The sequence below is a fragment of the Somniosus microcephalus genome, chromosome 9 (genome assembly GCF_052327205.1).
Source record: "Somniosus microcephalus isolate GS21.2 chromosome 9, FLI_Smic_1.0, whole genome shotgun sequence".
Lineage (NCBI taxonomy): Eukaryota > Metazoa > Chordata > Chondrichthyes > Squaliformes > Somniosidae > Somniosus > Somniosus microcephalus.
Window position 1 is genome coordinate 20,530,746 of NC_140995.1, and position 72,089 is coordinate 20,602,834.

The 72,089-nt window shown below is 45.6% G+C and overlaps 1 protein-coding gene across 1 annotated transcript; it reads left to right on the forward strand.

The window, feature by feature from the left end:
- Positions 1-10,241: 10,241 nt before the first annotated feature.
- Positions 10,242-40,363, forward strand: tmem18 (transmembrane protein 18). Its single transcript, XM_085996422.1, has 5 exons — positions 10,242-10,376; positions 30,412-30,529; positions 36,837-36,891; positions 38,559-38,652; positions 38,752-40,363. The coding sequence occupies exons 1-5, from the start codon at positions 10,287-10,289 to the stop codon at positions 38,842-38,844; spliced, it is 450 nt and encodes a 149-aa protein (XP_085852548.1). The 5' UTR covers positions 10,242-10,286; the 3' UTR covers positions 38,845-40,363.
- Positions 40,364-72,089: the final 31,726 nt, after the last annotated feature.

Consider the following 72,089-nt stretch of genomic DNA (forward strand, 5'->3'; position numbering starts at 1 on the left):
TCTGCACCCGCGCCGAGACATCCTTGACCCTTGCACCAGGGAGGCAACATACCATCCTGGAGTCTCGGTCGCGACCACAGAAACCCCTATCTATTCCCCTTACAATCGAATCCCCTATTACTATAGCCCTGCCACTCTTTTTCCCTCCCTTCTTTGCAACAGAGCCAGTCATGGTGCCATGAGCCTGGCTGCTGGTGCCTTCCCCCGATGCGTCACCCCCCCCGACAACAGTACCTAAGACGGTGAACCTGTTGCTAAGGGAGACAACCCCAGGGGATTTCTGCACTACCTTCCTGCCCTTGCTCTGCCTTTTGGTCACCCATGTACTGTCTACGCTGGCCTTAACCTTCTCTATCTTTTCTGAACACCTTGTACCCTTGAATATTAAGTGCCCAGTCCTCACCGTTTTTAAGCCACGTTTCCGTTATTGCCACAACATCATATTGCCACACGGCTAATTGTGCTTGTAGCTCACCAACCTTATTCACCACACTTTGTGTGTTTATGTACAAGCATTCTAAACCCATTTTTGAATTTTTCGTAGTCTTTCTTAGTCTGCTCCTATCTAATATGGTACTATATCCGCCTCGAGTACTACCTTCTCTAGTACTATCCAACACATTCACTCTTTTATGCATCTTAGTCCTCTTTTCTACTCCTATATGCTGGCGCCCACCCCCCTGCCAAGCTAGTTTATACCCTCCCCAACAGCACTAGCAAACCTCCCCGCGAGAATATTGGTCCCGGCTCTGTTGAGGTGTAACCCGTCCAGCTTGTACAGGTCCCACCTTCCCCAGAAATGGTCCCAATGCCTCAGGAATCTAAAGCCCTCCCTCCTGCACCATCTCTCCAGCCACACATTCATCTGTTCGATCTTCCTATTCCTGTGCACACCAGCACATGGCACCGAGAGTAATCCGGAGATTACTACCTTTGAGGTCCTGCTTTTTAATCTCTCTCCTAGCCCCCTAAGCTCTGCCTGCAGGACCTCATCCCTCTGTCTGCCTATGTCGTTGGTACCGATAGAGTGTTCTGCAGCTGCTCAGTGTCATCCTTGACCCTGGCACCAGGGAGGCAACATACCATCCTGGAGTCATGTCTGCGGCCGCAGAAACACCTGCCTGCTCCCCTAACTATCGAATCCCCTTCCACTATTGCTCTTCCACTCTTTTTCCTCCCCACCTGTGCAACTGAGCCACCCGTGGTGCCGTGGACTTGACTTTGGCTGCACCCCCCAGAGGAACCATCGCCCCCCACCAATACTCAGAACAGTATACTGGTTGGAGAGCGAGATGCACTCCGGGGACTCCTGCACTACCTGCCTAGTCCTCCTCTTCTGTCTGGCATTCCCTCTCTGCCTGCATACTCTTAAGCTGCGGGGTGACTGCCTCCTGAAACATGCTATTCACGTAACCCTCAGCCTCGCAGATGCACCGCAGTGACTCCAGCTGCCGCCTCTGCTGCTCAGCTCCTGCCCAGATTCACGCTCTGGAGGAGAGAGAGGTAGAGGCGGAGAGCTTTAGGGAGGGAATTCCAGAGCTTAGGGCCTTGACAACTGAAGGTACAGCCGCCAATGGAGGGGCGATGGAAATTGGGAATGCACAACAGGCCAGAATTGGAGGAGCGCAGAGTTCTCGGAGGGTTGTAGAGCTAGAGGACGTTACAGAGATAGAGAGGAGTGGGGCCATGGAGGGATCTGAACAAAAGGATGAGAATTTTAAATTTGCAAAGCATATCAGCATCCCTCTGGCTCCGTCAATCCACTGTCCAGTTTGAAATCAAGGCCCACGTTATTAAATAGTCTGCATCTGATTAGCTAATAAAAATGATTTAACAATAAGTCTTTTCATACAATCAGTGCTGCTTTTATTCCAGTTCAACTTGATCACATTATAGTCGTGATGCTGTTAAACTGAAGCATACAGCACAAAGCCACAAATGTGACAGAATTCTCATTTTGTAAATTGAAAAATCTAGCTGAAAAGCCAAGGCCAAAGTACGGAATGTTACAAAGGCTGAGAGACTCGGGGGGGGGGGGGGGGGCGTGGGGGGATGATTGGATAATGCCAAGCTTTGGTTCTATGGATTGTAGGAGGAAAGAAAAACTGAGGAAGGTAATATAAAGAGAAACTGCTGGAAATACTCAGCAGGTCGGGCAGCATCTGTGGGGAGAGAAACAGAATTAACGGGCTGGATTTTGCCGGCCCTGGGGAGGCGGGTCTGGAGGCGGGACTGCTGGGAAAATGGCAGAATTTGGGGGCGGGTGCCCATCCCGCCCCCAACCCGCCTCCATGCCATCTTGCCAGGAGGCGGGTAGCCGACCCACGCCGGGTCCCACCTCCTCGAGACGGGAAGGGGATTAATGCCAATTAACTGCCTGTTAACAGGTAGTTAACAGGCCGGTTTTTGGCTAAACCCTATTTTGAGCCCTGAAGTGTGGGCTTCCCGGCGGCTCCGAACCTCGCCAGGGTCAGCGAGGCGGGCCATCGGTCTGCGGGGGCCGAGATGTCCGGTGTGCAGGTGAGTGATGGGTGCATGTGTGCAGAGGTAAGTGTGTGAGGTGTGTGTAAAGTGTTTTAATAAGTTTTACTTACCTTTACTTCTTCCTGCAGGCTTCCTTCCTTCAGCTCTCGGGAGTCCCTCAGCTCACCGGCACAGAAAGCAGAATGGCCGCTGAACTGTCAAAAGCTGCTGCCTTCTGCTCTCTGCTCAGGAAGGCTTTCTAACTGAGTCTTGAGTAAAGACACAACTTAGAAGACAGATTGTCAGTGATTGACAGCTTCACAGAGCTGTCAAACGATGACATTTCATCTGTCAAAAGCTCTTGACAGATGAAACATCACTCGCTGATGTCACCTGTAACCGGCTTTCCCTTAATTGGCCTGCTGAGCCCGCTGGGCGGGGCTTAACAAGGTCAATCAAGGGAAAATAGCGTGGGTTGGCCACAAGTCGGTGGAGGCGGGACTAAAACCCGACAAGTGGGAGTCCCGCCTCCAAAAGCTCCCCATTGACAAAATCCAGCCCAACGTTTCAGGTCTGTGACTTTTTGTCAAAACTGGAAAACGTTACAGATGTAACAGGTTTTAAACAAGTGCAGGTGCAGGGAAAGTGGGGGGCAGCGGGGGGGAGGTGGGGGTTTAGGAAAGAACAAAAGGCAAGGTTTGTGATAGGGTGAAAGGCAGGAGTGATTAAATGAACAGCAGAATCCTTACCAGTACCTGCTGTCCGAAAATAATGGGCGCAGTGGCTATGATCTGAAACTGTTAAACTCGAAGTTAAGTCCGGAAGGCTGTAAAGTGAGGAAGATACAGTGTTCCACAGTTTCAAGATCCTGGGAAGGATTGAGTTTGAGTAGAAGATGGTGCAATGACTCTTGATTTCAGCACGGTGAGGATACAGGGAGGAAAAACAAGGGAAAAGTTCAGAAATGCAATGCCCATAGCAGTACTTATTTATATAGAGACAAGAAAGCATGTCACAAAGAAAGAGAGAGAGAGAGGTTAGAGGATAGAGATAAGAAGAGGATTGCTATCAGACTACAAGCTTTTTCTTGTATCCTGTCCAGCGAGGAATGTCAGAGTGACTGATGCTCTCTTCAGTTCTGCCTGGGAAAGAATGAATGGGCAAAACACACAGCAGTCAATGTTGTGGAAGATGATCCAGTAAGAACAAAGGCAGGACCGTAAGCTGTATATACCACTGGCCATATGAGTGACGGGAAGTCAAAGAGAAAATGAATAGAATTAAGTGATGAAGCAGTTGCTGATAATAGCAAGTTTGCATTGTTGTTGTTGTTGAATAGTTCTGTATCTGCCTCAAGATCAGCCACCAAAAGTGTCTCGTCACACAAATGATCAATGTTAAAAGTAAATGTGGCGTTGAAATGTTTCTAAAACCTCATGTAATACTTTTCTGTAAATGTCATCATTTTTTGCTGAATATTACGTTCAAGTTAAGGGCTGGGCTCTTTGCCCTCATGCCAGCAAAAGGTACGCACAAGTTAGGTATTAGACTAGGTTAGATGGGAGGTAATGATCCCGCTACACTTTCTCTACAGTATGTCTCAAGTGTGAACCTCAAGAGAGTACCAATGTACCATCTCCACTTCTGACTCAGCCAACCTTGTGGTCTTGCTATGGGGCTGGCTTATAAGCTGTTTCTGGAGGGGGATTTGCATCCACTTGGAGCTGAGTTGGCAGTCCTCAAACTCTATTGTTTTAGGACCCCAGCAGTTGACATATAGGAAATGTGCTGGATTGAAATACAAGCCAAAAAGACAAAAGAACAACATTTCAACTTAGTCCCCAGAAAATAAAATATTTGTGACTCAAAACACAGAATCACACTTGTATCAATAAAGAAATGGTCCATTTTTTATATAAATTAGCAACAGTTCTTGTTCACATGTTTGTTTTTCCAAACAAGGTTTTCCATTTGCACCTGTACAACTTAATTGCAGAGGACAGGACCATATATTTAGAAGTTATCTTTATACTTTCCATTGCTGATTTTAGTGGCCCCTGGAGAGCTGTGGTTGATTAGATCTTGTCTCCAAAATGTTGTGTCAAACTGCTTATGAAGTTATTTCAAAGTGCAATAGCTACACCTGCTGGCAAGATCCCTGTACTGCATGGACATAAACTGAGGTTTATATTAAATCTCTAAAGCCTATACACAGCTCATGAAAATGAAGGGTTTCGACCTGAAACTTTGACTCTATTTCTCTCTCCACGGATGTTGCCTGGCCTGCTGAGTTTTTCCACCATCTTCTGTTGTTATTTCATGAAAATTCTAGCTGGTTTGTGACATAGAAACAAAATAAAACTTTGAAAAAAATATACGCAACTACAATTAAGGTTGAAAAAATGAAAAGTACCAACTCTTGAACTGTACAGTGATTTATTATTTGTTATTAATTTTAGGTTAAACTTTCTAATCTTACCAATTACATGTAGAGGAAAAATACCTGTGCAGAAACAGGATAAATCCAAAGGACTTCATGATAAGCTAAATATACCTCAGCCAAATATACCTTAGCCAACTACCTCATAGTTAAAACGTTCAGCAGACAAAACAAACAGGTTAAACAGAGTGGAGCAATACAGGCTTGGCAGTAAGGGAAGAGGGAGTAGAAATTGATTTGAGTGAATCCTATTTATGCAAGCAGGATGAATTACATTTTCTCATCTTATGCTCTTACCCGCCAGCACAGCCTCAGAGATAGATTTCAAACCCAATTTAAGTTTTGGACTGGGCAATTCAGCTCTGAGTGAGCGCTCCAAAAATATCTAAAAAGTAAACGGGACATCAAGGTTACTAAAAACAAAAAGGAGCCCATTTTTACACTGCAGCAGTAATTTTGCAAGGTTTTGCTCCCATCGTCGAACCTTGTTAGGAAGGAGCCCGGGTCACAGAATCGGCCCGATGGTGTTAGAGCCCTATCTCTGACATAGGAAAATAGGACCAGGAGGAGGCCATTCAGCCCCTTTAGCCAGTTCTGCCATTCATTTAGATCATGGCTGATCTGTACCTCAACTCCATCTACCCGTCTTTGATCCATATCCCTTACCTGATAAAAAATCTGTCGTGCTCAGTCTTGAAAAATTCATTTGACCCAGCATCCACAGCCTTTTGGGGACAGAATTCCACATTCCCACTACCCTTTGTGGGAAAAAGTGCTTCCTGATTTCACTCCTGAATGACGGAACTCTAATTTTCAGATTGTGTCCCCCCTTGTTCTGAATTCCCCACCAGAGGAAATAGGTTATCTGTATCTACTTTATTGAAAAATGGTAACATTTTTAACTCCTTAATTAGATCACCCTCAACCTTCTAAACTCAAAGGTGCCTCCTCCAAGACCAATGTAGCTTTCCTGAGGTTACAGTGCCCAAAACTGAACGTAGCATCCAGATGAGGTCTGACAAAGGCTCTATACAACTGAACCATAACTTCCTCCCCCTTGCAGTCCAACCCTCTTTCAGATAAAGGCCAACATTCTATTAGCCTTTTGGATTGCTTTTTTACCTGTGCACCAACTTTTAGTGATTTATGTACCTGTTGTGTACCATAGAAGCACTTTGGTAAAATACACTGACAGCACTCTAGCTCTGGTGTGTAAGTCTTGAGCACTGCAGCCAGCATATGTTGTCAGGGCCCACAGCCTTTGCTGTGTCCAGGGCAGTCAGCCACCTTGTGGAGTGAACCAAATTGACTGGACACTGATATCTATGCTGGTGGGGACCTCAGAAGGAGATCAAATAGGTTGAAAACACTTTCAAACAGTTCATCCTTGTCTCTTGAACTCATGTGCGGGATTCCACCATGGTTGATGATGAGGATGTTCGTGAAACCTTATCCTCTTGTTAGCTGCCTGGTTATTACCATCATTCTTGTCTGGGCATGGTAGACAGCTTTGCTGTGATCCATTGGTTATGGGACCATTTAGCTCCATCCATAGCCCGCTACTTTTGATGCTTAGCATGCAGGTGGCCCTGTGTAATAGCGTCACGAGGTTTGCAACTCATTCTAAGGTATTGCTGGTGCTGCTCCTGGCACACTCTGCTACACCCCACATTGCACCAGTGTTGGTCTCCTGGCTTACCGGTGATCAAGGAATGGGGTTTGTGCTGATCCATGGGGTTTCAGATTGTCGGGGTATACCATTCTGCTGCAGCTGATGGCTCACAGTGCATCCTTAGTATTGTAAGGAAAGGGTTAATCAGTCTGGCAGCAGAATTTTTCCGACTGACTTGAAGTGATCTGATGACTTGTGCTGGCATATTACTGCTAGTGATTTGTCTTTATATCGTAATGTTAATTTTTAACCATTTTTTAAATGGAGAAGTATGATTCTTAAACTGTAATGTCTTAATTTGTTCAGATGGTGACTGACGTAAGAAAACTACGAGGCACTTGGTCTAAGCGTTGAACAAAGCTTTAATCAACTGTTTTACAACATAGAGGTCTAGTTGTGTCCTTCACTAGTTCCTGTTAAGAATGTCCTGCACAAGCTGGGCTCATGCCCGAGTATTTATACTCTCCCTGGACAGCGCCACCCGCAGGCTGCTCAGTATTATTTCATAAATCTTTCTTTCATGAATGACTGATTCATGTCAGTGACCACTGAGCTTTTGAACTGAGAACTGACCCTTACAGCACCGGCAGTTAAGTTAATTGAAGACGTGCTGGTCCTAAGTTTGAGAGAATTATTGCACTCAGATAACTGCCAGGACAACACATCTGGGTAAAGCATTGGCCCCAATATTTCCGGGGATGGAGCAGGGGAGCGCAGTAGCACATCTAAAGCCCAGGGACATGGAAGTCCTGCTGATATTAACGGCAGGACCTCATTAACATTTTCTTCATCTGTTTCCCGCCAGCAGCCAGCCAAATTGACAGGCTGGCCGCTGCCGGGCAGGAAAACCAGTGGCAGGAAGCCGCAGCTAGGGACCACTGGGGATTGTGCCTGGAAATTGAGAGAGATCAGGGCTCAGGATTGAAGCAAGGGAAAGAGGGACAGAGCCCGGCAGGAGACTCAAGATCGCAATTTGTTGAGAGGGGATCTCAGAGCCAGGCAGGAGGCAGAGCTTGATGGGAAGGAGGGGTGGGGGGATCACAGCCCAGGAGCGCAGAGAGGCCTCAATCAGCAGATGAGAGGTCGAAGGCTTCCCTGATGAGCTGAGGGAGCACTCCTGCTCACATGGAGTGCTCTAAAAAGCACTAACCTGCTGCAGCTGGCAGCTCTCGCCTCCATTTCACTGCTAGGTTTCCCGAGCTCTGGGAAATCCGGCAGGCAGTTGCTAAATTTTATTCAGGCTCCCAACTGTACTGTGGGAGCTTGATTTAAATATAATGAATTGGCCTGCCTGTAAAAATGGTGGCAGGTGTGTATGCAGCAAGTTGGGAAAGGGTTCCCTGATTTTTAATTTTTAACCCCACCCCCACCCCCGACTCATGCCCTCCCATCAGGCAGGGGTTAATATCAAGACCACTGTCTTTTTAATTAGAATTTAGAATCAGGGACCAGTGCTGCATGATACAGAATCAAAGACAGAATTAGAATTAGTTTCACTTGGTGGGATAACAAGTATATATAGGAAGAGATCATTTCTGGTAAGATAACAAAATAGGGAGTTATACTGATCTCACTAGCCCAATGGAAAAAGTGCTTGTTAGTGGGGACTTAGCAATAACTGAGTTACATAGATCTAACCTTTTGGATGAGACGTTAATACGAGGGCCCGTCTACTCTCTCAGGTGGATGTAAAAGATCCCATAGCACTATTTCATAGAAACATAGAAAAATAGGAGCAGGAGTAGGACATTCGGTCCTTCGAGCCTGCTCTGCCATTCAATATGATCATGGCTGATCCTCTATCTCAATACCATATTCCCGCTCTCTCCCCATACCCCTTGATGCCTTTTGTGTCTAGAAATCGATCTATCTCCTTCTTAAATATATTCAGTGACTTGGCCTCCACAGCCTTCTGTGGTAGAGAATTCCACAGGTTCACCACCCTCTGAGTGAAGAAATTTCTCCTCATCTCAATCCTAAATGTCCTACCCTGTATCCTGAGACTGTGACCCCTCGTTCTAGACACCCCAGCCAGGGGGAACATCCTTCCTGTATCCAGTCTGTCTAGCCCTGTCAGAATTGCATACGTTTCAATGAGATCCCCTCTCATTCTTCTAAACGCTAATGAATACAGGCCTAGCCGACCCAATCTCTCCTCCTACGACAGTCCTGCCATCCCAGGAATCAGTCTGGTGAACCTTCGCTGCACTCCCTCTATGGTAAGTTTCGAAGAAGAGCAGGGGAGTTATCCTCGGTGTCCTGGCCAATATTTATCCCTCAATCACCATCACTAAAAAACAATTATTTGGTCATTATCACATTGTTGTTTGTGGGACCTTGCTGTGTGCAAATTGGCTGTTGAGTTTCCCACATTACAACAGTGGCTACACTTCAAAAAGAAGTACTTCATTGGCTGTAAAGTGCTTTGGGATGTCCGGTGATCGTGAAAGGCGCTATGTAAATGCAAGTCTTTCTTTTCTATGTACTCTATGTCATAGAGTAATTGATAAAGGAATAATTTAAAAGTTTGGCCAGTTTAGTTTGCAGAACCGCGGCGGTCAGTAAGAAAGGTAATGGCGAGATTGCTGATTTAAAGGAATGGGATAAATGCAGAGCCAGGTGAGACACAGAGCTGCCTCTTCCACTACTTGAAGGGGCTGCTCCTCAACTTTTGGTTGCACTTCAATCCCACGCTCCTGATCTTTGGTCACCCGGGGGAGCGGGCAAGTCGGAAGAACTCCTCGTGGGACTGCTCCTGGGCCTGGCCAAGGTGGTCATTAACAGGTTCAGGCAGCGGGCAATCGAAGGGGTCATTTGGCCCAACTGCCTGCCTCTCTGTGTCAGCAGTGGCTCAATTGGTAGCACACTCACCTCTGAATCAGACGGTTGTGGGTTCAAGTCCCACTCCAGGCATTTGTGCACATAAAGCTAGGCTGACACTCCAGTACAGTGCTGAGGGTGTCCTGCATTGTTGGAGGTGCTGTCTTTAGGATGAGATGTTAAACTGAGGCCCTGTCTGCTCTCTCAGGTGGATGTAAAAGATCCTATGGCACTATTTTGAAGAAGAGCAGGGGAGTTATCCCCGGTGTCCTGGCCAATATTTCTTTCTCAACCAACATAACAAAAAAACAGATTATCTGGTCATTATCACATTGCTGTTTGTGGGGGCTTGCTGTGTGCAGATTGGCTGCTGTGTTTCCCACACTGCAACAGTGACTACACTTCAAAAGTACTTCATTGGCTGTAAAGTCCTTTGAAGTGGTCGTGAAAGGCACTATATAAATGCAAGTCTTTCTTTTCCATGGCTACGTTCACACGCGGGTGTTCCTGGAGATGGAGCACGCGGTGTCCACCGACATGCTTGAGGGGTTCCGCGACCGGAGGGACTGGAGTGCATCATCAATAGTCATTTAATTTTGGTTAAGTTACAGTTTTTATTGGTTGTGCACCTTCAAGGGGGGGGGGCATATGCTTAACTTTAAATTGGCAATTGGCAGCAAGGAGGGTGAGACCCACACAGAGTGTGCTTGACGTACAGAGTCTGAGTGCAATCGTGGGCTCCGCCTGCCCTGCACGCCCCAGGTGCGTGATTGACAGGGGTAACGGACCAATGGTGTCGCGGATGGGGGGCCCAGCCTGTGACGTAGACGGCAGATATTAGCATACGCCGGAAGCACAGCGGGAAGGCGGGACTTCCGGCGCGGGGCCGCCATGGAGCGGGAGGAGGAAGCAACGGTGGCGGTGCCGATCGACGAGATCAGTCAGCGGCGGATTACGGGCGTCTGGACTGTCCTGTTGTCCGTGAGTAAATGAATTAGTGAGTGAGGCAGGGAATGGTCTGCTGTCAGGGTAAGAGGCGGGCGCTGGTGGCCTTTTCTGGGTGACGCGGGGCTCAGCCGTTGCTAAGGTGGCGTCAGCGGGGGACTGACGTCATCTTTCCGCCGCGGTGACGTCAGCCAGCCCCAGGTGCTGCAGTGTTTTGTGTTTTGTTCCGCCACCTGGGGTTCAGAGAGGGCCAGCACAGCAGAGCAGGCAAAAGGCAGAGCCACAACCGGTTCATCGGCTGCAGCAAGAATGTAATAACACGGGTTATTTTTTAAAGTTGCATCCACCAACCAGGATTGGCAGATTGACGTGTCTATTTTTGGAAGTAGCGAGAGGGTTCGAGTACAGGAGCAAGGATGTCTTGCTGCAGTTGTACAGGGCCTTGGTGAGACCACACCTTGAGTATTGTGTGCAGTTTTGGTCGGCTTATCTGAGGAAGGATGTTCTTGCCATGGAGGGAGTGCAGCGAAGATTCAACAGGCTGGGATAGCAGGAATGACGTATGAGGAGAGATTGGGTCGATTGGGCTTATACTCGCTGGAGTTTAGAAGATTGAGAGGGGATCTCATTGAAACTTATAAAATTCTAACAGGACTAGCCAGTAGATGCAGGAAGGCTGTTCCCGATGGCGGAGGAATCCAGAACCAAGGGTCACAGTCTAAGGATAAGGGGTAAGCCATTTAGGACTGAGATGAGAAGGAATTTCTTCACCTAGAGAGTGGTGAACCTGTGGAATTCTCTACCACACAAGGCAGTTGAGGCCAATTCATTAAATATATTCAAGAAGGAGTTAGATATATTTCTTAAGGCTAAAGGAATATGGGGAGAAAGCAGGGACAGGGTACTGAGTTTGGATGATCAGCCATGATCTCATTAAATGGCGGAGCAGGCTAGAGGGGCCGAATGGCCTACTCCTGCTCCTATTTTCTATGTTTAACACAACTTTGTGTATTCAGTTTAGCTCATTACCTTTGCCATTCAGTGGGTAGCACTTGCACCTGTTGAAAGAAAGACTTGCATTTATATAGCGCCTTTCACCATCACCGGACTTCTCAAAGTGCTTTACAGACAATGAAGTAGTTTTGAAGTGGAGCCACTGTTATAATTTGGGAAATGCGGCAGCCAATTTGCGCACAGCAAGCTACCACAAACAACAGTGTGATAATGACCAGATAATCTGTTTTTTGTTATGTTGGTTGAGTGATAAATATTGGCCAGGACACCTGGGATAACTCCCCTGCTCTTCTTCGAAATAGTGCCATGGGATCTTTTACGTCCACCTGAGAGAGCAGACGGGGCCTCGGTTTAACGTCTCATCCGAAAGATGGCAGCTCTCCCTCAGCACTGCACTGGAGTGTCAGCCTAGCTTTATGTGCTCAAGTCCCTGGAGTGGGACTTGAACCCACAACCTTCTGACTCAGAGGCGAGTGTGCTAACTGAGCCACAGCTGACAGAGTCACTAGGTTATGGGTTCAAGTCTCAAGTGTAAGTGTGTCAGCGTTGGCTCAATTGTAGCAGTCTTGGCGTACTGCAGAACCTTGAGCACATCATTCAGGCTGATGCTCCAGTGCGTTACTGAGGGAGCGCTGCACCATCGGATGTGTCGGCTCTCGGATGAGGGGTTAAACCGAGGGCCCCATCTGCCCCCTCAGGTCGTCGTAAAAGATCCCATGGCACCAATTAATGAAGAGCAGGCCAGTATTTATCCCTTAACCAACATCACTAAAAACATTATCTGGTCATTATCACATTGCTGTTTGTGGGAGCTTGCTGTCTGCAAATTGGCTGTCGCGTTTCCTACATTGCAACAATGACTGCACTTTGAAAATACTTCATTAGCTGTAAAGTGCTTTGGGACATCTGGAGTTTGTGAAAGGCAAGGTAGAAATGCAAGTCCGTCCTTCCTTAAAATATCAGTTGCCCTGCTGGCAATGTTGCCCATTTGTATTGGACACTGCTGCACTGAGCAGCAGTGAAGTTGTTGAAGGATCACCAAACTCTTGTTTAGCAGTGGTCCTTGATACCAAAATGAGATGATTGTATGTGGGCATGTCCCCACCCGGCTTCCCTTCTCTGGAGGAAGAAGTAGTGGGGAATGGAACCGCTCTGGGTTAGTCCTATGGTGGCCTCAAATTTTTAGCATTGGTGTGAAGCACCGGCGCTAAACTTGTAGAGTTTGAATCATTTGTCATGGTCCTAACTGACCCTGAACTGAAGCAGTGAGACATCCTGCTTCAGGGAGTTTTGTTTCTGTATGCTCTGCTGTCAGCTCAGCCAGTGAATCTGGACTTGGGCTGCAATAACACGTTAACTGCAATGTCCGGGTTATACAAACCTGCTACATAGGAGTGTGAGTAACAACCATTTTGTAAAAGTTATGATTTATAGAACATATAAGAATTAGGAGTAGGCCATACAGCATACAGCACCTGCACCGCCATTCAAGAAGGTCGTGCCTGATCTTCGACCTCCACTTTTCTGCACTATCCTCATATCCCTTGATTCCCCTAGAATCCAAAAATTAAACTATCTTAGCCTTGAATATACTCAATGACTTAGCATCTACAGCCCTTTTCAGGTAGAGAATTCCAAAGATTCACAACCCTCAGTGAAGAAATTCCTCCTCATCTCAGTCTTAAATGGCCGACCCCTTATCCTGAGACTAAGCCCCCTAGTTCTAGACACTCCAGCCAGGGGAAACAACCTCTCAGCATCTACCCTGTCAATCCCCCTCAGAATCTTGTATGTTTCAATGAGATCACCTCTCATTCTTCTAAACTCCAGAGAGTATAGGCACAACCTGCTCAATCTTTCCTCATAGGATGACCCTCTCATCCCAGGAATCAATCTAGTGAACCTTCATTGCACCAGCTCTTAAGGCAAGTATATCCTTTCTCAGATAAGGAGACCAAAACTATGCACAGTACTCCAGGCGTGGTCTCACCAAAGCCCTGTACAATTGTGGTAAAACTTCCATACTATTGTACTCCAATCCCCTTGCAATAAAGGCCAACATGCCATTTGCCTTCGTAATTGCTTGCTGTACCTGCATGCTAACTTTCTGTGTTTCCTGCATGAGGACACCTGAATCTCTCTGAATATCAACATTTAATAGTTTCACACCATTTAAAAAATATTCTGTTTTTCTATTCTTCCTACCAAAGTGAATAACCTCCCATTTCCCCACATTATACTCCATCTGCCTACTTATTGCCCACTCACTTAACCGGTCTATGTCCCTTTGCAGGCTCTTTGTGTCCTCCTCACAGCTTACTGTCCCACCTGTAAGAACATAAGAAATAGGAGCAGGAATAGGCCCACTTGGCCCCTCGAGCCTACTTCGCATTCAATAAGATCAGGGCTGATCTTGGGCTCAAAGCCATTTCCCCACCTGCTCCCCATAACCCTTCACTCCCTTATCTTGTAAAAATCTGTCCATCTCCACCTTAAATGTATTCAATGACCCAGCCTCCACGGCTCTCTGGGGCAGAGAATTCCACAGATTTACGACCCTCTGAGAGAAGAAATTCCTCCTCATCTCAGTTCTAAAAGGGCGACCCTTTATTCTAAAACTGCCCCCGAGTTCTAGATTTGCCCACGAGGGGAAACATCCTCTCTGCATCTACCTTGTCGAGCCCCCTCAGTATTTTATGTTTCAATAAGATCACCTCATTCTTCCAAATTCCAATGAGTATAGGCCCAGCCTTTTCAACCTTTCCTCATAAGTCAACCCTTAGTGAATCGTCTCTGAACTGCCTCCAATGCAAGTATATCCTTCCTTAAATAAGGAGACCAAAACTCTGTGCAGTACTCAAGGTGTAGTTTCACCAATACCCTGTACAGTTGTAGCAGGACTTCCCTGTTTTTATACTCCAACCCCATTGAAATAAAGGCCAACATTCCATTTGCCTTTTTGATTACTTACTGCACCTGCATGCTAACTTTTTGTGTTTCTTGCACAAGGACCCCCAGGCCCCTCTGAACTGTAGCGTTTTGTAATCTCCATTTAAATAATTTGCTTTTTTATTTTTCCTGCCAAAGTGTATAACCTCGCACTTTCCCACATTATACTCCATCTGCCAAATATTTGCCCACTCACTTAGCCTATCTATATCCCTTTGCAGATTCTTTGAGTCCTCTGCACAACTTGCTTTCTCACCCATCTTTGTATCATCCGCAAACTTGGCTACATTACACTCGGTCCCTTCATCCAAGTCATTAATGTAGATTGTACAGTAAATAGTTGAGGTCCCAGCACCGATCCCTGTGGCACCCCACTAGTTACCGTTTGCCAACCGGAAAATGACCCATTTATCCCGACTCTCTGCTTTCTGTTAGTTAGCCAATTCTCTATCCATGCTAATGTATTACCCCCAATTCTGTGAGCTCTTATTTTATGCAGTAACTTTTTATGTGGCACCTTATCGAATGCCTTCTGGAAATCCAAATACAGGAAACTCTCGATTTACCGGCACCTAAATAACCGGAAATCTCTGTTAACCGGCAAAATTCAGGAGTAGGTTCAGGTAAGTTTTACTTCATATTAGTGGCCGTTCCTGGATCTGTGGCCATGTAACTGGGGTTCCTGTACCTGTTGCATAGCAACAGGGATGCCTGGATCTTATGGCCGGGGTTCCTGCACCTGTTGCATAGCAACAGGGACACCTGGATCTGTGGCCGTGTATGGGGCTCTCGTACCTTTTACAATACCTCTCTGTAATCCGGACTTTTTGATAAACCGGCACCACGCCGGTCCCGTCGGTGCTGGATAAAAAAGAGTTTCCTGTACACCACATCCACTGGTTCACCTTTGTCCACCCTGCTCGTTGCATCCTCAAAGAACTCCAGCAAATTTGTTAAACATGATTTCCCTTTCCTAAAACCATGCTGACTCTGCCTGACTGCATTATGATTTTCCAAATGCCCTGCTACTACTTCCTTAATGAAGGACTCCAGCATTTTTCCAATGACAGATGTTAGGCTAACTGGTCTATAGTTTCCTGCTTTCTGTCTCTCTCCCCTTTCTTAAATAGGGGTGTTACATTTGCGGTTTTCCAATCCGCTGGGACCTCCAGAGTCCAGGGAATTGTGGTATATTGCAAACTATGCAGCCACTTCTTTTAAGACTCTGGGATGCAGCCCATCTGGTCCAGGGAACTTGTCGTCTTTTAGTCCCATTATTTTACCAAGTACTATTTCCCTAGTGATAGTGATTGTCTTTAGTTCCCCCCTCCCTGTGGCCCCTTGATTATCCATTATTGGGATGTTGTTAATGTCTTCTACCGTGAAGACAGATACAAAATATTTGTTCAGAGTCTCTGCCATTTCCCTGTTCCCCATTATTAATTCCCCAGTCTCATCCTCTAAGGGACCAACGTTTACTTTAGCTACCCTCTTCCTTTTTATATACCTGTAGAAGCTCTTACTATCGGTTTAATATTTCTTGCCAGTTTACTCTCATAATTCATCTCTTTTTTTAGTCATCCTTTGCAGGTTTTTAAAAATTTCCCAATCCTCTGGCCTCTCACCAATCTTGGCAACATTGTATGCCTTCGTTTTCAATTTGATACCATCCTTTACTTCCTTAGTTAGCCACGGATGGTGCTCCCTTCTCTTAAAATCTTTCTTTCTCACTGGAATATATTTTTGTTGAGAGTTATGAAATATCTCCTTAAATGTCCGCCACTGCATTTCAACTGTCTTACCCTTTAACTTATGTTTCCAGTCCACTTTAGCCAGTTCTCCCCTCATGCCATTGTAATTGCCTTTGTTTAAGATCAGGACGCTGGTTTGAGATACAACTTTCTCACCCTCCAACTGAATTTGAAATTCAACCATGCTATGATCACTCTTTCCTAGAGGATCCTTTACTATGAGATCATTTATTAATTCTGTCTCATTACATAGTACAAGATCCAAGATAGCCTGCTCCCTGGTTGGTTTCATTCCATACTGGGCCAGAAATTAGGATCGGGGGCTTGCCGCGCGTGCAAGCCCCCGATGTGCACTCACCCGGCGCGCCGACATCTGAAGCCTGGGCCTGCTTGGAATTCCTGTCACTGGCCCGGTTCAAATGTCGGCGCGCTGTGCTTGCCTGATCCAGCGGCGTAGTTAGTGCGATGTGCCGGCTGGGATCAGGTGAGCACTGTGCAGCCAATCAGGGGAGGGGAAACTTCATTCATGAGTTTGATAGTAAGAACTGTCAAACTCATGAAAAGTACGGGTGCCCAAAAGACTAGTTTAACTTTAAATAAAATTTAAAAAAAATCCCAATAATTAAATAAACTATAAATAACTATTTTAAACAATTAATCAAATTTTTGAAAAAAATAATTTTTTTAAAAATCGGGCCTAAAAATAAACTTACTTTACTGTAAAGTCCTTAAAAACAATAAAGCTGTGGAAAAAATGTTATAATTTTAGATAATAGACCACTTACCTTCAAGAATCAAGTCCTTACGCCTCCTTTTTATATGTCTAAAAAGTTCAGGCCCTTACACACGGGCAAACCTGTCAAAAAGAAGGAAGTTCAACGCATGCGCGCAGAGTCCTGCGCCCACACGTTGGACCTCTGAACCCCTTGGAGGAAATGCCGGTTTCCCGCGCATGCGCTGTGCATGCTGAAATCCGGCACTTCCAACGGGCCCATGCGTGAGTACCCCGTCCGTACTCGCACGTTGGGACCGGAATTACTGGCCCAACGTTCTAGGAATCTATCCCGGATGCACTCTATGAACTCCTCAGACTACCATGGCCAATTTGATTTGTCCAATCAATATGGAGATTAAAATCCCCCATGATTATTACCATACCTTTTTTACAGGCCTCCATTATTTGTTGATTTATACTCTACACCCACCAGAGACTTTTTCCCTTTATTATTTTTTATCTCCACCCAAACCGATTCTACATCTTGATCTTCTGAACCAATCTCACTTCTCACCACTGCACTGATCCCATCCTTTACCAACAAAGCCACCCCACCTCCCTTTTCTTTCTTTCTTTCTATCCTTCCGAATTGTCAGATACCCTGGAATATTCAGTTCCCAGCCCTGATCACCTTGCAACCACGTCTCTGTAATGGCGATCAGATCATACCCATTTGTATCTATTTGTGCCGTCAACTCATCTATCTTGTTACGAAAGCTGCGTACATTCAGATATAGAGCTTTTAACTTTGTCTTTTTACCATTTCTCCTTGTTATGGCCCCATTTTCTGTTGCACTCTTATTTTTAAACATTCTGTCCCTGTCACCCTCTGGTTATTATTTCCCCCATCTCTGTCCTGCTCTATTGTTTTCTCATTTCTCATTGACTTTTTAAATTCCCACTCACATGGATCCTCCTCCTCTCCCCCCCCCCCACCACTACTATTTAGTTTAAAGCCCTCTCTACAGCCCTAGTTATTCGATTCACCAGGACTCTAGCCCCAGCATGGTGCAAGTGAAGCCCGTCCAAACGGAACAGCTCCCTTTTATCCCAGTACTGGTGCCAGTGCCCCACAAGTCAAAACCCAGACTTTGAGGCTCTCGTTCATTTCCCTGATCTTATTTACCCTGTGCAAATTCGCTCGTGGCTCGGGTAGTAATCCAGAGATTATTACCTTTTGTGGTTCAGCTTTTTAATTTAGCCCCTAGCTGCTCATACTCTCTCAGCAGAACCTCTTTCTTTGTCCTACCTATGCCATTGGTGCCTACGTGGACCATGACAACTGGATCCTCCCCCTCCAAGTTCCTCTTCAACCCAGAGGAGATGTCCTTAACCCTGGCACCGGGCAGGCAACACAGCCTTTGGGACTCACGCTCTCGGCTGCAGAGAACAGTGTCTATCCCCCCAACTATACTATCCCCTATCACTACAACATTTCTTTTTACTCCCCCCCACTTGAATGGCTCCCTGTACCATGGTGCTGTGGTCTGATTGCTCATCGTCCCTGCCCTCGTCCACACACAGAGCAAGAATCTCGTACCTGTTTGACAAGGCCAAGGGCTGAGGCTCCTCCATCACTATCTCCTGGATCCCAATACCTGCCTCACTTGTAGTCACACCCCCCTGTCTCTGACCATGGGCCAAATGGGGAGTAATTACTCTAATGGGTGTGACTGCCTCCTGGAACTTAGTGTCCAGGTAACGCTCCCCCTCCCTAATGTGTCGCAGTGTCCGAAGCTCGGACTCCAGCTCACCAACTCTGAGCCGAAGTTCCTCGAGCAGCCAACATTTGCTGCAGATGAGGTCACCTTGGACCTCAATGGTGTCCCCAGCTCCCACATGCAACAACACATTGCCTGGTCTCCCATCTCAATTAATTAGTTAATTAGTTTTAAAATTTGGAACACGTATATCTTTTAATCTACACCAAGGCACTTAAATTTAGACTCCCAAGTTTGGAAAAAAAGCGAGAAATATAGAAATACTCACCAACCAATCACTTACCTGCTTTCTGGTGACGTCACACTCCTGGGCTCCCGCTCACCTTTAGTAGCTCCGAACTCTCGCTCTCTCCTGGGCTCCCACTCACCTTTAGTAGCTCCGAACTCTCGCGCTCTCCTGGGCTCCCGCTCACCTTTAGTAGCTCCGAACTCTCGCGCTCTCCTGGGCTCCCGCTCACCTTTAGTAGCTCCGAACTCTCGCGCTCTCCTGGGCTCCCGCTCACCTTTTAGTAGCGCCGAACTCTCGCGCTCTCCTGGGCTCCTAGCTTTGTATCGTCAGCAAACTTGGATACATTGCACTCGGTCCCTTCATCTAAGTCATTAATATAGATTGTAAATAGCTGAGGCCCAAGCACTGATCCTTAGTTACAGCCTGCCAACTGGAAATGACCCATTTATCCCCACTCTCTGTTTCTGTCTGTTAAGCAATCTTCTGTCCATGCTCCCAAGAGCCCTTATCTTGCATAGCAACCTTTTATGTGGCACCTTATCAAATGCCTTTTGGAAATCCAAATACACTACATCCACTGGTTCCCCTTTATCTGCCCTGCTAGTTCCATCCTCAAAAAACTCTCATAAATTTGTTAAACAAGATTTCCCTTTTCATAAAACGATGTTGACTCTGCCTAGTCATGTCAACTTTGCCTAATCATATAATGATTTTCTAAGTGCCCTGTTACCACTTCCTTAATAATGGATTCCTGCATTTTCCTGACGACTGATGTCAGGCTAACTGGCCTGTAGTTCGCTGTTTTCTCTCTCTTGCATAGCGGGGTTGCATTTGCTATCTTCCAATCCGCTGGGACCATTCTAGAATCTAGGGAATTTTGGAAGATCACAACCAATGCATCCACTATCTCTGCAGCCACCTCTTTTAGAATCCTAGGATGTACTTTAAGTTCCTCACTTAATAACCCCTTGGTTCCCCATTATTTTTAGTATGCTTTTTGTGTCTTCTACTGTGAAGACAAATACAAAATATTTGTTTAAAGTCTCTGCCATTTCTTTATTCCCCATTATAATTTCACCTGCCTCAGTCTCTTAAGGGACCAACGCTTACTTTTGCTACTTTCTTCCTTTTTACATACCTGTAGAAGCTCTTGCAATCTGTTTTTATATCTTGTGATACGCTTATCAATTAATCCATAAAAAGCGATGAATTAGGATAGTAATGAAAAGGTTTTTATTAACTAAAGAACAGAGCATGCCTCTCGTGGACGACTGGTTCCAAGAAGGAAGTGGGTTGCCGAGCAGCCACCTTTATACCGGGTCATGTAGGCGGAGCCATGGGTAAAGCCAGCTGAGGCATGCATTGGTACACAGTGAGTAGCAAGAGGTAACAATGTGCAATAACGATAACAGTAGTGAACAACAATGAAAACGATAACAGTGGTTTACCACATCTTGCAAGTTTACTCTTTCTATTTTCTCCCTTTTTATCAATTTTTTTGGTCATCTTTTGCTGGTTTCTAAAGCTCTCCCAATCCTCAGGCATACTACTATTCTTCGCAACATTATAAGCCTCCCCCACCCAACCCTACTTCCTTCTGTGTTCGTCCCTGGAAAAAAACACTCTTCCCAACTCACAACCGCATTTACAAAATCCCAACCGTCCAGCCTTTGGCCCTCCACTCACCACGACATTTCTGCAACTACCGATCTGCTCAACCACACCCTCACTACCGCCTTTGATGCCCTAGTCCCGATGATCTATCATTACTCTCTCTCTCTCACCCTGGCCATTCCCCCTGGTATGGCCCTCATCCTCGCTCCCTCAAATCCAAGGGACGCAGACTTGAACGGATATGGCGGACAACTGGTTTAGCCATTCACAGCCAGACCTGTCTGGACCACATAAAGCATTATCAGGTCCTACTCTTGTCTGCCAAAACTGCTCACTATTCCAGGATCATTCTGGAATGCAAAGATAACCCCCGGCTACTATTCTGTACTGCTAACCGTCTTCTTAAACCCCTCGCCCGTCTCCTCCGCACTCACCTTCAGCAAGAAGTGCGAGGAGCTCATGGACTTCTTTGTCTCTAAGATTGTGATCAACTACCTCTGCCACTTCCCTTCCTTCCCCTAGCCCACCGGACCAAACTTCCTCTAAAGATCCCCCCTGCTCTAGCCCTGAACTCTCATCTTTCTCCAGTTTCTCTCTGATCTCTTGACCTCGCCGTGCTCATCTTGTCCATGAGACCCACTTCCTGCTCCCTTGAACCTATTCCCACTAAACTGCTGACCACCCAACTTCCTTTTCTGGCTCCCATGTTAGCTGACATTGTTAACGGTTCTCCCTCCTCAGGTACTGTCCCCCTCTCCTTCAAATCTGCCGGCATCACACCTTTCCTCAAAAAAACAACCCTTGACCCCACTCTGTCCTTGCAAACTACTGCCCCATCTCCAACCTCCTTTTCCTCTCAAGTCCTTGAACGTGTTGTCGCCTCCCAAATCCGTGCCCATCTTTCCCACAACTCCATGTTTGAATCCCTCCAATCAGGTTTCCGCCCCTGCCACAGTACCGAAACGGCTCTCATCAAAGTCACAAATGAAATCCTTTGTGAATGTGACAAAGGTAAACTATCTTTCCTCGTCCTTCTCGACCTGTCTACAGCCTTTGACAGGGTTGACCACTCCATCCTCCTCCAACGCCTCTCCAATATCATCCAACTGGTGGGACTGCACTCGCCTGGTTCCACTCTTATCTATCTAATCGTAGCCAGAGAATCACTTGCAATGGCTTCTCTTCCCACTCCCGCATCGTCACCTCTGGTGTCCCCCAAGGATCTATCCTTGGCCCCCTCCTATTTCTCATCTACATGTTGCCCCTTGGCGACATCATCCGAAAACACAGCGTCAGTTTCCACATGTACGCTGATGACACCCAGCTCTACCTCACAACCTCTTCTCTCGACCCCTCCACTGTCTCTAAATTGTCAGACTGCTTGTCCGACATCCAGTACTGGATGAACAGAAATTTTCTCCAATTAAATATTGGGAAGGCTGAAACCATTGTTTTCGGTCCCCGCCACATACTCCGTTCCCTAGCCACCGACTCCATTCCTCTCCCTGGCATCTGTCTGAGGCTGAACCAGACTGTTCACAACCTAGGTGTCATATTTGACCCTGAAATGAGCTTCTGACCACATATCCGCTGCATAACCAAGACCGCCTATTTCCACCTCCGTAACTTTGTCTGTCTCTGCCCCGCCTCAGCTCATCCACTGCTGAAACCCTCATCCATGCCTTTGTTACCTCTAGACTTGGCTATTCCAATGCACTCCTGGCTGGCCTCCCACGTTTTACCCTATGTAAACTTGAGGTCATCCTAAACTCGGCTGCCCATGTCCTAACTCGCGCCAAGTCCCGTTCACCCATCACCCCTGTGCTCGCTGACCTACATTGGCTCCCGGTTAAGCAACGCCTCGATTTCAAAATTCTCATCCTTGTTTTCAAATCCCTATATGGCCTCGCCCCCTCCCTATCTCTAATCTCCTTCAGCCCCACAACCCCCTTCCTCCGAGATATCTGCGCTCCTCTAATTCTGCCATCTTGACCATCCCTGATTATAATCGCTCAACTATTGGTGGCCATGCCTTCAGCCGTCTAGGCCCAACACTCTGGAATTCACTCCCTAAACCCCTCCACCTTCCTCTCCTTTCATTGCCCTCTCTAAAATGTACATCTTTGACCAAGCTTTTGGTGATGCCTCCAAAATTGTCTTGGCGTCCATGTTTGTCTGATTACGCCTCTGTGAAGCGCCCCGAGACATTTTTCTATGTTAAAAGCATTATATAAATGAAAATTGTTGTACTGCTGTGCAGCAGTGTTTCTTTTCACTGCAGAAATTCTCTGAACTCTTAATTTGTTTTTCTGTACTAAAATAAAGATCGACTTGTCAACCAAAGCAATCATTGTGTAATTAAATCTGTGAGATGCTGCTACTCATTCCTACAGCATGCAGCCTAATACAGGAAACTTTTTTTTATCCGGGACCGACGTGGTGCCGGTTCATCAAAAATTCCGGATCACCGAAAGCTGTAGTAAAAGATACGAGAGCTGAGAGCTCCGTATAAAGCAACAAACCCTGTTGCTTAGCAACAGGTTCAGAACAATGGCCACAAGTTCCAAGCGTCTCTGTAGCTTAGCAACAGCTGCAGCCACACCCTTGCACAGCAACAGATCGAGGAAGGCAAGTACAATATGAAGTAAAACTTACCTGAACCTACTCCTGAATTTTGCCGGTTAACTGAGATTTCCGGTTATTTAGGTGCCGGTAAATCGAAAGTTTCCTGTACCTCTTGCACAACTATATCTGGAGTTGCAGTTCGGGCTACTCTCTACTCTCATTGCTTTTTGTCTGCACTTTCTGTAAAAGCCAGCTTCTATAAAAATTAAGCTGAACAGTGAGCCCTTTTACCACTTGGGGAACTATTAATAAGCATGTTAAGTATTTTTTAAATGATAATCTGTAGCTGAAGCATACATGGTGTATATGGCAAAAAAAAATTGGCTTTTTTTTTTTGAAACAGCCTCCAGAGTCCGCAATAGCGTTAGCAGTTTTAACCAATATGTACTGTGCCCATTTTGGGTTGACTATGGTGCGGCTCCCTCTAGTTCAACTGTCCCAGTGAAAGGTGGAGTTACCGAAGTAGACTGCATTTATTAATGAGTGAAAATTACTACTAAAGGTTACAGAAAATAGGAGAGTTAATTTTAATAATTTATGGTTTATTTACTTGGGGACCTTCAAGAGCCATAAATATAGAACAGTGTTACGCTAATGGTCTCTACATGAGACCTGAATTATGTCTGTTATATTGGTAGTCAGTTATTTTAGTTCATCTGCTGATGTCAGCACTTTGTTTCGTTTTGTCTTGTTTGTATTGACTTTAAATGAGACACTGGACAATGCTGCAAATAGCACTGCTGATGGAGCTCTTCAATCTGTTCCCGTGATTTGGCCGACACTGGCAATGCTGCATTTATTGCCCATCCCTAGTTTTCCTGGTAAGGTGGTGGAGGGGGCGGCCTTCTCCTTGTGGTGTTTGTGTCGACGGTTCTCCCACAATGGTGTTAAGTCAGGTAGAGAATTCTAGGATATTGACACAGCGACGATGACGGGGGCACCAATCAAACTAACTGCTGTGTCCAGAATGGTGTAGCAAAATACTGCGGCTGCTGGAAATCCGAAATAACAACAGAAAACGCGGGGGAAAAACTCAGCAGGCCAGGCAACATCCGTGGAGAGAGAAACGGAGTCAACGTTTCAGGTCGAAACCCTTCTTCAGAACTGAGAGAAAAAGGGCAGGAAATTAAACCGATTAAAAGGCAGTTTGGGGGCTGGGAAATGGGGGAGGGGATGAAAGAAGAGACATTGAGAGATATTCAAGGTGAGACGAGATGGTAATAGGACAGGTAAAGAAACAAACAGTGGCTCTGGATGAAGTGTGAAATGCGCTGGCAGAATGAGAGACAGCTGCCATGTGGGAGAGAGAAAAAAAGAAAAGGCACAAACCAAAAGTGTGGATAAAAAATATAAAAATATAATAGGGGCCGAGGTTATGATCTGAAATTGTTGAACTCGATATTGAGTCCGGAAGGCTGTAAAGTGCCTTATCGGAAGATGAGGTGCTGTTCCTCGAGCTTACGCTGAGCTTCCGTGGAACAATGCAAGAGGCCGCAGACGGTGAGGTCCGAGTGGGAATGGAACGGTGAATTGAAATGACAGGCGACCGGAAGCTCGGGGTCCCCCTTACGGACTGAACGGAGGTGTTCCGCAAAGCGGTCACCCAATCCAGAATGGTGTTCAGCTTCGAGTTGCAGCTGCTCCCATTCAGGTGAATGGTAAGTATTCCATCACACACCTGACCTGTGACTTGTAGGTGGTAGAGAGGCTTCGAGGGGTCGGGAGGCGAGCCACTCGTTGCAGAGTACCCAGTCTCTGCCCTTGTTCTTGAAGCCATGCTGTTGATGTGACTGGCCCAGTTCAGCTTCTGGTCAATGATGACCCCCTCTTAAGATGTTGATGGTGGGGACTCGGCAATGCTGGTGTCATTGAAAGTCAAGAGGAGATGGCTGGGCTTTCTATTGTTTGAAGTGGTCATTGCCATTTATGTGGCGTGAGTGTTACTTGCCACTTCAAATCAAATCAACTTTTATTGTCATTGTTAGTGCACAAGTGCAGTACAGGTAGACTATCCTTTATCCGAAAACCTCGGGACCAGCCGTGTTTCGGTTTTCGGAAAATTTCGGAAGGTGGGTCGGCGGGGGTCGGGGTCGGCGGGGGTCGGGGTCCGCGGGGGGGGTCGGGGTCGGGGGGGGTCCGCAGTCGTGGCTTGTCCGTCGCTGCTAGCCTGGAATGCAATGAAGTTCCGCATTTCCACCAACAGGTCGTCGTGCTCGGTCGGAACAGGGGCCGGCACCGCCGCGGGCTCAGAGCTCTCGTTGCTTTCGAGCCTTTGGAAGAGAGTCAGGTGGGTCGGCGGGGGGTCGTGCGCACGACTTATGCTGACCCTCTGCTCAGCGTAAGTCGTGCGCCACTCTGGTCATGTCGTGCGCACGACTTACGCTGACCGAAAAAACCTTCGGTTTTTAGAGGGTTTCGGTTTTCGGAAGTTCGGATAAAGGGTAGTCTACCTGTACAACGAAATGTAGGCTTGCGGCTCCCGAGAGTGTACATTTAGATTAAGACATTTAAACATTCAACATACATTTGGCTTGTCATACATTAACATAAACATAACCATAATAAAGTGCATTAGCAGATGTGCAGGCTTTAGAGTTTATTTGTGGAGTTCAGTAGGATGACAGCCCTGGGAAAGAAGCTGTTCCTAAATCTGATCGTACGGGTGCGAATGCATCTGTAGCGTCTCCCAGATGGCAGGAGGGTGAACAGACTGTGGCTGGGGTGGGTAGGGTCTTTGATGATGGACCGTGACCTCCGTAAACAGCGTTTCTGGTATATGTGCTCTATGGTCGGTAGCTGGGTGCCGGTAATGCGTTGGGCAGTTTTGACTACCCGCTGCAGGGCTTTCCGGTCATAGTAGCTACAGCTGCCATACCATACTGTGATACAGTTTGTCAGGATGCTCTCTATTGTGCAGCGGTAAAAGTTAGAGAGGATCAGGGGTGACAGGTTACATCCCTTCAGCCTCCTTAGGAAATATAGGTGCTGCTGGGCCTTCTTCACCAGAGAGGAGGTATTGAGGGACCAGGAAAGGTCTTCCGTGATGTGGACTCCGAGGAACTTAAAGCTGTCCACCCTTTCCACCACAGCCCCAAGCCTGAATGTTATCTAAGTCCTGTTGTATGCTGGCTAAAGTGCAAAAATAAAGTATTGGCGGGGATGGATGCGAAATGTTGGTCTGCAGAGGGACTGACCTAGAGCAATAAATATTGGAAGTAATGTATTTTTTATATAAAAATGAACATAAGACAACTATATTTTTGTCTGACCCCCCCTACACTAGGGTTGTCAATTTTTCAATAAAGTCTGAGTCATACCTGCACATTTGAAAATATGCTTCAAGGTGTGACTTGTGCTCCAGATTTTGTGGTGAGTTCAGACAGGTTTGTGTTGCAGAGAAAGCTCGATAATTCGATGTCCCAGGACACTGCTACACAGCAGAGGCAGGTTGCTTCTCGTTGACTTTCAACCTTGCCCTGCGACTGGGAGTCGGGGAGAGGTCACGTTGAACAGAATTGAACCGCTTATCAAAGGAGAGGGAGAAAAAAAACCGGAGAGCGATCACCCCCACGGCAATGTCGTGCTCTCGTGTGGTGGTCAACTGCAAAACTGTAGAGGGCTGGGAGCAGGCTGTCCATCAACACACTCGGCTACAGAGTAGTCAGGCAAGGCATTAAAGAAGGTAGAAGAAAATGTTGCATGTATATACAGGAAACTTTATTATCCGGGTGCCGGTTTATCAAAAAGTCTAGATTACAGAGAGGTATAATAAAAGGTACGAGAGCCCCCGTACACAGCAACAGATGCAGGCTTCCCTGTTGCTTAGCAACAGGTGCAGGAACCCCAGCCACAAGATCCAGGCGCCCCTGTTGCTTAGCAACAGGTGCAGGAACCCCGGTTACACAGCCACAGATCCAGGAACGGCCACTAATATGAAGTAAAACTTACCTGAACCTACTCCTGAATTTTGCTGGTTAACAGCGATTTCCGGTTATTTAGGTGCCGCTAAATCGAGAATTTCCTGTCGTGTCCTTTGTGGAATGCCTTGTGACGTTCTACTATGTTATAGGCGCTGTGTAAATGCAAGTTGTTATACTGTCGTCGGTGCAGGGAGCCATCTTTTATGAGCGTAGCCCACCAACACAGGCCACTGGTGCGGTTTTCGCTCACTGTGCTGTAAGGACCTAGTCACCGGAAACAAGGTTGCAAATCACAGCTGTGCCTACACATTTTATTCTCGGTTCTGACATTGTGCTTCTAATATAAACAAACCGGTGTCCTAAGCACTCGGCCCTACTTGTTGAAGCTATTTACCCATATAGGTAACCATTTCAAGCATGTTCTAATGACAAACCATCAGTCACCCGTAAAGCTCCGTCTCCTGATATTCTCTGTTTATACTGTCCAGTCAGCAAAGCAAACCGCACCATCATTGCTTGTCAAAACAAGTGATTCAGTTATGAGGTCTACCACTAATCTCAATCTACCACCCGAATGGCAAACAAAATAGGATTTTAAAAAATCAATTATACCGCTTCAATATTTTATATGGAATGTCACTGAAAAATACTACAGAGAGTAACAAGTCGGCAATGAGTCAGCAATAATAAATGTCTCCAGCCTCATTTCCTATGATGTAGAAGAGCTTGTATTTATTTAGCTTCTTCCTTGTCCTCAATATACATCACAAAGTGCTTTGCAGGCTGATTTTTTTGGTGTAGTCACTGTTACGTAGACAAATGTACCGCACTACAGTGTCCTGTTCTTCTTATCGTGTCCACGGACAGTCTATACATAGCTCAGCCAGAACTGGACACATTTTTGCGCCTTGTTGTTGGATTCGGCAAGATCTGCAACAGTGCAGGGTTCCTCTAACGATGGGCATTGCAGGAGATGTTGCATAGTCTGTGCCTCAGTTCCACATTCACAAGTTGTCGGGCTGGTTGAATATCCCCATTTGCTTAGTGACACCTTTTGAGCAACCTACACCGGTCCTAAGTCTGTTAAGGCACTTCCAGATTGCCCAGTTGCAATTAGCTCCTGGGGGAAGGCTTTCATCAGGTAAAATTTCCATCGCTGGGGGTTGTTCAAGACTGGCGAGCCGGTCTTTCCACAAGGCGATGCGGGCTTCAGATGAGGTTGATTGTAATGGAACAACACTGTTCATGAAGCTCTTCCTTGACTTTAGGCGGCTGGGTGTAGGTGTATGACAATGCAGAGGGTGCCTCTCATCTGATGTTTGATGGAGTCGCTCTTTCTTGCTGGCTACCGTTCTTCTTATATCAGGGGGAGCGATACCCGCCAGGATATATAGGCTGTTGGTGTTTGTTGGTTTTAAGCAACCTGTGATAAATCGGCAGCTTGCATTCAGAATGGCATCCATCTTCTTGGCATGAGTAGACCTTTCCCATGCAGGGCACGCGTATTCGGCAGTGGAATAGCAAAGAGCAAGTGCACTGGTTCGCAATGTTTTCGGGCTTGCTCCCCATCTTGTGTTAGTGAGCTTATTCAGGATGTTGTTTCGTGCGCTCACTTTTGCCTTTGTCTTCTCGATGTGGTTCTTGAAGGTGAGGCATTGGTCAAGGGTGACTCCTAAGTAGATAGGGTGCTCGCAATGCGTCGGTGTTGCTCCACACCAGGTTACTTTCAACTGGCGTTTGGCTTCACGGTTTCTGAGGTGGAATGCACAAACTTGCGTCTTTGATGGGTTTGCGCGAAGGTGGTTTTCTTCATAGTAGGATTTTAGTCCCTCCAAGGCCTCAGAAAGCATTTTCTCCACGGTGTTAAAATCAGTGCTTTGGGCAGTGACACAAGTCATCATCAGCATATATAAAACGGCGTGTGACACCGTCTATAGGTTGGTCATTCGTGTAGATGTTGTACAGCAGCAGTGCAAGCACGCTTCCCTGAGGAAGACCATTCTTCTGAATACGCCACCTGCTTCGCTTCCCACCTAGTTCAACATAGAACCGGCGATTCTGAAGCATGCTTTCTAACAGCTCTGTTAAGTGAATGTCTTTTGTCATCTCTAGAATCTTGCAGAGGAGACGTCTATGGTTCACTATCGTATGCTGCTGACAGGTCTACAAAAACAGCACCTGTTACCATCCCTTGCTCAAAACCATCTTCGATGTGTTGTGTGAGGTTGAGCAGTTGGCTTGTTGTTGATTTGCCGGGGCGGAAACCTGCTTGCTCTGGAATGATCTTCTCATCTACAGTTGGTGCTATCCTATTGAGTATCAGGCGTTCAAACAGCTTATAGGTGTGGCAAAGCAGTGAAATTGGCCGAAAACTCTTAGGATCTGAGGGATCTTCTCCAGGCTTTAATAGTGCTATTACATGTGCCTTCTGCCAGATATTAGGTGGCTTGTGTGTTGCCAGACAGTGGTTGAACAATTGTAGGAGCCACTTCTTTGCTTGCTGTCCAACATGCTTTATCTGCTCTGTTGCTATGTTGTCAAGACCAATTGCTTTCCCGTGTTTTAGACTAGATATACCAGTTTCCAGCTCTTCCATGGTGAATGGTCTAGTGAAGCCAGGATCATCGCTGTACTTCTTCCTATCTAGTTGTGCTCTTGGTTGTTTCTTGTTGATTTTTCCATTTAGGAGCAACTGGTGTGCAACTTGGTTAGCAGACACATTTGGATGTTGGGCAGCTTTCTTGGGATCACCTCCAAGTTTGCGTATGAGAGACCATGCCTTCTTGCTGTTTTTTGTAAGATCTGTTGTCTCTATCAAGGTGTTCCAGGTGTTTTGACGTTCTTGAGAGATACTTAACATCACCCTCTCACCGGTAGATATTGTTTCCTCTGCGAAGGGGTCAGATTCAAACATTGAGACATACTCCCAGTAGAGTTCAGCATTCTCCTTGGTGAGACCAGGGATGTAGTGTACTCTGCAACCTCGGAGGATCTTCCTTCTAGCTGTTTTTTGGACAGCTTTTGTCCTGTGAGATTGTGTAGTGACGTCCTCGAGTGGGCTTTGAACCCACAACCTTCAGACTCCGAAGTGAGCGTGCTATCATTGAGCCAAATTATTTCCTACATGTGCATTAACAGAATGTGGCAACACAATTGGGTAGTTGAAGGCAAAAAGAAATTAATGCAAAATACGAGGGGGTAGATTTTACGATTTATCTCCTCCGGTGCAGAGCCCTGCGCGATGGGGAGCGCACGTTGGGCACGCTGATCTACGCACCCAATTCCCAATGTGTGGCCCGTGTTACACACAGCCATATGCCGAGAGGACCACATCGTAAAGTCCACCGAAAGATCTTCTAATTGAACGATTAATTTAGTAAAAACATAGAGGTTTGTAGCAAGTTTTTTTTTATAAAGTGATTTTTAAGATGGGTTATTTTGTAAATCTGCTCTTTGTTTTCTTTGTGTTACAGATTCAGTGGTCAGAGCCATGGCTGATTGGGCTGCTCGCTTTTCATGCCCTTTGCTTTCTACTTACCTTGACTACTATTAAATTCTACAGACTGCAGATTGCCCATTTCCTCTTTATGAGTAAGTTTTTATGTTTGTATTGGTGTGAAAAATGTAAGATTGAGGATGCATTTGGTATTCAATCAGGAAGTAGGGCCTCGTGAAACGCTCGTGTTGAAGCTGTGAGATGGATCATGCACGTATTTGTTGCGTATGACCTTTTCATGTATTTTTAAACATGCCCAAAAATGACTTCAAGAACTAGGATGTCCTGACTGACCCATCTCAACACCAGAACACTTAGGAGGCCAAATTATTTTTTCAATGTGGAATATCGACATATTTAGAAATATTTGGTCTTTTTAAAAAAAATTATATAATCTGACAGAAATGCAAATCAGTTAAATACAATTTGATATCATGCAGTAGGGGATGTCTAAAGTGGGAATCTTGAGGGGTGATTTGATCGAGGTGTACAAGATTATGACGGGTTTGGATAGGCTAGACGGGGAAAGGCTGTTCCCACTAGTTGATGGTACAAGGACTTGGGGACACAGATTTAAGGTTTGGGGCAAGAGATACAGGGGGGATGTGAGGGATAACTTTTTTACGCAGCGAGTGGTGATGACCTGGAACTCACTGCCGACGGAAGTGATGGAAGCGGAGATTCTCGATGTTTTCATGGGGAGACTGGATGGGCACTTGAGGGAAATAAACTTGCAGGGCTACGGGGATAGAGCGGGGGAATGGGACTGACTGGATTGCTCTACAGAGAGCCGGCATGGACTCAATGGGCCGAATGGCCGCCTTCTGTGCTGTTATGACTCTTGCATAGTTGGAGACTTGCTTTGTTATCAGTTGGGGTAGTTTTTTTTTTTTTTAAGTCCTTTCCTCACTGTTCTGGCTTGGATTATGGTTAACTGACCGTTCCCTCTGTCAGAGGGCTTCTGCACAGCCCTAGTCCTTCCCTAATTCACTGTAAATAAATCAGAGTACCTGGCATTGCATTTTTTTTCAACCTTGCTGACCATGAGTGGAGAAGTGTGGCTGTGGCTCATGCTGAAGTGCTACCTGGATAACATCAGTTCAAGTTCTTACAAGATCCATCACTCATTCATTGAATACAGCCAGCCACAAAATGTTAGAAAAGAACGTAAGAAATAGGAGCTGGAGTAGTCGATTTGGCCCTTCGAGCCTGCTCCACCAACCAATAAGATCACGGCTGATCTTCTACCTCATCTCCACTTTCCTGCACTATCCCCATATCCCTTGATTCCCTTAATATTCAAAAATCTATCGATCTCTGTCTTGAATATACTCGACCACTGAGCCTCCACAGCCCTCTGGGGTAGAGAATTCCAAAGATTCACCACCCTCCGTGAAGAAATTTCTCCTCATCTCAGTCCCAAATGGCCGACCCCTTATTCTGAGACTGTGACCCCTGGTTCTGGACTCCACAGCCAGGGGTAACATCCTCCCTGCATCTACCCTGTCCATCCCCTTAAGAATGTTATACATTTCAATGAGATCACCTCTCATTCTTCTAAACTCTAGGGAATATAGGCCCATTCTACTCGATCTCTCATTAGGACAATCCCCACCATCCCAGGAATCAGTCTGGTGAACCCTTGTTGCACTCCCTGTGAAACTTTCTGATTTTACTGAAGTACCTCCAGTCTGTTGTATAACAAAACAAATATCAGCTACAAAATTGAGCTTCACTGTGAATAATGTTCCTCCATCTTCAATAACATATTCTTGTTGCTTCTGTGCAGTTAGTAGTACCCACGCTATTTAGCCTATAGCATTAATTAATGTTTCAATGGACGTGCAAAACTACTGTCTTACAAAATATGGGGTAGATATGCATGGAGGGCAAACAAAAAGTTTTGGATAATTCATGTGAATTGGGAAAGACTGAAAATAGTGCTGCAGGCCGAACTGCTCAACCCCTTTGAAACTTTGCAGTAAGGCTTGGCATTGCAGTATGGTTATTGCCACTAGAGGTCAGTGTGCTGCTTTATAAATGTCCTGCAAATCTACAGCAGTCGATATGGAAGTACGATGTAGGTGCAAATAACCTTTTAATAATGGAAAGGTGTTACAAGACAGTAACTTAATTGGAAATCTAAGCAATTTAGATAACTGAACCCCAATTACCTACCTTTTTAATTCACGCCTACATTTTAATATTTAGTACTATGATCAGTGTTTTGAAGAAATCGAGCCCGTGTCATTGGAAGCTGAGTGCAGGGAATCCCGACCAACTGTGGTATTAGTCACCAGCTGTCCAGATCTCGATTGCTGTGTATGTACACAAATCTATTGACCCAAATGCAGACAAGCCTTTGGTATTGCTAAACCTAATGTAATTTGATACTTATCGACAATATTCATGGTTCATTATGAAATGATCTATCAAATATGTGAGACAGCTGATAGATTTCTATGATCTGTGAGTTTTGGATGATTCGTGTGAATTGGGAAACACTGAAAATAGTGCTGCAGTCCAAACTGCTGAACCCCCATTGAAACTTTGCAGTACCTGTAACTGGTGCAGAGTTTGCAGTAATGCTTGGCATTGCAGTATGGTTATTACCACTAGAGGTCAGTGTGGTGCCTCACATTCTTCTGCAACCTCATGATGCTATTGTCCTGACTCACTTCCCTTTCACCTTTAAAATCCACTTCCCTTCAACATTCAGTGACTGTCTTGATATTCAAAGATTCCCTAGTTTGTAACAGTATAAATGTCTATTTTGGTTCAGTATTTGTATGTAGTTGATTATGAACTTTTTTTTTACTTTATGCTTTTATAAGGCTGTTTTTTGGTAATCATCCAGAAATGTGTTGAAGTAAACTAATAAAGGAGATTATGTTTTGCTGTATATGAACTTTCAATTCAACAGGGAACTATACGCAGTGTGTGTTGCGAGATATAGTGAGGAGCACTTAGCATAATTGTTGAGTGATTTCCTTTGCTCACATACTTTTTCCACAGCCAAATATGCTGGCACTGTGAATCTTAACCATTAGTATACAAATTAAAAACCAATATATTGTAATACTGTAAACAGACTTTAAAAACTGTTGTGTAGTGAGAGTCTATGATGATGTTGGTGGCTGAGTGGATTCATGCTTCTGCGTTTCGATCCAGCCTAGAATCTGCTATCTCAAAGAGCCACTTCAGAGCTCAGTGATATCCAAACCTTTGGACTACTTAGTTATTTACCATGGAGCACATGGGCCACGTATAAATAATTATAACCTAAAACACCAAATTCAAGGAACACTTTAAATGAAGAGAGCACCACTTTGTCCACTCACTTTAAAAACTGCTGGAATTAAACTAAAACCATCGATTTTATTTGTCTTCATTACTTATTAGTCAAAGTATAGAGCTGCACCATAACTTAGTGAAACATGACCCTGCTCACTCAACTTGTCCATGCCGAGAACCATGTTGGAACTAATGATGGACTTTCTGTGCTGTAGAGCAACACAGTAAATCCCTGTGACGCTGTGTCTCTTACTTATTGAAGCCCTTATTCACAGCAATAAAGAAAATCTGCAACCATTTTTATTCACACTTCAAAAAAAATTCTACGGCTGACCGTTGGTTGTCAAAGTGATGGAGTACAAGCTCATGGTGTGGGTGCATTCTAGTTTCTGAGGTAATTTTTTTTATTTTAATTTAAAAATTAACAATTTAATATTGATGGGAATATGTGAGACCTTTAGACTGAGAATGGAGGTTGAATTTGGGTGCGATGTTACAATGACAATGGGTTTGATGAAGGATAACGGTGCAGAGCTGGTTGCAAAAACACATAAAATGGGAGGTGCTGCAGGTACCATGGACATTGGGTCAACAGTCTATAGCCACGACTCGTGGTTCCCACGGATCATAGGTTTGACACCTGATCTACAGTTTGTTTTTTATGCTCTTTGATTATAATAAGTGGTGGTTGCTGATATTCTCATCAGGCAAATGGTATGATATCATTGTATCAGTAGTTTCAGAGGCTTTTTTTAGACAAATGAACAATTTCACCAATTTAAAATTGAAGTAATTCAGTTGAAATATAGAGTAGTAATAAATTACCTATCTGACCCAGGTTCTGCATCTCCGGACTGAGTTGCACTGGGCTGTCAACGTCCGTTTTGATTGAAAATTGTGAATTATCATAATTTAATCAGTCTGAAGTAAATAATATACTTTATCTAACTCCACAATCCTGATGTGAATTGTCTGCAAATGCATTTACTTGAAGATGAGCGCGTGGATAGCATTACTGGGATTAAGCGAACAGTATTTGTTCTCTTCCAAAACTTGAAACTAGAGAGTATTGGGACAGTCACATTTCGAAGTGTCCAAAGCAATGTTTCCCCTAATTTGTTTTTGGGTGCACGGCCTCTTTAAGGGGCTGCGCGACCCATTCACAGTTTTGCGCATGTGTGAAACTTAACATTGGTAAAGCCGGAATAACAACAGAAAATGCTGAAAAAACTCACCAGGTCAGGCAACATCCGTGGAGAGAAATATGAGTTGACGTTTCTGAAAGCTGCACCGCTTAGAAGGAACGTTGGACCAAAGTATAGAAAATGAAAAAGAATGGCAATAATTTTCTGCTGGTTTCTCCTGACCTGGAGCTGGAAATTTACAAGCACCAGTCAGTCTGCAAACTTCCTTCACTGTCCATAGTTAACTTGTAATTGATCTCGGGTCCTCACATCTACAACAATTAGACTTTAGTGGCCTTAAAGGATACAGATCTAGTTAGTAGCAGAATACTACACTGTGCATAATATGGTATAAATGCTCCATATGACTTGCCATGAGCAACACCACAGGAGAGCTGTGAATGTTTAAGTATTTGAATGAAATAAACAGCCACCCTGTAGGCCCATGGTTTCACAACTCAATTGGGCTATTACTGTATGCATACAGTCTTTCTCACTGACTCTTAAGAAATTTTGTCTGGTTAATTGAATGGAAATTAGGACTATTATCTTGTAAAACAAAGTATCTAACCCAGATTATACCTAAAACACCCTTTTTTTTGAAGGAAAAAATGCAATACGCTACAAGTGAAATGTTGTAATCTCAATCTACTCAGGAAATACACCACATTGAATAGATTGGGCTGCGCCTGAGTGCAGGCTGTGCTTGAGTACCAACAATATGTTGTTTCTGGCAATTGTTTGAATCCAGTTCAGACTGGTAAGAATAAAGGCTCTTTTCTCTTGAACAATTGGAAGTATCCTGCATGAAATGAGGGCGGACGCCTTTCTCCATTGGCTATCAATAGCACAGAGCGGCCCATAATTTGGTTCTGAATTGGTACTTGCTCAGGGGTCGCAAGGATGGCTAGTGTGGAAAATCCTGTAATTGTACAGTTAGGCTTTTGGAGGATATTGTGAAGACCTCTTGGGATGCTAGTTAGATGCAATTTTGCTAACCTCACTCTCTGCTTCTAATCTATTAATCGTCTTGCCTGACCCGACGTGGATTAATTTTACAACTCAGCAGTGACAGGTTATCGTTCACCTTGGCCATACGCTAACTATTTAAATTAAAAGGTAGCGTTATTGCAAAGCAGAACAACTTTGCACTAATGCTACGTGTAGTCACAGTTTTTAGCAGTGAGAAAGAACTGCCATGGCAGAATTACTACTATGTGTGCCCAGTTTGAGGGAAAATAAAAGTTAATTTACCTGTATCAAGTTCCATAATTACCCTGGTCCCCAACCGCTTGCATGATTTCCATCCCCGCCCTTCCTCCCCCGCCACCACCTCCAAAAAAAAAAAAAACCAAGTGGCTGTTAGGAATGAAGTGAAAACGTTCCTGAAGTTACCGTGTTTCCCACGTTTCCATGTGCACAAGGTGGTGAGACCGAACTGCTGAGCTGAGGTTACTGATGGGCTTACACTGAACAGCTATATCTGAAATAACAACAGAAAACACTGGAAAAACTCAACAGGCCAGGCAGCATCCGTGGAGAGAGAAACAGAGTTAACGTTTCAGGTCAAAGACCCTTCGTCAGAACTGGAAAAAAGCAAGAAATGGAATATAACTGAAGCCAAGGACCAAAACAAGAGCTTCGATTCTGATTTTGTACTAATGTGAAGCTGGTATGCCTTCAGTATTAATTTCACGCCAGTATAATGGACAGAGTGTGTGGATTATTTAAAACATTATTTTAAACTGCAAATGCTGAAAACCTGAAATATTTTAAATTAATTGAACTATTTAAATGTTGGAATATCAAAATTGCTAGTAACAGCAAGTTGGTTATACAGTGAAATAAAACTCAAAGTTCAACTTGGCAGTTAAATGTTCATCCCTAACTAATTTGTATCACCTTACTCTTCTCTTTATTGCAGTTGTGTTGGTATACTGTGCAGAATACATTAACGAAATGGCAGCAATGAACTGGAGGTAACGGCAATGGCAATCTTTATAGTGTTAACATTATTATGTAAAAATAAGCAACACCTATGTCGATATTATTGCATTCATTTCTCACATTTAGACACTTTACATATCAAAAAGTCACTTAGTTTGCCATTGCATGAATCAAATCCAATGTGTTAATCAAGTAGTGTATCGATTAGCTCTGTGCTTGTGTGGTCCTACAGCTGCATGGTTTTGAATGCTGTGAATTATTGTGAAATATAGTAAATTACCTATATTGTTTAATCTGTATTGTATCAGAAAAGCAGATGTTGGTACAGGATCAGTGTATGATTTTTAAATACTACTGGTTCTGACTCCATTTTCACCATTACTACTTTTTCATGCCCCTTCTTGCTGTGAGTCCTGAGTTACTTCAGCCTAACTACTGTTCGCTGTGTACATCAGTGATTTGGATGTAGGGCTATGGGGAGCAATGTCCAAATTTGCAGATGATACTAAAATAGGATGCACAGTAAATAATTCTGAAGACCAAAGAAAGGGGATATTGATAAGATGACAGAATGGGCAAGAAAGTGGCAGATGGAATTCAATGTCAGTAAATCTGAGGTGGTACATTTTGGTTAAAAATAAAGTTATAATTTGGGAGGAAGCTGGGTGATGTTGAAGAGCAGATGGATTTGGGGGTTCAGGTAAAAATACATTAAAAGTAGCACTTCAAGTGAATACAGCCATAATAAAGCTAATGGAATATTGGGTTTATGGCAAGAGATATAGAATATACAAGTCGAGATGGAATGGTGAATCTATATAAAATCTTAAGATCACAGCTGGAGTACTGAGAGTTTTGGGTTCCACACTAAAGGAAATACGTAGAGGCAATAGAGAGGATACAATGCAGATTTACTAGGATGCTACCTGGTTTAAAAAAAACAAAATAAGACAGACATGAACACTTGGGGTTGTTTTCATTAGAATAGAGGAGAATAAGGGGTGTTTTAAAATTATAAAGGTTTGGGTCAGAGTAGATAGAAACAAACTGTTTCCAATAATTGGCAGATCCAGAATGAGGGAACATGGCTATAAGCTTAAATGCAGAGATTTACGATAAGCGTGCAAGAAAAACACTTTTACACAGAGGATTGTGAGGCAGTGGAATGCACTACCAGACTTCGAAATTGAAGCAGAGACCATGGCAATGTTTGAGAATAGGTTAGAGAGGTGATTGAATGAAAGGGGAAGGGTGGGCACATGGGATTAGGTCTACTGCTCGCGTGGGAGTGAAACACCATATCGACTGGCTGGGCTGAACTGCCTGTTTCTGTATTGTAATTCTAAACTATCATTGTAAGCAGCTCAACTTGAATCTAGTATTTACTGTTCAAAGAAAAATCAAAATAATTCCAAATTAGTGTTATTGGAACTTCTATCCAAGAACAAGTATTGTTATGAATATTGACATTTTATTTTAATAGCATGTATTAACTGAAGATTTCTATTTAATCATGTCATAGTGCTCTTTTGGGGAAAAAATATAGCTGCAGGTACTAAATATTGTTTTAATTTATTTTGTTCTTTAGCTTTTAGCTGTAGTTCTTGTTCCATTAGTTCAAATTAGTTGTGTAATACAGTAAACATTCTTATACTTGATTTTAGATAAAAGCTCAGGTTGTAAAAATTATTTTTTCCAGATTATTTTCCATGTATCAGTACTTCGACTCCAATGGGATGTTCATTTCACTCGTCTTTTCAACGCCACTTCTACTGAACACGATGATCATTGTGGTATGAGTTCATTTCCACTTGTTTTAGTGCTTCCAATTGCTCAAGAATTTGCATAATTGTTTTCCCCAACGATTTAACTATTTTCTGCTGTTTTCTTAGATTGTGTGGGTATACAGAACATTGGCAGAAATGACAGAATTGAAGTCACTGAAGCAGAAAAAGAAAGCCAACAAGGAAAAGAAAACCACATAAGACTCTTTCTTTATTTTAACAGTTTTATTTTTTAAGTCCTGTGTATAAAACCTCTCCAAATCATCTGGGGTTATGGTTTCTTCCATTTTCTAATGTTAGGAAAAAAATCAGCTTGAATGCAAACTAGGGAGATGTTAAAGGTGCTATATAAATGCCAGTTGTTCTTGTTTATACCCATGCTGAGTTTTCCACTAATGTTAGTGAACGGAGGAAAATCTACCCCTTGGTTTTATAAACCTCTCTCCAGTGGTATCTCTGCACACAATGTGCTTCTTTGTTAAATATTGGGTGACATAACTGGTTGATTAACAGGATCAGTTAGCTGACAGAATTGGCCTTGGTTGCTCAGAACTTGGGGTTCAGTTTCATTTTTAGCGATGCCAGCGCAGAGCCTCATGTAGACGGGGCGCGTACCACTAGAAGCAATGGCTGGAAAATGGCGCCTGGCACGTGCCTGAATTCCTGATGTGCACCCCTCCGCACCTGAAGCTTTTCAGTAGAAGACAAATAATGTACCTCTTTTGGATAATTTGCACTTGAGGTCCAGAGCCATCCTGTAGCCTTATGACTCAGTGCTCCAGTGCGTAATTCACATGATGCCGAATTCCATGTTTTGAACATGACCTTGGGTTGGTGCACAGTACATCCTGCACTGTGGTATTTTATAGCTGCTGTAGTCATCAGTGTCTTTATCACTCTTGTCTTTATCTGTAATAAGAGATTTTATAGGGTGAAGGTAACTGATCCTGGAAAGGCAAGGCCATCATTATTAGGTGAAACATTGCTTAGAGTATGTGTGTGTGTGAGGGGGAGCAGGGGGTTACTTAACTCTCACCACATGGCAACTGGGTAGCTTTGACTCAAAGGTATCTGAAAAGGGTGGTAGGCTATTTGTCCATGTTTTTGCTAGAGATGCATTGCAAAAAAACAGTTGTATTCAGAGCAGATTTGAGAAGGAAAATGGCCCTGAATATCCACATGGACGATGTCTCTCTGTAACTGGATACTCCCACTGGGAACCTCTAGTACTGAACCCACCAGAGAATACGGGGCCGGTGAAGGTTACATCATTAAAATATCAATAGTGGGTGCCAAAAAAGCTTGAAAATTTTTCTAAGCCTTTGGGGCTCCAGGCTTGAACCCCCAGGCGGGCTGCACTGGCCAATGTCTCGACGTACTCTACCTACCACCGCCCAGCAGATTTCCAGTCCTAAGGACAAGGAAGTTTATGTCTGGGAGTCTCCTTCCCCTTTGGGATGAACTTCTATCCAGGCCAAACAAATCCCCATGGAAACTGGTAGAGGTGGCCAGGACCCGACCCGCCTGGGTTCCGCCCTAATTTCTGGCCATTGTCTAACTCCTACCAGATATACCGTATGGTAGAAAGGCTGCCGATTTTCTGCTTCGATACCTCTTGTGTATGTAACTATATACTGTATCTGAACTGGATATTTGTGAGATTTTTGATACATCTGTTGTGCAACTAGATTGATAATTCATTAAAACTGTACTGCCTCCATGTTTTAGTTTGTTTTAATGAGGTCACTTTAAAAGAAAAAGTACTCCAGCTTATTAGTTTTGAAGTTGAGATTAGCGAATCAAAAAGCAGTTTTTATTTATGAAACAGTCGTACCCACTTTGGCTGAATGTAGGTGGCCATTACTTTTCACCTTTTGAAGAAATAAACCCTTCTTATTCCTAAATCAGCTGACTTACACACATACTTAATGTACAGTTGTACTTTCTGGCATTTTGCTACGGCAGGCAAGATCGATCAATCCATACATTTAAAAACAAAATTCTTTTTTCTTTAGCAAGCCAACTTATTCCTGAGTTCAAAGTATTTTGACTCACGAGACAAGATTTTCCTCAAGTCCCACTAGTTTGCTTCTGGAGCTAGGATGGCGGACAGTGGAAAATGGCTTGGGACCTGTTCAGGCCAGATCCAGACCCATTTTAGCAACCCCTTGTATTTGCCATCAGAAGTGGCAGCCCAAATGTGGGTTTGCGTATTCTAATTAAACGGTGTGACATCATGGATCACATGTTCTGTTAATGACCTGCCACTGCTGGATGTAACCAATACCTGTACAGAACAGACGCCCAGCATTGCGAAGCAAATTCAAAACAGCACAAACCCTTTAAATTGACACGGCAGAATGGTAAATCGATTTATGGCAATATGGAGTGCCACTTTTACATCGGCGACTGGGATTTCTTTGGTTTTCAAAGCTACCTGCCCCTGAAAGCTTCTGAAGGTGTTCACCTCTGGCGACAGCAGTGCGCTCCCAATTGCAGGCGGGTATATTACTGGGACCCCATCCAACTTAGGCAAATGAATGTGAGTCCAGAGATGCACCAGGGGCAGCAGCGGTTCAGTAGAGCATGCACAAAGCCCATCCGGCCACTGTTCTGGGGGCAGTGCCTCAGGAACATCCTAACTCCTACTCCAACTGTTCCTCAGCACTGGGTATCGATCAGACAAATCCTGATGACCATTTTAAGTCTCCCACTTAACATTATTTCTTGACCTTTTTTGGAAATCTGATTTAACCTATCCTACAAATTGTTGGATTATGTACTTTTGAATGATATAAAATGTCAGTTTAATTTTCAAAGCTGCAGTTCGGATGATATTGGCTACGCTACACTCGCTTGTGAACCGTGCCAATGTAATATTTTAGAGGTTTTGCTTACATTTATAAGCCACGATGTAGGAAGCCTCCAATTAGTCTGAAAAATAGCTAGAGGGAGGTGAAAGCTACTGCTTCCATAAAATCTTGTGGGTTGCTGAAGCAACTTCTAATAACGAGCCCAGGACAGCGGTGTGAATATGGTATTTATTCTGTCTTTGGGAGAAATGGTGAACTAAAGACATGGCCCGGGATTTCCTGGAATGGAGCGAGTGACATCATTAATTACATTGTAGCGCCCTCCGATCCTCGCGTTGATAACTTGCACCAAAATTTCCTGCAGCGAGACTAATGGTGAATCAGGGACCTCAGCGCAGCCAAGGGCTTGACCCAAGAACCAACTGCATGGTGCTATAAAATGTTCGGAACAGATGCCATAGCTCAGAGCTAGGCTTGGCAGAAGGTGGCAAGTACCAAGATGAACTTTGTCAAAAGCAAAATACTGTGGATGCTGGAAATCTGAAATAAAAGCAGAATAAAAACGTTTCAGGTCGATGACCCTTCGTCAGATGATTTTTGTGCCTGGTCTAATATTACTAAATCACTTAAAACATTGAATTGCTGTAAAACGCCCTAAAAAGTCATTTCCAGTGTCTGCACGACCCCATTTCCGTAGATGCGTTGCAAGAAGAATCAAAAAAGAGGGCCTTGAACTTGAGAAACGAGAACCTTGATGACATTGAATGGCGCCATGAGTGGTTGCTGGGGACAAGGGGTAAAGCCCTGCACCCCACACCCTCGAAAGGTCAGCCAGGCGGCGTGGAAGGAGGTGGCCGCGTCCCTTAGCGCCGCTTTGCTCGCGCCGCGGGTCGGGGACCGGTGCCGCAAGAAATACAACAACCTGAGCAGGTAAGAAACTCGGCATGCTCTTCAAAAGAATAGAAAGAGATAAAGCCAATGCAGATTAGTAATGCAGATTTATTTCATTGTTTGCCGTTGCTGCTGTCACTTTTCCTGGATGTTTGCAGCATATTCTGGTCATGTTTACTGCTGTTTAAAAGCAGAGTTCTTTTAAAAGCTCTCCGCAACAAGAGCCAAATAGCTGGCATTTTGACGCAGGAATTTGGAAGGGGAGGCAGTATGGACGGCTTTTTTTATGCTTTGGAGTGTTTGTTTACTCTGGTCAATACCCAAAAGCAAAATGTGTTGACAATACTGTTGTTGGCAGGGAAGATGGGCAATCAAAAGTGGGCTGCAGATGAGTTGGGCAGCTACAGGTCTCTGCTCCAGGACACCTTGCAATGCCGACAAAGTTCCCTCAGAGAAAGCGGGAAACAAGTAGCAGATCCAAGCCAGCTGACATTTTGACATCTGCACCTCGCACGATAACTCAATGTTCTGTGCAACATACCTATATTCTCTTTTTTTTTTCTCCACCGGGCAAGTTGGCACAAAATGCATGTGGGAACGCCAAAACCAGGAGGCCGGCCTTCCTCCAAACACTAACCATGCACGAGGAGAAGGCTCTCCAGCTCCAGAGATATTGTGGTGCCTTACCTGTCCTAAAGGCCTAGGTCGGTGTCATTAGCATACTGCAAGTTGAGTTAAAAGTCCCTTGTTTTGTTTCCTGGGCAGCAATCTGTCCTATGACTGCATCTGAGGAAAGACAGGATTCACGTCGGACGGACCAGGATTAAGGAGGCATGGGAACAGGACTTAAGAGGTCCGTGTCTCAGAAGTAGGATGCTCCAAGAGCATCACAGATACCTGCTGTGGCAACAAGATTAGGACACGAGGGCCCGGATTTTCCAGGGCCTATGACCATGTACACTGTGCGTACGCGGCTGTAAGTGCCCCGCAAGTTCTGTGTTTCCGCATGCGCGAAAATCCAGAACTTGTGATCTGTCAAGTTTCAGCTCGACTGATCTACCGTATCCCCGGGAAATGGACATTCGCTGGTGGAGAGTTGGGCTAGTAACCCAACTACTGCCCAGCGAATGCCCGTGAAACTCTTACACCTGGTAAGTCCAAAGATGTGCAGGTTAGGATGATTGGCTATGATAAATTGACCCTTAGTGTTAGGGGGATTAAATATGTGGGGTTACGGGGATCGGGTGGGATATGTGTCAGTGCAGGCTCGATGGGCCGAAATGGCCTCTATCTGCACTGTGGGGTTTCTGTGATTTCTGTGAAAAGTGGGCGTAGGGCCGCCTTTTACCAGCGTAAGAGTTTAAATAAATACTAAAATAATTTTTTTAAATTATTTAAATATAAAAATCTTTTACATTAGTTATGTTATTTTTAGCCCCTTTAAAACACTTGCATTTATTTTTCAAAAAATTACATTTTTTAAAATGTTTAATTCAATAGTATTTTAATTAATTTTGAACATGTAATGATTTATTTAACTGGTGTGTAATTGTGTTTTTAGGGGATTCCTATTCATGCTTTATGGGGATTCCGTAAGTAAATAGAACCCCATAAGCATAATGGGGATCCCCCTTTTTGATTGGTTGGGCCGGCCCACATGATCCATGGGGCGCTTGCTAACTGCATTTCTCCCTGGGATACGTGGCCCTTTACGCAGGCGTACGCGTAGAGGCCCAGAAGCGCAAGTGTCCGAACCTCCGGGACCATCAGGTAGGTTCGTACTTTTCTTGCGGTTTGGAGGCATTCGCCCGCGGGAAGCCTCTGACCGCAAATTCAGGCCCAATATTGAGATGTTCAACTTTTGCCGAGATGTTGCTCAGGGCCTTTAGGGAGGAGGTGTTGAGAAGCACAGTATTCCAAGCAAGTTGTGTGCCTGCCTGCCTGCAGAGTCCACCTCCTCCTGCTCCTCACCCACAGGGTGCTCCTCACGCACTCTTTTTATTGGTTAACACTGTAAATAGTTTTACATTCATAGCATAAATTTGGCAATGCGGACCAGCTCCAGAAAAAAATTACTATTACACAAATCTATTTAAATATTTTTGTATAGTTGCGAATACTTTGCACAGCTTGATACTTAACTCCCTCACCACTGTGTCACCAATGCTGGCTTTTTAGTCCACAGCCCCATCCTCGTTACAACTCCTTTGATGATAAAATGCTGCACCAAGTGTCTGAACCTTAACAGCTCACCTGCGGCTTTGCTGCCTAGCAATACTGCTCCCTGTAGAAGGGTTGTGGACCTCATTATCTTTGTCTTCTGGTTTTGGAACAGTTTAATTTTCTGTCATTGTTTCTTGTTGAATGAAAGTTTTTCCGATGTCGCTTGTTGGACAGAACCTTGGTGCAGCTGGGTTTGAACACCTTTTATTGCTGTTCTGTTCTTTGTTATTATTAGATCTGTGTGTTAATGGAGACACGGAATGCAGGAGTTGGTTTAACAAGTCTTTACTGAATGGAGACAACCTGGAAACTGAAACTACAGAAGCCTGCTAGGGCCTTTTATACAGGGGTGGTCACTGCCGGTACTGCAGCCTGAGACCAGTTATTCCCTTAAAGGGACATACACAACAATTCCTCCCCTTTTAGATAAACAGTACATAACATTCATTTAACAACTAAATAATAACTAATTACAATTACAACTACGGTTGCTAGATACATTGGTTGAAGTTAAGCAATTATAAGTTCAGTCTTTGAGGAGGCTTCCTGATTCTGTCTGGATAACGCCTCTTTAGGGTATCAGATTCTTCTGGCAAGGTTGAGTCGGGATCAATGTCGTTGTTTGGTTCGTCTGCTTCCAATATCACCGATTCTGCGGTAGATGCAATTGGTACTTCGGTTTCATCGCCAGGTGTATCAGATCGTGGTGTGGCGTTGACGTTTTCCAATGACTCTAGAATCTGGTCAGCATGGCATCTTACAATGCTCTCTCCAACATCCACGGTATACATTAGAGGTCCTTGCCGTGTACAGATCGTTCCTGGCTGCCATTTCTCTGTGCGGTAGTCCCGGGCCAAAACTGGTTGACCTATCTTAAAACTCCTGGTCGGCCTTTCATTCATATTCTGAAACTGCCTGTTCTCCACATCTCTTCTGACGTTTGGCTTAACCAAATCCAAGCGGCATCGTAGTCTTCGATTGAAGAACATCATGGCTGGAGTTTGGTTGCTAACCGCATGTGTCGCATTCCGGTAGGCAAACAAGAAGTTATCCACCTTGTGTTGTAGGGGTATATCTTCATTACACATTGCCTTGATAGCCTTCTTGAATGTTTGAACAAACCTCTCGGCCAATCCATTAGTGGCTGGATGATATGGGGCGGATGTGTAATGCTTAACACCATTGTTCTTTAAGAACCTCCGGAACTCTTCAGACACAAACTGTGGTCCATTGTCAGAGCAAATCTGTTCAGGCAGCCCATTCCTGGCGAATATGGTTCGTAAGACTGTGATAGTTTTTTCTGTGGTGGTTGAGGACATTTTTATTACCTCTGGCCACTTTGAATGTGCATCCACCGCAATTAAAAACATCGAGTCCATAAAGGGACCAGCAAAATCAATGTGCACTCTTTGCCATGGAGATGAGGGCCACTCCCATGGATGTAGAGGGGCTTGTGGGGCATTTTGGACCTTCTGGCATCCTGTACAGCTCTTGGGCATCTCTTCGATTTCTCTGTCGATTCCCGGCCACCACACAAACGCTCTGGCCAAGTTCTTCATTTTTACCCCTCCCAGATGACCCTCATGAAGCTCATTGAGCACTCTATCCTTCAATTTGGGTGGAATTACTACTCTGGATCCACACATCAAGGTTCCTCTGCACACTGACAGCTGTTCTCTTCTCGGCGAGAATGCTGGCAGCAGTGGTTCGCCATGTGCTGGCCATCCCTTCACCATTAAATCATAGACCCAGGAGAGTGTCGGGTCATTTCGTGTTTCCTTTTCTATGTTTGCATTCGTCACACGGAGACATTCGACTATAGTCGAGTGGAATAACTCCACTGGATCCACTGCCAGTTCTTCCACCGTCGGCAATGGTAGGTGCGACAATCCATCAGCATTCCCATGCTGTTTAGTTCCTTTGTAATTGATGTCATATTGGTGTGCCCCTAGGAAAAGGGACCACCTCTGTAGCCATTGCGCTGTCATTATCAGTACGCCCTTCTGAGGGTTGAAAATGGAGACGAGAGGTTGATGATCAGTTAGTAGAGTAAATTTCTGACCGTGCAGGTAGTGATTGAACTTCTTCACCCCCCACACCAGGCTGAGGGCCTCTCTGTCAATCTGGGCGTAGTTACGCTCGGCTGAAGTTAACGAGCGTGACGCAAAAGCTATCGGCCTCTCTGAACCATCAAGGAATTTACGTGACAGTACCGCCCCAATGCCGTAGGGAGATGCATCACACGCCAGTCTTATCGGTAGTGATGGGTTGTAGTGAGCCAATACTTCTCTTGAAGTGATTAGGTCCTTACTCTTCTGAAAGGCCCGCTTACATTCATCGCTCCATTTCCATGCTACTCCCGTTCGTAGTAGGACGTTCAGTGGATGCAGAATTGTGGACAAATTCAGCAAAAACTTATGGTAGTAATTCACCAATCCGAGGAATGACCTCAGTTGCGACACATTTTCAGGCGCTGGAGCCTTAACCACCGCTTCAATTTTGTCAGGGGACTTATGCAACCCCTCTTCATCAATCACGTGGCCACAATACGATATCCGTTTCTTAAAAAACCCGCACTTGGGGCGATTGGCTCGTAGCCCATGTTCACGTAGTCTAGTGAGCACCTGCTCTAGGTTGGCAAGGTGTTCACTGTCATCTTTACCTGTCACTAGGATATCGTCCAAGTAACACTGAGTCCTCGGAATCCCTTGCAGGACTTGTTCCATCGCTCTTTGCCATATCGCCGGAGCTGATGCTACTCCGAATACCAGTCGATTATACTGGTAAAGACCTTTGTGAGTGTTTATCGTGAGATACTTCCTAGAGGATTCTTCAACCTCCATCTGCAAATATGCTTGTGCTAGGTCAATTTTTGTAAAACGCTTCCCTCCAGATAGTGAGGCGAAGATATCTTCTATCCTTGGAAGAGGATATTGTACTGTGTGAAGGATTGGGTTCACCGTCACCTTGAAGTCCCCACAGATGCGAACCTTCCTTGGCTCCTCAGACTTATTGTTTAACGTTTTCTTCATGACAGGAACGATGGGTGTCGCCCACTCACTCCAGTCTACCTTAGATAACATGCCTGCATTCTCCAGATTCTCCAGCTCTGCCTCGACGGCTGGGCGAATTGCATATGGTACCGGTCTTGCTTTGAAAAACTTGGGAATTGCATTCTCCTCTATTTTTATTGAGGCGGTTGCGCCTTTAAGAGTGCCCAGTTCTTGTTGAAATACCTCTTTGGCGTCAGCTAAGATTGTTGACAATCGTCCAGGAGTGACGTCGTCATCCTTTTTACCAGCCACCGTCAGTGCCTGAATGGAGTGCCAGTCTAAACTTATCTTTCTGATCCATTCACGTCTCAATAACGGTGGTCCACCATCTTGCAGAATGTAGAGATACAATTTCCGTATTTTCTTGCCGTTGTATTCGACAGGCACCCTTATTTTTCCTCTGGGGTATACTTTTTGCCCCGTATACGTCCTCAAGACAATGGATGCCTCTCTCAAGGGTATGTGTGAGAATAGCCGCTCGTAGTCTCGTCGATTCATGACGGTTAGAGCTGATCCTGTATCCAATTCCATTTTGACTTGGGACCCTGCTATCGTGAGGGTGACCCAAATGGTTCGGTGATCCTCTTTTGCGATTACGTTGTGAAGTTTGAGACAGCTTAGTCTCTTGTTCCCGGATTCACTATCGCTCATCTGGTCTTCGGAACTACTGTCCGTCATCTTTTGTACTTTCCTGTACGGTTCCTTAGTAGCCTTTTTGTTGTCGTTGGTCTTCTTCCCAGACCTGCAAACTCGTGCAATGTGTCCCATCTTTCCGCATTGCCTGCATATTTTGTCCTTGGACCAGCAGTCCTTCTGGTCATGGGTTGTTCTGCCGCAGCGTTTTGCAAATCCCCGTGCCATTTCGTGGGTGCCGTATTCCTGTGGCTTTTGTTGTTTTTCCGCAGCTCCCCTTGCTGCTGCTTCGTACGATACTGCCACGCTGAAAGCCTTATCTAGCGTCAGCTCTTTCTCTGAAAGTAACCTCTTCTGGGTTCCTTCACTCAGGAGACCACAGACAAATTTGTCCCGTAAGGTATCTGCCAGTCCTGCTCCGAACTGGCAGTGCTTTGATAGCTTGCGTAGTTCCGTAAGGTAATCAGCATTGCTCTCATTTTTATGCTGATTTCTCCTGTGGAATTTAAATCTTTCTGCTATCAGCAGCGGTGTAGGATTTAGGTGTTCCTGTAGGATAGCAACAATTTCGTTAAAACTCTTCGCCTTCGGTTTGGCTGGAGTAATCAGGTCCCGCAATAGGCCATACGTTCTTGCGCCCATTAAATTTAGCAATACCGATGCCTTTTTCTCAGCGGCTATTTCGTTTGCCTCGCAATATACCTCGACTCTTTCCACATACGTGGTCCAGCCTTCTATTGCATTATCGAAGGCAGTGATATCGCCAGTCTTTGGCATCTTGAAAATCTAAGATGGCACCTCCCGCGCTTTTCCTTCGTCCCCGATGGATCAAAATGGCGCCTCCCGCGCTTTTCCTTCTTCCCCGCCGAGTTAAGATGGCGCCTCCCGCGCTTTCCTGCCGCTGCCGCTGCTGTCAACACCGCCCTCCGCTGTATTTTTATTTTTAACCGTTCCCGTCGTGGAGCGGACCCTCTGGGACACTTCCCTCCCTCTTCTTAGGTCCGAACGCTGCCCGGCTGTGAAGCACCGGCCGCGCCCTGTGTGCTCCACCCTCTCTCTCTCTCTTTGCTTCCCGACTTGCTGCCCGGCCCCGTTGCAGAGCCACCCGATCGAGCTCTAGCCCACCGCAGCCCAGGAAGGATCAGTGCACTACCTGCCACCAGCCCGATTAGCTGGGAAACCACAGACTGGAGAACCAAGCCTGGCTCTTGACAGTCTCTCCTGCAAGTTTTCAATCCGATGATTTGGAGGGCGGTTGCCCATGGTCGACGCCCGTTTCTCGAGTTTCTTTGGATTTTTTTTTTTCTTTCTTCTGGCTTCGACCTTCAATAACGTCGTCTGAGGTGCTGCCGAGTTGCAGGTAAGTTCATTTCTTACTCGTCGCCAGTATTAGATCCGTGTGTTAATGGAGACACGGAATGCAGGAGTTCGTTTAACAAGTCTTTACTGAATGGAGACAACCTGGAAACTGAAACTACAGAAGCCTGCTAGGGCCTTTTATACAGGGGTGGTCACTGCCAGTACTGCAGTCTGAGACCAGTTATTCCCTTAACGGGACATACACAACAGTTATATTTTCTTGTCCGTCGTCCCGTGTGTTCACAGCCCCACAGGGATCAGTGCACAACGTTTTCAGACTACCTCATGCTGCTGGATTGGGTAGGTTTGACAAAGGGGAGTTATGAGGGCTGGGGGTTTGGGTAGGTTTGGCAACGGGGAGTTATGAGGGCTGGGGGTTAGCGCTGGCAAAACATCTAGGATGTTGGATTTGTTTTACAACCTTAAAGTCCCAAGAAATGATGGCGTGAGTTCCGCCATTATTCACGTTGCACTATCATTCCCTGCGAGTTTTGCACTGCTCTGCCAAAACCCTCGCTGAAAATGTGAATAGTTGATCATAGACCCACTCCCCAATTAAGACAATGACGATCGCAAATATCCTGGATTTGCTTGTGATTTACTTATTAGGTTTTATTTTGGGATAACTTTTATATTTAATGATTCATCATTGAACTTTTCCATGATTTGCTGATCCTAATGAAAAATGCAACATTTTCACTAACATTGGTGGATGGAGAACAATATGCACTGTGTTTTCCACAATAATCCCATAAATTAGGTTTGTTGGGTAGCTTAGTATATAGAGAATAATGCAGAACATTGTCTTTCATTAGTGACAAAGATGGCATAAACGTATGAGTGACTTAAGTTACAATGAGATATAGATCTTAGTAGAATAAATGCATTCAGCAGCTTCCAGTGCACTGTTTTTTAGTGTATATATTTGTCAGCTAAATATTTAAAACTAAACTTCTTTTAGTAGTGGAGTATGGTGGTTTCTTGCTTGGAATAAATATTGTGAAGTGACACAATCTTTGCACACATGTTTCTGCTGTTTCTCCTCAGACTCACTGTGCAGAAAGCAGTTAGTGGTTTTTTCTTTGTTTAAAACAGTAGCTGGGAGAGTACCCATTGGTTTCTTATTCCGCGTACGTGGAATAAGTTCCATGCTTCATGTACGCAAGGACTAATTATTAATAGCAGTCGAATTTCACTATAATGAACCACCTCGGGACCGACAGAAAATATATCAGGGTGTTCACTATATTCGGGTTTGGCGATATGCTACATCAGAAAAATGAAGAAATGACCAATTTGAATTGAGCATTATTTTATTCTGTTAAGAAAACTATACAGCTAATTTTGCTTCGTATTAGGAACATAGGAACAGGAGGAGGCCATTCAGCCCCTCGAGCCTGTTCCGCCATTCAATGAGATCGTGGCTGATCTGCAATCTAACTCCAAATATCCGCCTTTGGCCCATACCCCTTAATGCCTTTGGTTAACAAAAAACTATCAATCTCCGATTTAACATTAACAATTGATCTCTCATCAATTGCCATTTGTGGAAGAGAGTTCCAAACTTCTACCACCCTTTGTGTGTAGAAGAGTTTCCTAATTTCACTCCTGAAAGGTCTGGCTCTAATTTCTAGACTATGCCCCCTAGTCCTAGAATCCCCAAACAGCAGAAATAGTTTTCCGCTATCTATCCTACGTTCCCCTTAATATCCTGAAAACTTTGATCGGATCACCCCTTAACCTTCTAAATTCTAGGGAATACAACTCTAATTTGTGTAATCTCTCCTTGTAACTTAACCCTTGAAGTCCGGGTATCATTCTGGTAAACCTACGCTGCACTCCCTCCAAGGCCAATATATCCTTCCTAAGGTGTGGTGCCCAGACCTGCTCACAGTACTCCAGGTGTGGTCTAACCAGGGTTTTGTATAGCTGCAGCATAACTTCTACCCCCTTGTCCTCTAGATATAAAGGCCAGCATTCCATTAGCCTTTTTGATTATTTTCTGTACCTGTCCATGATATTTTAATGATCTATGTACCTGGACCCCCAAGTCTCTTTGGACCTCCACTGTTTTTAGCTTTTCACCATTTAAACAGTACCCTGTTCGATCCTTTTTAGTTCCAAAGTGGATGAATTTACATTTGCTTACATTGAAATCCATTTGCCACAGTTTTGCCCATTCACTTAATCTATCAATATTCCTTTGTAATTTCATGCTTTCATCTACACTGCCTACAATGCCGCCTATCTTTGTGTCATCGGCAAATTTGGATATATGACTTTCTATGCCATCATCTAAGTCGTTAATAAATATTTTGAATTGTTGAGGCCCCAACACCAATCCCTGCGGGACACCACTAGTCACATCCTGCCAATTTGAGTACCTACCCATTACCCCTCCTGCCGCTCAGCCAATTTCCTAACCAGGTCAATTATTTGCCCTCAATTCCATGAGCTTCTACCTTAGCTAACAGTCTCTTATGTGGGACTTTATCAAATGCCTTCTGGAAGTCCATATAAATAACATCTGTAAACATTCCCCTGTCCACTACTTTAGTCACTCCTTCAAAAAATGTAATCCGGTTTGTCAGGCATGACCTGCCTTTCACAAATCCATGCTGGCTCTCTGATCAACTGAACATTTTTGAGGTGTTCAGTCACCCTATCCTTAATTATAGACTCTAGCAATTTCCTGACAACAGATGTTAGGCTAACTGGTCTATAATTCCCTGGTTTCCCTCTCTCGCCATTCTTAAAAAGCAAAGTGACATGCGCAATTTTCCAATCTAAAGGAACGGTTCCTGAATCTAGAGAACTTTGGAAGATTATAGTTAGAGCATCTGCAATGTGCTCATCTACTTCCTTTAAAACCCTGAGATGGAAACCGTCTGGCCCTGGGGATTTGTGCCATTATTTTCTTTATTACTGGTATTTTGCTTACTTTAATTTTATTGAGTCCCTGTCCCCGATTCAATATTAGTTTCTTTGGAATTTCTGGCATGCTATCCTCCTCTTCTACTGTAAATACTGATGCAAAGTAATTATTCAACATGTCCGCCAGTTCCCCATTGTCATTGACAGTATCACCACTTTCAGTTTTTAAGGGGTTCTGCCCACCTGTTTTTTCCTAATGTAACTAAAAATTCTTCGTATTGATTTTGATATCCCTTGCAAGTTTCTTTTCATATTCCCTTTCTGTAGCTCTTACTATCTGTTCTGTGACCCTTTGCTGTTCTTTGTACCTTTCCCATTCAGCAGGATCTGTGCTATTTTTGTTTGCCCTTTCCTTTAGTTTTATGCTGTCCCTCACCTCTTTAGTTGTCCATGGCAAGTAGAGCTCTTGCCCCTCGGGGGTATAAACTGGTTCTGTATCACATTAAATTATTTTTTAAACATCTCCCACTGATCTTCTGTCATTTTACCCATTAACAGATTTGCCCGGTTTACTGTGGACAGTCTCTGTCTCATTCCATTGAAGTCGGCCTTATCTAACTCTAGAATCCTAGTAGCTGTTTCGCGTTTCTCCCTTTCAAACACTACATTGAACTCGATCATGTTATGATCGCTATTGGATAAATGTTCACACAGTTAGGCTGTTAACTAAATCTGGCTCATTACTCATTACTAAATCTAATGTGGCATGCCCCCTTGTTGCCCCTAGGACATATTGTAGAAAACTATCCTGGACACACTCGAGAACCTTTCTGACAGGTGCTAGTCTGCTTATCCCAATCTATATGAAAGTTAAAATCCCCGTTTAAAAAAACCTCTGCCTTTGCTACACATTTTATTTGTGCTTTTCTCACTGCACGCTGCTTCTATCTCATTAACCAGTCCAAAAAGATCCTCGGTTCCAGATAATGACCACGTGAAGTTTCACCCAGTTGCTGAACTCATCCAGTGAAGTGATGACTAGTTCTGTGCCTTCCGCGACCTCATCACCAGAAGTTTCCTCATCCACCCCCGACTCAATGTCACTGATTAAATAATCTCATTGCTGCTCGTGTAGGGGCTTGGTCTTCTTCAAATTCAATGTCCTTGTCACTTTGTGTGGAGATAGCTGGGCTGTCTCATCAGGGAATGAATGCATCAATCATGCGGGATTCCCACAACAATTGGTGATCTTTCAATTAGTCTCCACTTGAATTCCATCGTTGTATCCTTGTCGGCCTGGGATGATCCTGCGTAAGTCTTCATTGTAGTCGGCCTGATTTCCATTGGAAAAAAAATAAATTCTTGCCATTTGGATCATTAAATCTGGGTGTTTGTTGTAGTAAAGTGATTCTATATTTTTATTGGGTACATGTTCTGTAAAATCACATTTGCTGAATTATTAAAAGTAGCTGATCATGGGTTTCTTTATTGTAGTATACCAAAGTATGCTTTTGCAAACTAGTTGCACATTTCTGATGCTGTACAAACAATACAGAGCATTGAAATAAACTACACATTGATAAACAATTTAAAAACATGGAAATAAGTTGCTACTCAGGATACAGTGTCGTCAAAAGTATTAGTTGCTTAAGCTTGGGTCAAGTTCGCACCTGAGAAGATATATTTAGGAAATAACAATGTATAGTTTACCAGTGGCATTCTACTTTGATAAATCTGTCTTAACTGTTTCTCAGGCATGTGGTTCAAAGTAAAGTTAAGGATCTACAATTCAATCACAGATATCAATAAAAGAAAGAAGGAACTTGCATTTATATAGCACCTTTCACAACCTCTGGATGTCCCAAAGTGCTTCACAGCCACTGAAGTACTTTTGAAGTGTAGTCACCGTTGTAATGTAGGAAACATGACAGCCAATTTGTGCACAGCAAGGTGCCACAAATAGAAATGAAATAAGTGTCAGCGAGATTAAGTGCGCCAATCTTTGGAGTGGGGCTTGAACACACAACCTTCTTGCTCAGAGGCGAGAATGCTACCACTGAGCTACTATACTTAGAGCCTTAACTCTCAAAACCGATGATCATTGAAGTTCTGTCATGTATTCAATGAACAACATTGTTATAACCACTAAAATAAAGCACTAAGTTGTTGGTAACATATCTGCTTAATAGCAATGAATAACAATTGGAAAGGTAATGATGGCGAATTGTCAGCGTTCGCCGTCATTACCCCTCTGAAACTGACCGCAACTTCAGGATTTAGTGCATGCGCAGCTAAACGCGGAAATCCTGAAGTTACGGTCAGTCATTCGCTGCTCCTCCCTGGGCTGCGCTATGGACCACCCCGCCATAGCCGAAAATCAGTGGAACTGACAAAATCTAGTATTTTCACACTAATATCACTGTTAAACACCCCATTAAATGTTAAGCCTTGTTGGAAAAGGTGTAACTGGGGTTGTAACAGCATATTGACTGCTAAACAACTGTTCTGGCCCTGAAAAACTAATTTTATATAAGTGGAATGTCAAATGTCTCCATTATGATACAAATTAATAGATTTTTAAATATATATATACTTTTTAAAAGTTTGTTCATGTTATTTCAGCTTCTACCTTATGTTCCAATCTTTATTTTGCTCTCTAACATTTTTAAAAAGTACAGATAATCAGTGCTTTTCATTTCCTGGTTTGCTGTCTGTGCAGATTCTTCAATATGATTGGCTGCTTCGACAGCTTGATGATATCACTGCTGCTCTTCGCTGGAGTTCCCCTTTTGAAAGTGCTACAATCAATTTTGCGTCGAGGAAGCTAAAGTTCTCGCCACAGAGATCGCGAGATCACTGGGCAGCTTTCTTCACGGTCAGCAGCGATCGCCGTCTCTTTGCTACGGACTGCAAATTATGGCCATGTAGTTTACAAGAAAAAGTCACAATCCTTTGTATAAATGATGCCTAATATCTTTCATAGAATTCAAATTCATAATCTAATATCTTGACTTACTGACTCTCATAAGCTCAAACTGAGCGAATGGTCTTAATTGAATTACTGTACCATAATTCAGAGAGGTGCTCAGTATCCTCTATTATTGGCTCGGATTTTACTGGGCATATGACAGTATAGGCACAGCGTACACCGTCGTAAGTGCCCCGCAAGTTCCGGATCTCCACATGCGAAAACCCGGAATTTGTAATTTGTCAAGTTTCTCCTTGACAGATCGTACCTATCCGCTGGAAATCCACTTTCGCTGGCGGAGAGTTGGGCTTTTTGCCCAACTACTGCCCAGCGAATACCCTCCAAACCCTTACACCTGGTAAAAGCCAGTGTAAGGCCTTTTTCCAGCATAAGGGTGAAAATAAATGTTTAAATCATCTAAAAACATTTATTTTAACATTCACTTACATTTAAAAATAGTTTGTCGATTTTGTCCCGGTTAAACATGATTAAATTTATTTTTCAAAAAATCAGATTTTTGTTTTAAATGTTTAATTAAATGGTATTTTAATTAATTTTGAACCTGCGATCATTTATTTTTATTTCAGTGTTGTGAAATTATACTTTTTAGGTGATTTCTAGTATGCTTATGGGGATTCCGTACATAAATAGAATCCCCATTAGCCTCCCCTTTTGTTATTGGTTGGGCTGGTCCATGTGATCCATGGGATGCTTGCGAATCGCCTGCGCCCCTGGGATACATGGGCCTTTACGCAGGCATACGCCTGCAGGCCCAGGACCACGAGTCCGAAGCTCCGGAGGCAGCAGGTCAGTGCGTACGTTCCTTGCGGTTCGGAGGCGTACGAATGGTCATCGACCTGAAACGTTAACTCTGTTTGTCTCTCTACAGATGCTGCCTGACCTACTGAGTATTTCCAGCATTTTCTGTTTTTATTTCATTGTTCCTGTTCATCTGTGTAATCCGCTCTAGCCTTATCTTTAATACCAAATTTACATTTGCCACACCAGCCATTTTATGTGCTGTTTCAGGGATGTTGTCAGATTGATATCAATTAGTACCAAATTATGGGCAGTTTTTTCATGGACGTATGCCTCGGAATATCTACTAGGAATTAAATTGAGACTACTGAAGGTCATCGTATATAAAAGGAAATGAAACCACGGCAGTTATTATCATGCACAATTTGACCAATATTTAAGTAATATAATAACAGTGGTACTAAGGAAAATAAGGAAGGATTAGATCTGAGCGATAATCTATAGAAGTAGAAAACTCAGTTTGTTTTTCAAGCCTTTGATGACTAATTAATTTAAGTTTTATTTATTTTCTGTTCTGTCTTAACACTTGTAACGCTCCTGAAAATGTTTTGTCAGCTGCCTGTCCATCTCTCTACATACCACTGGCCAACCTCCTGAATTAAGAATAGTTACACGAATATCTTAACCCATAAGCAGCACTTTCTTCGCTATTATAAATATTGGTCTCCATACAAAGACAAGTTATGAAATTCAAAATGTAATACTTTTGAGAAAATTTTGCTATTTCAATTCGATAGTGGGCCATTAGTTTAGTACTGTTACAGTAAGATGCCAGAACATGATATTTACTGTAGTAATAGGAAAGGGAACAGTAATTCTAGTCATGATGTTATCACACGATTTGACATAATGCACACAATGGGCCAGAAATTCAGATCGGGGGCTTGCCGCGCGTGCAAGGCCCCGATATGCACTTACCCGACGCGCTGGCCGTTGACCTCCAGGGACGCTTGGAATTCGATTTTGAAAAAGAAGAATCCCGGGCAGCGTATGACGTCACGCCGCCCAGGAGTGCAGCCAGCGCGAAGCCTGTAGCGCGCTGTGCAACTGAGACACGCCCCTTGAGGTCTCAGTTTAACAGGACACGCCCCCAATGTTTCTGCCAAGCTGCTAAGCATTTTTACATGCAAAGCAGCAGTTTAAATAGGTTTTTGGAAGTTTTTTGAAGATTTTGGTAACTTTTATAAACTTTTAAAAACGTTTACATTATTTTGAAGAATCTGAAGTAGTTTTAAACAGAATTAAAGCAATTTAAAGACTTTTAAAAGCCCTAAAATAATTTTTTTAATTCCATTTATTTATTTAGCAATGTCGTCGTCATACGTGTCTTCACACTGTTCCCTTTGGGGAACTGTATGAAGTGATGGAAGGATTTATGGCCATGATTAACGCTCATTCCGTGACCGTAACCATCTTTGAACCAGCCATTAGGGCGGTTAGTCCTATGGCGGGAGAGTTTTACGGGCTCCCACAAGCTATACAAGGAGGGGGGGCCACCCACACCCACGGACGCAAATACCCCACTGGATGTCAACCCAGAATTTAGAGCCGGAGCTCCAACTCCACTTGCCGGGACTGTCTGGAGCGGGGTTCGAAACCCTACCCTGATCTGGCCCAGCGGCGGGGATCCTACCGCTATGCCAAAGGCCCAATCCGATTAGCAACGTGAAATGGCTGGAATGAGCACAATTCACGGCATTAAAAGAACTCACAATTGAACTGATGATGACCTCAGCAATCTCCTCAAGGAGGTGGAGGCGCAGCGCCTGCTCATCATTGGTAATGAGAAGTCAAAGGTGCCGCAAAAAGGCCAGATGATAGCTTGGTCTTTCAAGTGGCAGCATAGGGCTCCAGTCACGGGGAGGGAAAAGGCGCAGGAAACGTATGGGTGTCACCTTTTGTGCGGAGTGGGCCTTTTGCGTAGCAGTAAGCATCCCCGCCGCTGGGCCAGAAGGAGTAGGGTTTCGAACCCCACTCCAGACAGTCCCGGCAAGTGGAGTCGGAGCTCCAACTATAAACTCTGGGTGGACATCCAGCGGTATACTTGCGTCCGTGGGTGTGGGTGGCCCCCCCCCCCTCAGATGGGTTGTGGGAGCCCGTAAAACCCTCACGCCATAGGACTAACCACCCTAATGGCTGGTTCAAAGATGGTTACGGTCATGGAATGAGCGTTAATCACGGCCATAAATCCTTCCACCACTTCATACAGTTCCCGAAAGGGAACAGTGTGAGGATACGTACGACGATGACCTCTTGCGCAATGCACCTCCTTGGGCCCTCAGTCGCAGATGCGAGGGGGCAAATCGTGCAATTGTTAAATTTTTCATTTTATTGACATGTAAAATGTTGGCCCAGTAATTCCGTTCCAAATGCGCGAGTATGGTCGGGGGTACTTGCGCGTCTGGCCGGAGGAAATGCCGGTTTTCAGCATGCACAGCGCATGCGGGGAAAACCGGCATTTCCTGTCCTCTGAACGAAGGGGTTCAGAGGCAGAACACGTGCGCAGTAAAATTCACCGCTTTCATTCATGCTTTCAGTGAGGTCAAGTCCTTACAACTTACACATGAAAAAAGCATGGGTACAGTTGCTCCAGAGGCTGCGGAGGAAGATATTTCTTATCGTGGAGCTTCTGAAAGTATTTATGTCTGTATATATTCCTTTGCGTGTTATGTATATATTACTTTACTTATGTGTATGAATGTATTATTTAATGACTTTCAGAGAAAGTAACTTATTGGAAAATCATAATTAAAAACATACATTCATACACATAAGTAAAGGAATATAAAACATACATACATATACGTAAAGGAATATATGCGGACATACATACATAATTACTTATTACTGATGAAAAGTTTCTTTCTTAAAAGTGCTGGAAATGTTACATTACTCATTTTAGAACACTCATTTTCACATTCAATTCACACAGCCACAATTGCTCCTTCTACCTACCGTTCTGAAAACCCATTTAAAAAAAAAAATTTAAACTTTAAAACTTACTTAAAATTTCTTAAAATAACTTCCCTCCCTTTCCCAAACAAAAATATTGCCTTTCAGAAGCTCCACGATAAAATATATCTTCCTCCGCAGCCTTGGAACAACTTTACACATGCTTTTTTCAAGTGTAACTTGTAAGGACTTACCCTCACTGAATCCATGAATGAAATCGACGAAGTTCACTGCGCAAGCGCTGCCTGTGCAGTCGCACGCGCTGTGCCTCTGAACCCCTTCGTTCAGAGGACTGGAAATGCCGGCGTTCCCCGCATGCGCTGTGCATGCTGAACGCTGGCATTTCCACCGGCCAGATGCGTGAGTACCCAGACCGTACTCACGCATTTGGACCCGAATTTCTGGCCCATTATTTCTGTGATTTTTATATCCAGCATAAAATTAGTAGGCAAGTGTGAGGTCATCCACTTTGGACCTAAAAAGGATCGAACAGGGTACTGTCTCAATAGTGAAAAGCTAAAAACAGTGGAGGTCCAAAGAGACTTGGGGTTCCAGGTACATAGATCATGAAAATGTCATGGACAGGTACAGAAAGTAATCAAAAAGGCTAATGGAATGCTGGCCTTTATATCGAGAGGACTAGAGTACAAGGGGGTAGAAGTTATGCTGCAGCTGTACAAAACCCTGGTTAGACCACACCTGGAGCACTGTGAGCAGTTCTGGGCACCACACCTTAGGAAGGATATATTGGCCTTGGAGGGAGTGCAGCGTAGGTTTACCAGAATGATACCCAGACTTCAAGGGTTAAATTAAGAGGAGACATTACACAAATTAGAGTTGTATTCCCTGGAATTTAGAAGGTTAAGGGGTGATCTGATCAAAGTTTTCAAGATATTAAGGGGAACAGATAGGGTAGAGAGAAACAATTTCTGCTGTTTGGGGAGTCTAGGACTAGGGTATGTAGCTTAAATATTAGAGCCAGATCTTTCAGGAGTGAAGTTAGGAAACACTTACATGCAAAAGGTGGTAGAAGTTTGGAACTCTCTTCCGCAAACAGCAGTTGATGCTAGGTCAATTGTTAATTTTAAATCTGAGATTGACAGATTTTTGTTAACCAAAGGTATTAAGGGATATGGGGCAAAGGCGGGTATATGAAGTTAGGTCTCAGATCAGCCATGATCTCATTGAATGGCAGAACAGGCCCGAGGGACTAAATGGCTTAATCCTAATTCCTATGTTCCTATCCCTCAAGTGTCCACTGGAAATATGTGAATTGAGCAAACCGTGACTTTATTATAGTATCAAATTTATATTACAGATGGGAAGATGAGTTTTTTTTCTGTATCATCTCTATCCTTTAAAATCCCATGTATGTAAGGAACACCATCAGTACATCGGGGAAGATATCTTGCAGGCACTTTGCGCAACAGAACTAGTACACAAGTAAGTTACTTCAGCAGTGTCATGAATCTTATCATGACTCATGAAGTAACACTGGACGGCCAGCTGGTGGCGCCGTCCAAGGAGTATAAATACTCGGGCGTGGGCCCAGCTTGCCCAGGATGTTTCTGTAACCAGGAACTAGTGATGTAACTAGAAATCTCATGGTTTTGAAACAGTTGATTAAAGCCTTGTTTTACACTCAAACCAAGTGCTCAGTAGTCTTTTTACATCAAGCAGTATATTATATAGTTATAGTTCCAGCTGTTAACCACCTCATACCATGCTACACGAATATGCATCCTCTCCTATAAGCATTTTCCAGAAAGGAACCACTACAAGAACATAACAACCTGTTGTACCCTTATAACAATCAAAATGTTGTTTGACAGAAAGTATTCAAGTGCATTTACAGTACGTCATTACAAATATCTAGTCCAAAATTTGACACATAACACTGGGTATTGTGACAGGAGGTGTGCCTGATGGCTCTTCTGTACATAGTTAATTCATGTGATTATCTGTTAATGGACCTTTAGGTTACACTCAGTGGCCTATTCATGTCCAAACTGATGTATCACAATTGTCTGAGATACTTAATCCATAGCACTGTGACAGCAGAAAACTAGTTCACAAGTTATGTAATGCTGCTTTAGTCTGTACACACATTTCATCTTGGCCACAGTCTCTGCATCACTGATTCCTAAAGCCAACATGTATTTACTTTTGGATAGCCAGTCATAGCTGCTTTCAGCATAGCAGCCACGATTGCACACTTTAGGGCATCTTTTGTCATGGACCATCTGGTTTCCATCTCGTGGCCTTGGATCAAGTAATGTTTTCAAATACATAGGCACTCATATCACTTTTAAGAACGTTGGAACAGGAGTAGACCATTCAGCCCCTCGAGCCTGTTCTCCCATTAAATTGGATCATGGCTGATCTGTATCTTAACTCCATCCACCTGCCTTGGTTCCATACCTTGCCTAACAAAAATCTATCAATCTCAGTTTTGACATTTTCAATTGACCCAGCCTCAACAGCTTTTTGGAGGAGAGCGTTCCAGATTCCCACTACCCTTTGTGTGAAGAAAGGCTTCCTGACATCACCCCTTAATGGTCCAGCTCTAATTTTAAGATTGAGCTCTTGTTTTGGACCCCCCCGCCAGAGGAAGTACTTTCTATCTACCCTATCAAATGCTTTAATCATCTTAAATACACCTCCATTAGATCGCCCTTTACACTTTTATATTCAAGGGAATACAAGCCCAGTCTATGCAACCTGTCCTCATAATTTAACCCTTTTAGCCACAGTATCATTCAGTACTCGCCTACCAAAGAGGCGAGGATTGTGGTGGTCTGTTCCGCGTTGCACAACTTTGCCCCGTGGGAAGGACTGACCCTTAACCCAGCAGACGAGATGGCGGTGGAAATGGATGACATGGAGGATCCCAACAAGGATGTCACTGGGGTCATGGTTCATGGTTCATGGCCCCTACGAGGAAACCATGCCTGGAGTGGTCAGGGCTGCTGGAGAGCCGCTGGTGGCTCACGCATTTCGACAGTGATGAAAGTGGCAAGCTGTCTCCTGCCCCTTCCCCAGGAAAGTACACCGGGACAGACAAGCTTAAAAGTGAACCCGCGACCTTTTAATGAAGCAGCAAATACTCAGTGCAAAACTTTTAACAAACATTGAGGTAATTATTGCAAAACTTTACCTAAGCATTGAGGTGCTTAGCGTAAAACATTACATAAAAATTGAGGTAACTAGCGACTGGAAACGGTTGTAACAGGGTTGATATAAAAAAAACTCAAACAGTTACAAATGACTTGGGTACAGCAACAACATTTTTAATACAGTCATAAAAGAAATACAAATATCAATAAATAACACACCAACAATTAAAGAACAAACAGCAAAAATGAACAGACTTGCCCCCTTTACAGGCGTGTCTGAGGGTCGCTGTGACAGAGTCTGAGCCAGAGGAGGTGGATCTGCCAGAGGGGCACCCTACTACCTCCTGGGCCTTGCCCTTCTCCCTGGATGGACCCCTCTTGTGCCAAGGACATGACCTCCGGTGTAGGTACCCTCCACTTCCTCTAGATGCCTTGCCTGTTGTTCCTCCTCCTCCTCCTCCCGCTCACTTACCATGTCACGGCACTATGCAGGTCGGGCATCCAAAGACAGCTGTGTATCTGTGGGAAGGAAGAACAAAAAAATGTTACAATGGTGAAGCATGTTCATCTGCCACATCACAGAATCTCAAATGCCGCACGAGCACATTCATAATTTAACCTCCTTTTCACAAAGGGGTTTTAAACAAGCGGCTGGCCAACACAAGAATGTGACACTCGCCTTTCCTCACTCCAATGTCGGTTTGGGAACAAGACACTGAACTGATACCCACCAGCTGACAGGCCCTTTATATGTGTTCGCACATCTCCTTCAGAAAGGCCACACCACCACAGGTCCTCGACATTCTGAGCCATCTTACTCTACGCTGGCGTGAAAAATCAAAATTAGTTTGTGCTTGTTTGTTGGTGTGCGAGAGACAAGTTGGGTGCTTTGGAGACGGGATCTAATTCACTACAGCAATTTCACACACCTCAATTCTCTGGGCAGAGATTTTTAAAAAATCTTTAAAAGCACTTAGTGCAGCTCGTCTCCAATGGCAACGGAGTCTTCCAACCAGTTGACATTAGATTGAACCCTGACCACCCCACCCATAAACAAGCTCTTCACTATTCACTGCATCAGTAATAGTAAGGGCATTAAATAAAAACCTTAAATTTTAAAATTTGTAAACATCAGTACAAACCCTCGTTCAATTTGTTGCAGCACTGTTCCGCTGTCTGTGGCACGGTGCAGTTAGCACTCGGAACCTGTGCCACCTCCCTCTATGCCAACATGCTAACTTTCTGCCTGCACTACTTGTTCCCCAATATCTTCACTGTTTATTGTCCCACGTGACCACACTTGCTCATGTGCAATTCCAAATGCTGCTCAGATGTCCTGCAGAGGGCACCACACTGTAAGCTGCGGTGGAAAAGTCCATGAAAAGTCTTTGGGCAGCTGTAAGCGTAATGAACAGTGAGCGCCGATCATTCACCACTGACCACAACATCTGGCCTTTATCTTTCTTACCCTTCTTAAATAGTGGAGTGGCATTGCCAATTTTCCAATCCAAGGGGACAGTTCCTGAATCGAGTGTGTTTTGGAAGATCATGACTAAAACATCTACAATTTCCTCACCTACTTGTTTCAATATCCTGGGGTGGAAATTTGTTTATCTTTAGTCTCATTATTTTCTCCAACTTTTTTTAAACTTCTATTAAATCTAGTAAGTTCCTCTCCTTGATTTAGTTTTACTTTTCCTCGAATCTCTGATACTTTATCCTCATCCTCTACTGCGAAAACCATTACATGGTAATTTAGCAAGTCTGCCAATTCCTGATTTTCAATTACAATATCACCTGCATCTGTCTTCATGACTCTTAGCGAACCTCTTTATCTTGTCATTGTATAAGTTTTTTTTAATGTGGCAGTTGCGGACACAGCTGGTGTTTTTTAAAGCCAACTTCTGTGTTAATATGCAAGATATCAACCAGACTGATGCTCCATGTCTGCCAGATGTGTGTTGGCCAGGTTTGCCTATTTGAGTCATTTCCAAGGTGCCCTGTAGCGCCAGTGATTTTCTTTTTCTTTAAGCAGATTTTGAAGCTTCCATAGTTTTTGTCATTACTTGATGTGAGCCACGGGTTCCTGTCTTCACTTGATGTGAGCGTTACTGAAGGGTTCCATATGTAACAGAAATCAACTATCTATTACCTAGAACATTATAAAACATGAAGGTCAGCTTCTGTGCTTGAGGCATGATTGACAGATTGGACGAACCACCTATTGGTAATTCATTTATGATCAATAGGCAATAATCTTTTTGTGACGAGGACCACAAAATCCCGCAGGGTTCTGCCTGTCATAACTGGCGTACTGATCTCCACAAGTGGGGTTTGGTCCAGGCAAGTGCCGTTCGGGGGGCTGATAGGATCCTGGCCAGGGGTAGGGGATTGAGGGCTGGGCAACTCTTCCCCAGGGGTAGGCAGGGGCTGGAGGTTCTAGTAGGCAGGTGGCGGAGATGCAATTGAAGTGGCGCTCGTGACCGCCTGACCCTGAAGATTCTGACAGGGTCAACGCTGGAGGGCACCGTCCGACATAACCCCAATGTAACTGCTGGATAACTAGCCAAGGAATCTCCAGGCCAAGATATGTGTGTACAGGGACTACAGAATTGCTGTGAAAGGAAGAGGTATGTGGTGCAGATCTTCCTTTTCCTGCGCATATTTGAAAGGCTGGTTACGGTACAGAGAGGAAAATTGGGCAGGGAGGATTGCACGTCTGGAAGGAATTTTCTGGCCATGAATCTTTTAGAATATTGCATGAATCTCCATGGGGACTGCTGCTAGAAGCCCCGGGGAACCTCGCCTTTTAAGTTGCCACAGAAAAGCCCTCTGGGCTCAGTGACATCACCCCCCCACTGGCACAAAGAGCTGGACCCTGCTTGGTGGTGACCAGAAACAGGTGGAAAAGTAGCCAGGGGAAGGTGGCAGGGAGAGGGATGCGGGGGGGGAGGGGTGGTGGTGGTGGTGGTATGGAGAGAGACAGAGCGGGGAGAAGTGTGGGGTTGGGTTGGAAGAAGGCAAACTGGGTCTAGGGGGCTGGGGATTGGGACTCCATGGGAGGAGGGTGTGGGGGTGGGTGGGGGGAGAAGAGTCAGTGACTGGGGAGGGATGGCGAATGAGGCTCGGGGTGATGTAAGAGAGTGGCAGGTTAAGGGGAGACTGGGGGCTGGGAGTTGGGATGGGGGGTGCGGACGCTTGGGGGGGGGTCAGCATTTCCTTCAGTGCTGGGACCCTAACCCTAACTGCAACGTGGCGAGGGCAAGCGGCACTGGGAGAGGAACAGCCAGTAAAATTGTGAGTATAACCTGAGGAATTTAGTGAAAGATTGTTTGCACTGGTGGATGAATGGGCGACAGAGATCGAGGATTCACACTGAAAGAAGCCAGAGGGAAGGTTTTTGCACTGAAGACTATTAACCATGGAATGCTTCACCACAAGTGGCTATTGCAACAGAGACTAAATTATTTAAAAGGGAATGGGATAAATATTTGAAAAGATGGAATATATAAAAGATCTGGAGGATTGAGATTACAAGAGAGAGTGCCAACAGCGGCACAGGCACTGGGGGTTGAATGGCCCCTCCTGTGTTGTAATTTCTATCATTCTATGAAAATGTTGGTGCGGAGCTGGGTTTAGGATGATGGTCCCGGTGAGAAGTTGCCCCAAACACCAAGCCCACTGCCCCTTGTGCGATCTCTTGGTTTGGCTCAGGTCGGTCTGTGTCAGCTAGTAGTCCAGGTATCTACCAGCTCTGACTGAGGCTCTCAGTTCAGAGAGTTGACACCTTTACACAGAACGTGAGTCCAAACCAGAGTCCATGGAGACAGGGAGAGAGATGGGGCCTGTTAAAAGTGGCATCGATGGGGAGCCTGATCGCACCTTGCGCAATGCAGAGGGATTCTAGCTCTAGTTACAGGATGAATATTACCCGGTTACAGGATTACTACAAGTTACAGGTAGGATATTGGGGCATTACACCTATTACTACCATATAGACTATCAGTGAGTTATTGTATTACAGTTGGTAATGAGGGTAATCTGAATGTTGTTAGTATTACTATTAGTTATCAGTCCAATTTCAGTGCATTACTGGTGGAATCAAAGTTACTCCCACCTCTGGTTGCCCTCCCCCCTCACAAAGCCTTCATGCACTCTTGGCTTCCCCTCTCCCCCCTGCCCTCTCTCCCCCGCCCTCGGCTTCCCCTCCCCCCGCCCTCTCTCCCCCCCGCCCTCTCTCCCCCCCCGCCCTCTCTCTCCCCGCTCTCTCTCTCCCCGCCCTCTCTCCCCCCACGCCCTCTCTCCCCCCCGCCCTCTCTCCCCCCCGCCCTCTCTCCCCCCGCCCTCTCCCCCCGCCCTCTCCCCCCCGCCCTCTCTCCCCCCGCCCTCTCCCCCCCGCCCTCTCTCCCCCCGCCCTCTCTCCCCCCCGCCCTCTCTCCCCCCGCCCTCTCCCCCCCGCCCTCTCCCCCCCCGCCCTCTCTCCCCCGCCCTCTCTCCCCCCCGCCCTCTCTTCTCCCCCTGCCCTCTCTCCTCCCCCCCGCCCTCTCTCCCCCCCGCCCTCTCCCCCCCGCCCTCTCTCTCCCCGCTCTCTCTCTCCCCGCCCTCTCTCCCCCCACGCCCTCTCTCTCCCCCTGCCCTCTCTCCCCCCCGCCCTCTCTCCCCCCCTGCCCTCTCTCCCCCCGCCCTCTCCCCCCCGCCCTCTCTCCCACCGCCCTCTCCCCCCCGCCCTCTCTCCCCCCCCACCCTCTCCCCCCCGCCCTCTCTCCCCCGCCCTCTCTCCCCCCCTGCCCTCTCTCCTCCCCCTGCCCTCTCTCCTCCCCCCCACCCTCTCTCCCCCCGCCCTCTCCCCCCCGCCCTCTCTCTCCCCGCTCTCTCTCTCCCCGCCCTCTCTCCCCCCACGCCCTCTCTCTCCCCGCCCTCTCTCCCCCCCTGCCCTCTCTCCCCCCCGCCCTCTCTCCCCCGCCCTCTCCCCCCCGCCCTCTCTCCCCCCCGCCCTCTCTCTCCCCGCTCTCTCCCCCCCGCCCTCTCTCCCCCCGCCCTCTCTTCCCCCCTGCCCTCTCTCCCCCCCGCCCTCTCCCCCCGCCCTCTCTCTCCCCGCTCTCTCTCTCCCCGCCCTCTCTCCCCCCACGCCCTCTCTCTCCCCGCTCTCTCCCCCCCCGCCCTCTCTCCCCCCGCCCTCTCTCCCCCCCTGCCCTCTCTCCCCCCGCCCTCTCCCCCCCGCCCTCTCTCCCCCCCCGCCCTCTCCCCCCGCCCTCTCTCCCCCGCCCTCTCTCCCCCCCTGCCCTCTCTCCTCCCCCTGCCCTCTCTCCTCCCCCCCGCCCTCTCTCCCCCCCCCACCGCCCTCTCCCCTGCCCTCAGCTTCCCTTCTCTCCCCGCCCTCGGTGGCCTCTTGGTTCTCTGAACTTCTCACACAACAGCTGCTGGTGTGAAACCACGAACAAAAGTACTCAACTACAGGGAGCCCAACCTTTAGAAGGTAAATTGCACCAACATTTGCGGATGCAATGCGATAAGACGTCCAGGAATACCTCCAACCATAGTTGGCAACCCTAATTTAAACAGACAGGAAATTAGGTCCGTTCCCTGATGGGCGTACGATCCTTCCTGCCCAATTCTCCTCTACGCACTATGTCCAAGCAATCAAATATGCCCGGTTGCAGAACAGAAAAATCTGCCAGAGAATGGCGGGAATTTCTCTACCTGGGCAGGTCGGGTGTGGGCAGTTACCGTGGCGGGTCGCGATCATACCACGCTGCTCTTCAGAATGACTTTCTGTTAATGGGGCCTATTATGGCTGGCCTGCACGTTTCCCGACCCTATTAAATTATGTGGGCCTGATTACGCCATCGATGATGTGTTTTCAGCCGGGATGTTTAAAGGAGCCTTGGTCACATTGTATTTGAAGGTTCACCTAGGAGTGTGCAGGCAGCACACTGCACAATTGGACTGCTGCTGAGAGTGTCAAACATGACTGCACTGAGGCAGAGGGCTGCACCCAGGTTCTCCGATAACTCCCTCCGTATGCTTGTGAAAGGAGTGAGAGCACGCAGGGAGGTCCTCTTCCCTTCGAATGGGCAGAAGAGACCACTCCAGGAGGCAAAATGAGCCCGACTCCAAATAGCAAAGGAGGTCAACAGCAGGGTTGTGGTCAGGAGGACCTGGGTGCATTGCTGCAAACATTTCAATGATCTCATTAGATCAGGAAAGGTGAGTGCAAAGCCACACTCAACTTCATCCTGCTGTGCCACTCATCACATCCCCATCACTCTGCCTTCCCAACCCTACTCCTGCACATCCTTACTCACACCAATTTTCCTTGCACCTCCACCCATCACTCTATCTATCTATCTACATTATCACATCCATATCTTACTAGCCACCCCTCACACTCAGCCTCATCCTAATGAAATCATACCAACTAACAATACGCGAGGAGCTCACTTGGCATTGCAACCCCACTCCATCATAGTCTCCTTCCAAAGATGTAACCCATCCATTCCTTACACTCATTCCATCGCTCTCACTCAACCTCTTCTTTCCCTCCTTGCAGGAAAAGAGAGCCCACAATAAGAGGGAGAGGGAAAGAACTGGTGGTGGCCCTTCATCATTAGCCACCCTAACATCAGCAGAGGAGGCTGCCTTGGAAGTCTCTGGAGTCGCCGAGCAGCTGGTATTGTGAGACAGAGAGAGGGGAACATCTCAGCAACATGGTGACAGAATCACATCTCATACAGCTACATGGCATACATCAGTCACTCATATGGGGACTGATGTCAGCAGCCAGTGAATGTTCATCATGTGCATAATGGTATCTGAACCCATTCTTCATATGACACATCTAACTCGTCTCTTTACTCTCCCACAGGTCCATCAAGAGCAGCCCCCCCCCCCAATGTCCAGGAAGAAGAGAAAGATGACTCCTCAGAGGAGCCTCCAGCCTCTGAGGGTGCACCATCACCAGAGATAAGCACACCCAGCACCAGCACAGATACGCACACCTCGGTGGGTCCCACGCAACATAGAGTAGTGTTGTCACCTGGTGTCTCACATGTGAGCAAGAGCAGATGGTGGAGACAGGGACAGCAGTGGAGACTCCTCGCCAGAGGGCGCAGGACACTCCTAGCTCTGCTCAGCTGCATGCAGACGCTGAGCCTCCTCAGGGGCCATCCCGAAAGAGGGCGATCCTGGAGGTGCAACAAGAAGGGCAGGAGGTTTTGACAGGTTTTACAACCACAATGTCTGCAAATGTGCAGAGATTGAGGAGTCCATCTCCAATATGAGCACCACCGTGTCACAGGTGATGTGCCTCAATAATTCCGAGACTCGAAGTTAGCAGAACAAAAACAAGGCTTTTATTAACTTAGAACGTAACACGTAAGAGAGAGAGATGTCTTCCTTCTGGAGACTGAGGCCAGACTGAGCCAGCCTACAAACGGGGCCAGGTATGGGCGGAGCCCTACACACAGCACATTCCAGCACATTCCAGTATACAATACAGCACATTCCAGTACACAATACAATGAGGTCTGGGGGAAGGGAAATGACACTGAAACCGATCTCAGTCACAGGCAGTGATGATGATGAATATTTCATCACATTCACCACTTCTATAGATTTAGTCTGTTCGGGGGTTTGATAGTCCTCTGCGACCGACGTGGCTGTTGCGGTGCCGCGGGTGTCGGCTGGGTGTCCCCGGTAGCCTCCTGGGTCTCTGCTGGGGGTGCCGCCAGGGTTGTTGAAGGGGTAGTTGGTGGGGGTGCCGTTGGTCGGTGTTCTTCCGGGGGTGATGAAAGAGTAGTGGGTGGGTAAGAGTTGCTGTGATCGTCGTTGCCGCTATTGCCGTGGTTGTTGTCGATGCCGGCTGGGGCGACGTCTTTTATGGACACGGTGTCCTCCCTTCCGTCGGCGTGCCGGACATATGCGTATTGGGGGTTGGCGTGGAGTAGGTGTACTGGTTCCACGAGAGGGTCCGTCTTGTGGCCCCTCACATGCCTTCGCACGAGTACTGGACCTGGGGTGGAGAGCCATGACGGCATGGATACGCCTGAGGTGGATTTCCGGGGAAAGACAAACATTCGTTCATGAGGCGTGGTATTAGTGGCCGTACACAATAGCGACCGTATCGAATGGAGCACATCTGAGAGGACTTCCTGCCAGCGGGAGATAGGGAGGCCCTTGGTCCTTAGAGCTAGAGTGACTGCTTTCCATACTGTCCCGTTCTCTCGCTCCACTTGGCCGTTACCCCGGGGGTTGTAGCTGGTGGTACGGCTCGTGGCGATCCCCCTGGACAGCATGTACTGGCGTAGCTCTTCACTCATGAAGGACGCCCCCCTATCCGTATGGATGTAGCTCGGCATACCGAACAGGCAGAACAGGCTGTTGAGGCATTTAATGACCGTGGCGCTGGTCATGTCTGGGCAGGGGAAGGCGAATGGGAACCGGGAGTATTCGTCCACAATGTTCAGGAAGTAAACATTGCGGTCGACGGACGGGAGGGGGCCCTTGAAATCTAAGCTGAGCCGCTCAAAGGGCCGTGTAGCTTTGATTAAGTGGGCTCTATCTGGGCGGTAGAACCGAGGCTTGCACTCAGCGCAAGTGCGGCAGTTCCTGGTCAGGGACCGAACTTCCTCAATCGAGTAGGGTAAGTTACGGGACTTTATGAAGTGGAACAGCCGCGAGACCCCTGGGTGGCAGAGGTCATTGTGGAGGGTCTGTAGCCGATCCCCGGTGGCGCTGGCACACATCCCTCGTGAGAGGGCGTCAGGGGATTCGTTAAGGGCCCCTGGCCGGTAAATGATGTCGTACTCGAAGGTGGAGAGCTCGATCCGCCACCTAAGAATCTTACCATTTTTAATCTTCCCCCTCTGTTTATTATTGAACATAAACGCTACCGACCGCTGGTCGGTAAGTAGGGTGAAGCGTTTGCCGGCTAGGTAGAGGCGCCAGTGGCGCACTGCCTCCACGATGGCTTGGGCCTCCTTTTCCACGGAGGAGTGTCTGATCTCGGGCCCTTGGAGGGTCCTCAAGAAGAAAGCTACGGGCTGCCCCGCCTGGTTGAGGGTGGCTGCCAAGGCGAAGTCAGACGCATCACTTTCCACTTGAAATGGAGTGTTCTCGTCCACTGCCTGTAGCGTGGCCCGCTCAATATCCTGCTTAATGCTTTTGAAGGCGGCGTGGGCCTCAGCAGAGAGCGGGAAAGAGGATGCTTTCAAGAGGGGGCGGGCTTTGTCGGAGTAGTTGGGGACCCATTGGGAATAATAAGAAAATAACCCCAGGCACCTTTTCAGGGCTTTGGGAGTGTTGGGCAGGGGCAGCTCCCGTAGGGGGCGCAATCGGTCGGGGTCTGGTCCGATTTCCCCATTCTCCACCATGCTGCCTAGTATGCAGAGGCGCGTGGTGTTGTAAACGCACTTGTCCTCGTTGTAGGTGAGGTTGAGTTTTTGTGCAGTTTCCAGGAACCTCTCGAGGTTCGAGTCGTGATCCTGCTGATTGTGGCCGCAGATGGTGACGTTGTCGAGGTAGGGGAAGGTTGCCTGCAAGTGGTGGTCATCGACCATGCGGTCCATCTCCCTCTGGAAGACCGAGACCCCATTCGTCACCCCAAAGGGGACTCTGAGGAATTGGTAGAGGCGTCCGTTCGCCTCGAAGGCGGTGTACGGGCGGTCCTCTGGTCTGATAGGGAGCTGGTGGTACGCTGACTTGATGTCGATGGTGGAGAACACCCGGTATTGGGCGATTTGGTTCA

Coding starts and splice junctions, on each gene's coding strand:
- tmem18 (XM_085996422.1), top strand. CDS start 10,287: ATGGAGCGGGAGGAGGAAGCAACGGTGGCGGTGCCGATCGACGAGATC. Junction 10,377..30,411: donor TCTGGACTGTCCTGTTGTCC/GTGAGTAAATGA, acceptor TTTGTGTTACAG/ATTCAGTGGTCAGAGCCATG. Junction 38,653..38,751: donor TGAACACGATGATCATTGTG/GTATGAGTTCAT, acceptor CTGTTTTCTTAG/ATTGTGTGGGTATACAGAAC.